General features: G+C 40.9%; 1 protein-coding gene and 1 pseudogene across 2 annotated transcripts; one reads left to right on the top strand and one right to left on the bottom strand.

Moving 5' to 3' along the window:
* Positions 1-28,744: 28,744 nt before the first annotated feature.
* LOC148843816 (anthocyanidin 3-O-glucosyltransferase 7-like) lies at positions 28,745-30,830 on the bottom strand. Its single transcript, XM_088957064.1, has 2 exons — positions 30,160-30,830; positions 28,745-30,071 (listed from the first exon to the last, which is right to left on the bottom strand). Exons 1-2 carry the CDS (start codon positions 30,665-30,667, stop codon positions 29,206-29,208), a joined length of 1,374 nt encoding a protein of 457 aa, XP_088813190.1. The 5' UTR covers positions 30,668-30,830; the 3' UTR covers positions 28,745-29,205.
* Positions 30,831-50,138: 19,308 nt separating this feature from the next.
* Positions 50,139-61,433, top strand: LOC148843817 (prohibitin-3, mitochondrial pseudogene; annotated as a pseudogene). The gene is made up of 2 exons (XR_016103211.1): positions 50,139-51,300; positions 61,206-61,433. The product of XR_016103211.1 is annotated as a prohibitin-3, mitochondrial pseudogene (transcript).
* The last annotated feature ends 10,656 nt before the right edge of the window (positions 61,434-72,089 follow it).

Genomic DNA, 72,089 nt, shown 5'->3' on the forward strand with positions numbered 1-72,089 from the left:
GGTTGAAACTGAAGCAATCCGCCTGCTCTATTTATAAGCCTTAAGGATTTTCTTCTCCTAATCTAATTAGGAGTTTCCTAATCCAAATCTTTATTCGGATCTGGACTCCTTAAGTGATAAGGCTTATCCTCTTATCTTATCTACTGATCCAAACCCAGATCCATACCCATATTCTCCCCATGTCATATGACACCCTGATTAATCATATTAATATTGGGCCCTAGGCCCATTAAGTAAGTGGGCTCACCTCCCCTTTTAATTGTTGGCTAACTTGGCTCTCTTTTATGGCGTGGGACCATAACATTGATCTTCACAAAATCCATATGGGTTCAGCCTATCCTTTGTTACAAGGCCTGGCCGAATTCACTATTGAACATAGTGAACCCCTGAGTCCATCAGTATGGGCTCTTAATGGGTCCAACATTTACACTAAATGGTCCTTGAGTCCAACCACCTTATGAAGGCCCAAGGACTATGGTTCTTAAGTGAGATTAGCCCATCAGGTATAAAAACCCTAAATGGTCTTACACTTAACATCTCAACCCATAATGATCAAACATTGCCCGACAAGAGATATTTTGAAAAACAAATTTCAAACAAATTTGAAATCCGTTGTCGACAGTTTAGGTTTCCATCAGAGAGAGTGCATTCCCTGATCATTCACTTTGTCTGACAAAGGGGCTGATCCCGTCACTATGATCACCCACTCAGGTGAATTCTCAGACTGCCCCAACATACCTAGGTTTCAACCCCCTCTAAGGATCTCACTGATTGACATATCAAAGACAGCCCAATCCGACACCGAGTGTAGTACCATAATTGAGTCTAAGGGTTAGGTGTAACATTCAAATTTTGCCCGTCTATCTCCAAGGTCCAGGGCAATACTAGAATTTGGTGCGGTTTAGGGTTTCAAGAAAACCCATACTGCATGTACCTCAGGTCTCACCCTGGCAACTGAGACAGGCCACCCCAACACTTGGCGGCACATCAGTGTTAGCCTTAGCAAGATAAATCTCCCCAAACTTATCCAATGGCTATGAACATTCTAAACTAACACGAGTCTCATAAGTGTCTAGTTTAAGGGTATTACACAAAAACACACCACTATAACATGAATCAAATATGTACTTTATTCATTTACAAAAAATGTCATATTGTACATCAATCTGATTGGAGCTAAGGGCATACACTGTCTAACAACTCCCACTTGCACTTAGGTCCAATTTGGTATAAGCCGGAGTCCCATTCTTTCCACGTGTTTCTGAAACACTTTCTATGTCAGTGGCTTAGTCAATGGGTCTACTACATTTTTCGCTGATGCTACCTTCTGAATGAGGACATCCCTTCTTCCAACTATCTCCCGTAGTACATGATACTTCCTCTTGATGTGCTTTGACTTCAAATGGGCTCGTGGCTCCTTAGCCTCAGCAATGGCTCTAGTGTTGTCATACAACAGTGGAATGGGTGATGTGCTGGATGGAACTATTCCTAATTCCTGAATGAACTTTTTCATCCAAACAGCTTCCTTGGTAGCTTCACTTGCGGCAATGTACTCGGCCTCAGTTGTGGAATCTGTCATGGACCCCTATTTGCTACTTCTTAAGCTAACTGCATACGATCCCATCATGAAGATATAACCAGATGTAGACTTTCTATCATTTGGGTCTGACTGGAAATCAACATCAGTATACTCTTGGATTTGTAGTGAACTACCATCGAATACCAGACAGAAATCTTTTGTCCTTCAAAGGTATTTTAGTATGTTTTTCACAATGGTCCAATGATCCTACCATGGGTTAGATTGGTATCTTCTTACCACACTTACTGCTTGATCAATGTTAGGATGAGTGCATAGCATGGCATACATGACTCCGTGCTTGAAAGGAACATTTCCTTTCTTAGAGTTTTCCAAACTGTATCTTTTGACAATCTTGTCAATGTAAGTAGACTGGGATAATCCTATTATCTTCTTTGATCTATCTCTATAGAGTCAAAGACCCAAGATGTGTGAGGCTTCTCCAATATCTTTTATGGAGAATTGCTACAAAAGCCACACTTTCATGGTAGTTAACATTCCTACATCATTCCCAATGAATAGAATATCATTTACAAACATAACCAAGAACGTAACCTTATCTCCCACTGTCTTATTGTAACCTTATCTGCAAAAGTGACACTTTTTGAAACGGTTCACACAGACGGCACCAATTGATGATGCGCAATCAGGCCACTCCTAGCTGGAAGTGATAGAGCTCCTAGCTGGTGATGGGCAAGAGATACCTACGTGAAGAGAAATGAAGGAACCCGGGGTTGCTCACCCGACGGAAACACTTCAATGCTTAAGTTAGTACTCAATTGCGAGCAGGAAGAGAATGAGTTTGCAAGAAGATGAGAAAGCTAGAGAGTGATGAATATGCGATACCTTGGCCCCTGGGGGTTTGAAGTCTTTATACACTAACACTCTAGCATGTTTGAGGGGACTGATTCCAAATCTCTGCCATGGCGATCTGTTGTCGGGCAACAACTCAGAGTGATTGGCTATCATCGTCAAGACTGGGGAGTAGGTGGGCTAATGCGACCGTTGTAGGGTACGGTCCCGCCAGGTAGGAGACAACCTTCGGGGTTGGCAGGTGTGACGCCGCCGGGTGAGAGACAATGAGTGTAGTCCTCAGAGTTGGTAGATACTGTGCCGCTAGACAAGGGACGTGGGTGCAGATTTCAGGGTTGACAGGTACGGTTGTCAGATAGGAAGCTTCTCGCAGGACTCAAGGCTACTTGATAACGAACCCTGTAGCGAGCTACCTTGTGGGGAGCTACTTGTGTCAAGTTGCTAGTGGCATGCCCAAGGAGAGTCATTTCTGAGGTGGCTCACTTGCTTGTGTCTAGACTGCCGTGAACTTGGTCATTTTAGTTCGTGAACCGGGATGGACTCAACCCGAAGTACCTTCAGCTTGGGAAATTATCATACCCAAGCTCATTTTGAGGCAAGCTGATACTTGTTGAGTTGTCATCTACATTGAGTCATGTCCACGTGCCGATATGCTCATATCAAGTTGTCATTCATGTCGAGTCACATACACGTGTCACCCTTTTATGAGGTCGGGCCAAATCACCCTTCATCAATTGCCCCCCACTCCCCAAGCTAGGGGTCCTAACCTGATGCGGGAGTTCATGATGCAACAAGTGGATTTAGCTCGGAGTTCAGGCTGCCCCGTCAGATCGCATGTGGCTTATGCGCGGACGTCACACAAACTATAAGTTCTGCAAACGCCAAAAAATGCGCTAAACTATCTTTGATCTCGAGGGTCGTGCAGTCAGTTTTCTCGTGAGCCGTCAGATTGCTTTGATCTGGACCATTGCTGCTTTGATACAGTGGCTATAAGTAGGAGGTTTTGAGAATCATTTCTCACACCAGATTGACTTGCCGTCGATTTTGAGGTCGCGCTCTCGCTCTGTTAGCTCGGGTCATCCCTGTTCGGTCGTTTCTTCAGTCTGGTCATCCTTTTTGGTGAGTCTTCCTTTGCTTTCTATTTTAGTTCAGTTATAGTTATGTCTAGCTTTGATAGCCTTTGGAATGAGGCCGAGGTGGCTGCCTTGGCTCGGGTCGGTAGCCGAGACGGAGCTACCTTGGGCTCAGGGGTAGCCTGTGGTCTTCCTGAGAGTCAGTCTCCCCTAGAGGCTCGGGAGGCCTCCGGTAACCGAGCATCTATTTCTCATCGAGGTCGGGAGCCAGATAACCTCGGTCTCTCCTCCATGACCCTGGACAGGCTCCGGGCTCTGGTACTTCGGTACAACCTCCCGAGGGGGCTTTCCTACAGTCTCCCTTTGGGTAACTTCTCTTGGGAGCACAACCATAATGAGATCGTGATCTTTGAAAACAGCTCACGGCTGGTCTTCGTCTTCCTTTGCACCCGTTAATCATAGAGGTCCTTAAGCCTTTTGATGTTACCGTAGATCAATTGTATCCGAACTCTATTCGAAACGTGGTAGGGACTATCTCCCTTTTTCCACGAGTACTGTCTTCCTCTCACCCATGAAATCTTTTCTTCAATCTTGTCCATAAAAAATGCTTCCCACGGCGCCCCCACGCACAGGTGATCTTACTATCTATCCCCCTGCCCGGGCTACAAGCTTCTTCACAGGCTACCCAAAAAGATCCCGGCCTATAAACGAGACTACTTCATGGTCCACAACCCTGAGGGGTGGCCCTTTCCAACCCACTAGAGGGCTGCCATTCAGGATTTTGGCGTTAGGCTAGACCTGAAGACCAGGGAGGCGCTTCAGTCTTAGGTAGAGCTTGGCCTTATCTGTGCAGACTACCTTGCTGAAGGTAAGCTCGTGCAGGCTAGCTTAAGTCCTAGTAGGATGCTTTGGGTTCTTCCTTTTTTAAGGTTTTACTAGCTCACACTAACCTTACTTGTCTTTTGTAGCTACAATGCCAGAGGTCGATGCATGAAGTCTCTTGATGAGTTCTCGAAAGGGGAAGAAGATAGCGGCGAAAAGGCCGCGTCTGGACGAAGCTTCAACATCCAAGGCATCCAAGGCATCCAAGGCCTAGGTCGCGGAGCCAATTCCTACCGAGCTCCCCACCGAGGAGGCCCAACCCGTGGTCCCCGAGGTGGAAATTATAGAAAACAGTGATGAGGAGGTTCGTCCTCAGGGATCGGAGGACGTACATGAGTCATCTTCAAGGGAGCCTGCAGCTGAGTCAGAATTCACTCCACTTGCGGGAGAGGAGAGCATTACGAACCACGTGCTCACAGTGCAAAAGAGCTGGGATGCGGTCTTCTAGAATGAGGTCGCGCGATGGGCTGATATAGTCCCGAAGCGGCTTCTGGGGCTAGCCACCACTCACTGCATGATCGTAAGTACTTCGTTCCTTTTCTTCCTTCCCCCTCCTTTCTTCTCTCTCTCTCTCTCTCTCTTTTTGCCTCAATTTTCCTTTGACAGGTGAACTCTGCTCTTCACACGCTGGCATGTCAGTCCGCGATCCAGCCCAGTCGGGTTCAGGACGCTAAGGTGGAGGCGCAAAAGCTCCATCGCGAGCTAGGCTTAAGACAGGGTGAAGTACTTTGGGCGAAGAAGGGGAATGAAGCCCAGAAGGTGCTGATCTAGGAGCAAGAGGGGTGAATCTCTTTACTGACTGAGGAGAACGCTAGGCTCAGGGAGCAGGTCTCCGCTATGGCCGCGAAGGAGGAAGAGTAGTCTGCGAAGATAGCTGAGGAGAGAGCACAACTCCATCAGAAGATTCAAAGCCTCGAAGCCATGATCCAGGAGCGAGCTCGGGTCTTTGATGTCACCGTTGAAGAGTCTCGGTCAGAGGAGAGGGCCAAGGTTGTAGATTGCTTCAAGGAGTCCTCGGAGTTCCACGATCTCCAAGTCGAGTACGGTGCGAGCTCTTTCCGTTCTGGGTTCAAGCTCTGCAAACACTTGGTTCGACAGGAGTTTCCTGATCTTGACCTTGGGGCTATCACGATGAAGGGCCTGGCTTCAGAGACAGCAGATGCAGCGAACGAGGAGCTTGACTCATCAAAAGAGGAGGGTGACGACAAGGTGGAAGTGGTGGAACCCCCCATATGATGTCTTTCTATTTTCTTCTTTTTGGATCGTGAATGTACTCTCCCGGGTTGTTGAGCTCGGTTTTTGTAAAAGAGCTTGAAAACTTTGTTAATGAAATGTTTTTTGCTTAAAATGATTCTTTTCCAATCTAAGTGATAGATGCATAGGTTACCCGAGCTGTTGAGCTATCGAGCTAGCAACAAGCGAGGGCAACCGAAGTAGGGATCGTTGTCCCGAATTGCGTGAGTTACCCTGAATTATCAGGCTACCGAGCTTGGTAACGAGTAAGGGTAACCTTAGCGAATTTTTCTAAGCTATTTACCTCGAGCTATCTGTATTTGAGCCATTTGTTTGGACGTTGGTCCCCTGGCGGACCTGGACTATGATTGTTGCCGAGGTGGTATAGACATCATAGGGTTCATGCCCGAGCTGTCTACACTTGATTCTAGTAGTGAAGCAACGAGGTCTTACGCGTCGTTGGAGTTTCCGTTAGTTCGGTGTTTGTAGCCCTTAGGCTCGGGGAGCGACTTGGAGTCCACTCCTAGGCTTTGCCCATGTCGTAAAGGCGACTGGAACTTAGGTGCCCATGCCAAGTAGGCAGTTGGGACTTAGGTGCCCATGCCAAGTAGGCGGCTGGGACTTAGGTTCCCATGCCGAGGAAGCGATTGGGACTTAGGTGCCCATGCCGAAGAGGAGATTGAGACTTGTATAGTGACGAGTTCGTCAATCCTTGGACTGGGAGTGACTCATCCACTCCTAGGCTTTTTGGGAGCGACTCTCAGTCCGCCCCTTTGGTTCATCAGTCACAGGTAGTATTGCCTTAGATTGCTAATGTTCCAAGCCCGAGGTATTTGGTTCCCTTCCAACATTTTGAGCTCGTATGTACCTTCCTTGAGCACTCATTTTACTCGGTAGGGACTTCCCAGTTCAGTCCGAGCTTACCTACACCGGGCTCAGGCACTATTATTTTCCAAAGGACTAGGTTGCCGACACAAAAGTGCTGCTTCTTGACCCGGTTGTTATAGTACCAAGCTACTTTTTGCTGGTAAGCCATGGTCCGGATGTACGCGAGGTCCAGTACCTCTTCTATCAGGTCGAGGTTGGTGTAGAGCTTGTCGTCATTCGCTTCTCTATCGTATGCTTCCAAGCGTAATGTAGGTACCTCGATTTTGGCTGGAATTACTGCCTCCGTGTCGTAGGTAAGGTTAAAGGGGGTTTCACCTTTGGCGGTCTTGATGGTAGTTCGGTAGGCCCATAGTACGCTGGGTAGCTCATCTACCCATAGTCCTTTAGCTCGGACTAAGCGGACTTTTAGTCCGCAGAGTATGGCTCTATTCGTGACTTCCGCTTGCCCATTTGCTTAGGGGTGTGCCACCGAAATAAAGTTCTGTTGTATCCTCATCTCGGTGCACTAGTCTTGAAACTTGATATCTTCAAACTGCTTGCCATTGTAGGAAATGAGTACTCAGGATAGTCCGAAGTGGCATACTACATTTTTCAAGAAGAAGTTTTGCACCGTTCGAGCTATGATTATTGCTAGGGGTTCCGTCTCCACCCATTTTGTAAAGTAATCCACTGCTACCACTAGGAATTTCATCTGTCTTGTCGCTGGTGGGAATGGTCCAAGAATGTCAGTTCCCCACTGTGTGAAGGGCCAGGGGCTGGTGAGGTACTTTAGGTCGGCCATGGGTTGATGATGGATGTTAGCGTGCCTCTGTCATTTATCACATTTCTTGATGAGCTCAAGTGTGTCTGCTTTCATTGTGGGCCAGTAATATCCTTGCTGTAACGCTTTCGGGGCAAGGGCCCTGCCCCCCAAGTGTCCGCTACACAACCCTTCATGAGTGTCGCAGAGAACGAGCTCGGCTTCTGAGGGTCGTAAGCAGCGCAAGTAGGGGAGCGTGTAGGATCTTCGGTATAGCCGTCCGTCTATCATGACGTACTTGGCTGCCTGTTGCTCCACCCTTCTAGCTACATTGCAATCTGCAAGGAGGGTCCCATGCAGAAGGTAGCTCGCGAGTGGGTCAATCCAGCTTGGCTCTGCTTGTGCAACAGGAGCTACCTCCTCTACCCCCCCCCCCCCGAGAATGCTAGGCTGAGGCAAGTTCTCTATAAACACGGTCCTCATGGAGTTGCTACTTGTGCTGGCTAACCAGGATAATGCATCGGCCTCAGCGTTCTCAGATCTTGGAATTTGTTTGATGAAGTACGATTAGAAGCTGTGTAGAACTTCCCTAGCCTTGGCCAGATAGGCGGCCATGGTGGGGTCACGGAGTCACTCGAAGTCGAAGCACATCGAGTGGAAGTACCATGCATTGCGGGAGATTGATGGTAGAGGGGACGTCCTGAAGCCCATTTCGAACTGGTCTAGTTGGACTAATTAAAAGAGGGGCGGATCTGGGATTGGATCAATAGATAGGATAGGATCTTACCTTATCCACTCAGAGAGTCCAAATCTGAATTTGGATCTGGAAACCTCCTAATGAGATTAGGAGAGAGCTGATCTAATATGCAGATAAGATAAGGACTTATCCTTATCTCTTAAAGAGGAATCCTTATCAAAATACAAATTTGGATTAGGAAACTCATAATGAGATTAGGAGCTCTTTGTATGCCTATAAAAGGAGGAGGGGGCGAACCATTCACCCCATCCCAAAAATCTCAAAGGGTTTGCATTCTACCCGATTTGCGTAAATTAGGGTTTTTCTGGGAAATCGGTTCCTAGTTAAAGGGCAAATGACCTGAAATTAATTATTATAAATCTGGAATTTATTTAGATTTGTTCTTTATTATTTTCTTGATTTATGGGATGTTCGTACAAATGGAGATCAAAATCTTGATTGGCGTAGTAAACCTACAATTTGCAGTTTTTTACATTATGGTCTGTAATTAATTTTTTTTTATTTTTACATTGGATGTATAGGTATTTGATCTGATGTAATATTAATAGATAATTAGAGCTTTTTCTATTTTATTTTATTCAAGATCAAAGTTGCATGCGCTGGAGAAGGAGATTTCGTAGATAGGAAAATCACTATCTGCGATTTACAGTTTATGAAACTGCAAACTGTGATTTGACATTTGTTTTGTAGGTTGGAGGTGTGCAAACAACCCTTTGACAGATTCTTGTTTGTTCTTTAATCAGTAAATTTAATTTCAGATCGTTTCTTGAATTGAATCTTTAATTAAAAATCAAACCCTAGACCCATTCGGACCAGACTGGTCCAAACTGGTTGGACCGAATCTGTGGTTCGACGAAGGCTGATGTCAGCCCTAATTTCCCACTTTTGGGTCAGCGAATTGATGGTTAATTATGAGATTTAATTCGACCCACACTTGTAAGGTCCAGTTTTAAAAGAGTTAAAACTGCTAAAGCCCACTAACTATAGGAAAGCTATATGGGCCAAACTGCTAACTGCTATTCAGCCCATATACCTAGATAATATTAATCAATAATATTATGGATTAAATTTGGGCTTCAATAATGGGCTTTATAGATATTAATTGATTGGATCAATTTTATCCTTGTATGTTATATATGGATGTGTGATGTGCAACGTACATGGGCCATAAGTACTTGGCCCATGCTGATACGATAGTGGCTCTTGCGCACACCATGGTTGAATGCACATTATTGCCATGGTGTCCCTATGGGTCATTGGATAACCTCCCTCAGTGGTGGGCCCCACACCCCTGAAAAGATACGTGTGGAACCCTAGCCGTTTAGGGCCCACTAGAAATCTAGCTCTATGAAAGTCAGTGGGAGACACTTTGGTTTGAACTAAATTAAATTAGGGCATAACTTTTCTTCCCTCCTAAAATATGAGTGCATGTGATAGGGAGATTCATATGATGAACTGTCTAAAGGCCTTCCATCATTAGCATGAAGATGGATCCTTCAGTAATGAGGAAACGTACCATAAAATTGGGCTATCCATTTGCTGTGGGATCTGTCGGAGTGTTTCATAAGATGATAGGGGCGTCATAGACCGATGTGGGAGGACCTTACCAGTAAATGGGAGACTCTCACGGTACCTTGGTGTTCACGAATATGATGGGTGAGCACTCACTGCACAGAAAGGCTTAACCTAAAATGGAAATGAACATTGTCTAACAAAGGCCAAAGGGAAAGTTCATATGGTGAGTGGATATGATCCTTCACAGAAAGGTGGTGGGGTTATGTAGCTGAAACAGTTGGCTCCATGCACCCTATGTGATTTCTCACATTTCCAGAGATGGGAGAGAAATGTCAGAGATGAATAAATGGGAATGGAACATTAGATTAAAAGTCATATCTATGTAGATAACGTGAATCAAATTAGGTTGTGGATTGATGTTTGCTCTTTTATTAGAAAATGGCAAACGGACAATTTGCGATGCTTTTGGATGACAATAAGCCTAAGGGCCCAAACTATGCCGACTGGTACCGTAACCTAATGCTAGTCTTGACCTCTAAAAAACTGGATAAGGTAGCTAAGAATCCTGCCCCGGAACGTCCAGGAGATAGGGCTTCTGAGGCACGGAGAAGGGACTATTAGGAATGGGAGGAGAAAACTCCCTCGCCCGGTGCTATATCATTGCCTCCCTGGACATTCTGATATAGAGGCAGTTTGATTAGATCGAACTTGCCAATGACATATTGGATAGTTTAAAGACAATGTACGAAGAGCAGAATCGTTCTACTCGGCAAATGGTCTTGAAACAGTTCATAATCGTGCAGATGTCCAAGGGGCAACAAGTTCATGACCATTGTCTCCGGATGATGGGCTACATCAATTAGCTTGAGGCTCTTGGATCCGGGCTAGATCATACGACCCAGATAGACGCCATTCTCAGCTCTTTGCCTCCATCCTTCAATCCATTCATCATGAACTATAATATGAATAAGTTGAATGTCGGCATTCAGGAACTCAGCAATATGTTGCAGAGGGTCAAAGAACTGATCAAGAAGGATGAGCCCTTAGCCATGCTTGTTGAATCTGGCAAGAAGAGCAAGAAGAGGAGGGTAGAAGATGGCCACCAAACCCAAGAAGCAGAGGAAAGACAAGGTATCAGATGTCTGTCATTTTTGTAAGCAGACCAGCCACTGGAAGAGGAACTGTCCTCAATACCTGGAATCCAAGAAAGGTAATTTCGAATCCTGTGTCATAAAAACCAATTTGTTGGTAACTTTTGCATCCTGGTGTATTGACTCTAAGGCTTCAACTCATGCGTATAACTCACTGTAGGGGTTCAAGTTAAGCAAAAGGCTGAGTGAAGGAGAGGTGGCACTTTACTTGGGGACTTCTGCAAGTGTTGAAGTTGCGACCATAGGAACCGTAGAATTAATTTTTAGAGAATGATCAATTGTATTGAAAGATTATCTTTATGTTCAAAATTTGAGAAAAAATCTAATTTATGTTTCAAAACTGTGTGCGGATGGATATTCCGTCTTCTTTAGTAATGCGATTACTAATAAGAGAAACAACAGATTCATCGCGTACGGAGAACTTGAGAATGGTTTCTATGTTCTCCATCCTTCTCTAGAAACTAACATAGCTGAAACTATGTCGGTTGATATCCCCAAGAAAATAATCCATGATGCAGTTAATCCCACGTGCCTGTGGCATTATCGACTTGGCCATATCAGTATTGATCGTATGACAAGGTTGGTAAAGGATGGTCTTTTGGATTTTCTAACTGTAGAAGATCTTTCCACTTGTGAGCCTTGCCTTCAGGGTAAGATGACGAAATGGCCATTTAATGGTAAGCATGAAAGATGTACAGGCATGCTTGACCTTACACATAGTGATGTATGTGGTCCCCTGAGTGTTAGGACTCGTAACTAGCACGTGTATTTCATTATATTCACCGATGATTATTCTCAGTATGTTTACGTGTACCTAATGAGACACAAGTCCAAATCCTTTGAAAAGTTCAAGGAGTTCAGACAAGAGGTCGAGAAACAGTTAGGGAGAGAAATTAAGACCCTTTGATCGGATCGAGGTGGCAAGTATCTCTCTGATGAATTCAGAGACTACTTGAAGGTCAATGGAATAGTATCACAGTTAGCTCCTCCTGCTACGCCACAGCTTAACGATGTTTCAGAGAGGAGGAACAGGACCTTATTGGATATGGTCCGGTCACTTATCATACACTCAGAATTACCCACATCCTTTTGACGATATGCATTAGAGACTGCGATATACGTGCTGAATCGGGTTCCAATCAAATCGGTTCCGAATACTCCATATGAACTTTGGACCGGAAAGAAACCAAGTGTCAGACACTTGAAGATTTAGGATTGTCCAGCACATGTTAAAAGAATGAGTGCAGACAAATTGGAATCCAAGACTAGTCGTTGCCTATTCGTAGGCTACCCCAAAGGGTCTGTGGGTTACCTATTCTATGACCCAGGAGAACAGAAGGTGTTCTGTAGTCGGAATGCCCATTTCTTGGAGGATGACTATATCCAGAACAATCATCGTCAGGAAGTTGTTCATGATGAGGAGAGCTCAGGAGCAGTGGGAGGTGTCCCACATGTTCCAGGTATTGACCAACCTAGAAGATCTACCCGGGTATCAAGGCCACTAGTCCATTTTTGCTATGACCAAGATAGTTACCTGGTGGAAGCTATGACTAATGAGGAGGGTCCCGTGACTTATGCGGAAGCTATATTGGACATAGATTCCTTGAAATGGGTAGATGCCATGAGAGCTGAGATGGACTCAATGGAGACCAATGGAGTCTGAACTCTAGTAGATCTGCTCCCCGGGGTAAAAGCAATTGGTTGCAAATGGATCTATACGAGGAAGAAGGGCCCCGATGGTAAGGTTGAGACCTACAAAGCTTGTATGGTGGCGAAAGGGTATACTCAGAAAGAGGGCATCGATTATGAGGAAACATTTTCACCCATGGCCATGATTAAATCCATTAGGAAACTCATAATGAGATTAGGAGCTCTCTTTAAGCCTATAAAAGGAGGAGGGGGCGAACCATTCACCCCATCCCAAAAATCTCAGAGATTAGATCTCAGAGCACCTAGAGAGAAGACAGCAACAGTGTGACTGCGCCATCTTCTCCCTGTGTTTTCCTCCAATTGCCACCACAGCCAGTTCAATCTCCATTGTTGTCGAAGCGATCAAGAAGTGTTCTTGATATCAGTTTGGGTGAAAAACTGATTGGGAGTCGTGCTCACCTACCCTCCAGTGAATTCTTGGTGAAGGATTTGGTTATTTGGAAGAACACTACTAAATCTGCTTCATCCTGCACTATGTCATCTTCAGTGGGAGCAGTCTATGGATCCTTCCTTGGGCGTGAACACCTCCATTGGAAGATATTATTTCTTCGTATCAGGTATATCCCTCTCCCGATGTCCATGGGGAACTTCATTGTCAGGTAGTAGGTTGATATCACAATGTGAATTGCGTGGGTGATGGGTCATCCTATGATGGCATTGTATGGGGAAGGCGTCACAACCACTAGGAAGGCGTGCTCAAACATCGCAATGATGGGCCATGTTCTGATCTCCACAAGCAATGAGATCCAATCGAGGGGCCTTACTTCTTCTCCACTGAAGTCTACTAGGGGGTACTTGCGGGCTGGTGGTCGCTCTCCCTGAGCTGCAGCTTGTCGAAGGTTCTCCTAAATAGGATGTCGGCCGAGCTTCCTAAATCCACCAAGACGCGTCTGACTTCAAAGTAGTTGATTTTCGTCCTTATGACCAGCGTGTCATCGTGGGGATACTAGACTCCTCGCGCATCATCCTCGGATAAGGATATAGGGTCCGTGGGCCGTGGGCGCTTCGGCGGGTTCTGCCCTTCACGTTTCGGTTCATGGACCGAGTTCCTTCCTGCCGCCAAGGTGCAGCCCATGATGATGGACCCGCCAGTAATCGTATTGATCACTCCGCAGACTGGTCTTTCCTCGGGTGGTCGTCCCTGCTCAGTCTGTCTGTTACTGGACTCGGGAGCATCTCTCCTCTGCTCCCCCTGTCGATCTGCCTAGTTTTTATTACTCTTTTGTACAAAATTTTTCAAGTATCCATGACGGATGGTTTCCTCAATCTTGTCGCGGAGGCTTTTACATTTCTTAGTACTATGACCATGATCCTTATGGAAATGACAATACATATTCTTATTCCTAGTGGCGAGGTCCCCCTTCATCTGAGGTGGCCACCTTACAAACAGAGTGTCTTTAATCATCATTAAAATTTCCCCTCACCTCGCGTTGAGGGGGGTGTAGCTCGTCCTTTCCACTAGAGGAGCTTGGGGGTGCCATCCCGGCCTGCTGTCTCCCTTGGTCGAGGACTTGCTCTTCTTCCGCTTGTCGCTTTTGTGGTGCATCTTGTCAGCATCCCTCCTCCTTGTTAGACAGTTTTGTGTGCCCTTAGCTCCAATCAGTTTGATGTACTTATGACATTTATTGTAAATGAATAAAGTGCATATTTGATTCATGTTATGTGGTGCATTTTTGTGTAATACCCTTAAAACTGGACACTTATGAGACTTGTGTTGGTTTGAACGTTTACAGCCAATGGGTCGGTCTGGGGAGACCTATCCTGATAAGGATCACACTGATGTACCGCCAAGTCGGTTGGGGTGGCCTGTCTCTGCCACTAGGGTGAGACCCGAGGTACATGCAGTGTGAGATCAGCTTGAGACTTTGAATCAGACCAGAATTCCAGTATTGCCCTGGACCTCTAGACTCAATTATGGTACCGCACTAGGTGGCGGATTGGGCCATCTTTGATATGCCAATCAGAGAGACCCTTAGAGGGGATCAAAACCTGGGTATGTTGTGATGGTTCATGAACCCATCTGAGTAGGTGATCATAGTGACAAGATCAGCCCCTTTGTCAGACAAAGGTAATGATCTGGGAAATGCACTCTCTCTGATGGAAACCAAAACTGCCGGCAGTTGATTTCAATCGTTGAAATTTTGTTTTGCAAAATATATTTATGCAATATAATATATTATAGGTTTCCAAAATTGTTTGCAAAAGGTTTTAATCCCCGGGGTCCATGTAAGAGGAGAGTGCAGCACTGTCCCTTGCAGTCGGGGGAGAGGTCCTCCCTTGTCGGGCAGTGTTTGATCGTTATGGGCTAAGAGGTTAAGTGTAAGGCCATTGAGGGTTAAACCTAATGGGCTAATCTTACACCTGCCCACAGTCCTTGGGTGTTACAAGGTGGCTTGGCCCAAGGACCACTTAGTGTAATTGTTGGGCTCATAGAGTCCATGGCTTAAGGGGTTCACTGGGCTTTCTAGTGAATTCGGCTAGACCTTGTGATAGAGGCTGGGCCAAACCCTTGTGACTGATGTGTAGATCAACGTTTGGGTCCCATGCCATATAGAGAAAGCCCAACTAGGCAGCAATTTGGAAGGCTTAAGTGAGCACATACACTTAATGGGCCAAAAGCCCAATACGAAATGGGCCAATTAGATTGGCTATAATGGGGCGAATCTGAGATATGGATCAGCCTTAAAGGATAAGGGAAAGTTCCTATCCACTCAGTAAGAGTCCAGATTTGAATATGATTCAAAATTGGAAACTCCTAATCAAATTAAGAGGGCTGATCATGATCTGCAGATTAGATAAGGACTCTACCTTATCACTTAAAGGGATCAACATCCCCTACTGGGATTAGGAGCTGATCCCTTTAGGATTATAAAAGGAGGAAGGGGGCGGCAGCCTCAAAAACACCCATCTCAGATACAGATACAACATAGAAGAGAGAAATTAGCATACAGTGAGACTGTGTCAATTTCTCCCTGCCACCGCCGCCATTAGCAGTTCATCTCCACTAACGTGGGAGTCATCAAGAAGCATTCTTGACTTCAATTCTTTGTGAAAGAATTGAAAAGAAGTTGTGCTCACCTGTTGTCCAGTGGGTTCTTACGAAGGATATAGTTCTTGTGAAGAACGTTGTTGATTCTGCTCTGTCCTACACTGCGTCATCTTCCGTGGGAGCAGTCTTTGGTGACTTTTCTGGGCGTGAACACCTTCGTTGGGGGATACTAATTCTCCGTATCAGGTATTTCCCTCTCCTACTATTTTGTTCAGATCTGGTTTGGTTCTTGATTCAAGATTGATCCTTGAAAAATAGATTTCTAAAATAGGGAATGCGATTCCCGGTTGTAGGAAGGAAAGAAATTTTTGAAATTCGCCCATTCTATCCCGCTTTATCTGGGCGTCCATACAATGGATCTTTCCATTCCTCCACTCTTCTTCTCTGTTGGAGCTCCAGCCTTTTGGTTCATTTCCTCTTCAGTCTCGATGAATTGGTCAGTGAGCTTGAGGAAAGCGGTGATGTCCTTGGGCTTGTTCATCGCAACGTGCCACTTGAACTCCTGGTGAGTGACTCCTCTCTTTGCTGTAGCGAGTCTCACTGCAGGGTACAAGTTCGGGATCAAGAGGCAGGTGTCATTGAAGCACTTGATGTAGCTTCAGATGGACTCTCCCTCTTTCTGGACTATGCCAAGAAGGCTTTCCTGCAACCTCGAACATTTCTTGCTGGTAACAAAGTGCGAGATGAATGCTCGTATGAACTGCGCCCAGCTCTGGATTGCCCTGGATGGGAAGTTTCTGTACCACGTGCGCTCTACTCCTCTAAGGGTCGTGGAGAAGGCAATGCAGATGCAGGCTTCGTTGGGCCTGGTGAGGTGCATCTGGGACTGGAAGGAGTCTACATGGTCACTCGGGTCAAATGACCCGTCGTACTTGTCTAGAGGAGGTACCTTAAAGTCTTTTGGCATATGGGAGCTACCAGGAGATCAGGAGAGAGGGGAGATGGCACCAAGAGAAGAGGGGTGGTCTTCGCGACTCCTGGGCTCGCTCTCGTCTTACCTTTGGGTTGCTCAGGTTGACTAGGCTCTGCGAGCTATTCAGGAATCCGTGTTGGTGCTGCTTGCTTCAGTGCTATCAGGCTGGGTCTTGGCCTAGTGAGAATCAGGCTGGTACTGGTTTCCGTGAACCGAAGGGTCTTGTTCAGAGCTCGCGGTCAAGACTTCGAATCGGTTGCTCGTCAGTGAGGCTTCCGATTGCACGCACTAGGACGAACTGGTCTTGGTGGGATGAGTGCTTTCTGATCCACCTTGTAGCCATGAGGCGGTGGGAGCTACTGGCTCTCTCCTACTACGGGATGAGGCTTTGGAGGTTTCTCCTCGGCGAGGACAGCTACTTCGGTGGTAGTTGAGCAGTTGCTGGTTCTGCGGCATTATTGGGCACCGCGACTGGGCTGGTTGTCGGCTTTGATGCAGCGTTGGGAACTGTTGCTGATAGAAACAACACAAGATTTGTTGTTGGTAGTGTTGAAGCAGCTGGACTTGCTGCATCTGGGATTGAATGGCCCGCATGCACTACACTAGGTCACCCAGCTGGTTTTGCCCCACGGCGGGAGGAACCATGGAGGGTTCAGTGAAGGTAGCATTCACCGCCTTAGCGACCTGGGGTAGGTCCAGCGTGGGGACCCCGAAGGTGCTGAGAGGTACAGTAAACTGGTTGATATGCACGGCAGGAGCCTGAAGGTGCCCCCCATAAGTGTTCGTTCCGTTGTTCTGCCCGGCATTGCTAGAAAATGCCATTAATGCTGGTGAAAGTTTGGTAGAGAAAGCTTTTTGAAACGGTTCCCACAGATGGCGCCAATTGATGGTGTGCAATCCAGCCACTCTTAGTTGGAAGTGACAGAGCTCCTAGCTGACGATGGGCAAGAGATACCTGCATGAAGAGAGATGAGGAACTCGGGGTTGCTCACCCAGTGGTAACACTCCGATGCTTAAGTTAGTACTTAGTTGTGAGCGGTAAGAGAATGAGTTTGCAAGAAGATGAGAAAGCTGGAGAGTGGTGAATATGCGATACCTTTGGCCCTTGGGGGTTGAAGTATTAATACACTAACACTCTGGCAGGTTTGAGGGGACTGATTCCAAATCTCTGTTGCGGCAATCTGTTGTCAGGCAACGACTCGAAGTGATTGGCTATCGTCGTCAAGATTGGGGAGTAGGTGGACTAATGTGATCGTTGTAGGGTACGGTCCTGCCAGGCAAGAGACAATCTCCGGGGTTGGCAGGCACGATGCCACTGGGTGAGAGACAATGAGTGCAGTCCTCAAAGTTGGTAGATACTGTGCTGCCAAACAAGGGACGTGGGTGCATCTTTCAGGGTTGACAGGTACGGTTGTCACTTGTCAGATAGGAAGCTTCTCGCGGGACTCAAGGCTACTTGATAACGAACCTTGTAGTGAGCTACCTTGTGGCAAGCTACTTGTGTCGAGTTGCTGGTGGCATGCCGAGGTGATTATGCTCGAGGAGAGTCATCTCTGAGGTGGCTCACTTGCTTGGGTCTACACTGTCATGAACTTGGTCGTTTTAGTTCGCGAACTGGGATGGAGTCAACCCGAAGTACCTTCAGCTCGGGACATTATTGTACCCGAGCTCATTCTAAGGCGAGTTGATACTTGTTGAGCTATCATCTACGTCGAGTCATGTCCACGTGTTGATTTGCTCATGTTGAGTTGTCATTCATGTCAAGTCACGTACACGTGTCACCCATTTATGAGGCCGGGCCAAATCACCCTTCATCAATAGGGCTCATTCAAATTCTGCTCAAAGTCAAACTATTTGATGGTAGAGTCAAACCGGATGTTTCAGCTACTAGAAGCTTGCTTAATTCCATATATGGATCGATTAAGTTTACATACCATGTGTTCCTGACCTGCAGCTATAAAACCTTAAGGTTGCTGCATATAGATATCTTCAGTAAGATCTCTGTTTAGGAATGCGGTTTTGACATCCATTTGCCAAATCTCGTAGTCATTGTATACTATTATAGTTAGCAGGATCCTAATGGATTTAAGCATGGCCACAAGCGAAAAGGTTTCCTCATAGTCGATTCCCTCTTTTTGAGTGTACCATTTTGTCACAAGACGAGCATTGTAGTTCTCAACCTTACCATCGGGGCCTTTCTTCCTCTTATAGATCCATTTGCAAACAATTGCTTTTACCCCAAGAGGTGGATCTACCAGAGTCCAAACTCCATTGGTCTCCATTGAGTCCATCTCAGCTCTAATGGCATCTACCCACTTCAAATAATCTATGTCCAATATAACTTCTGTATAAGTCACAGGATCCTCCTCACTATTCATGGCTTCCATAAAGTAACTTTCCTTATCATAGTTATAACAAATTGGAGGCCTGGAAACCCAGGTAGATCTTCTAGGTTGATTAATTTCTAGAGCTTGTAGGATATTTTCCACTACTCCTGGGCTCTCCTCATCGAGAACAAATTCCTGATGATGATCATCCAGGATGTAATCTTCCTCCAAGAAATGGGTATTTTGACTGCAAAACACCTTGTGCTCCTTAGGTTCATAGAATAAATAGCCTACAAAGCCTTTGGGGTAACATACAAATAGGCAACGATTGGTCTTGGATAACAATTTTCTAGCACTTGTTCTTTTAACATGTGCTGGACAACCCCAAACCTTCAATTGTCTTACACTTGGCTTCTTTTTGGTCCATAGCTCATAGGAAGTTTTAGGAATGAATTTGGTTGGAACCCGGTTCAACATATATATCGCAGTCTCCAATGCGTACCCCCAAAAGGATGTAGACAATTCTGAGTGAACGAGAAGTGATCGAACCATATCTAATAGGGTCTAGTTTTTCCTCTCTGATACACCGTTTAATTGTGTAGCAAGAGGAGCCAATCGTGAAACAATCCCATTGTCCTTTAAGTAGTCCCTGAATTCGTCGGAAAGATATTCGCCTCCTCGATCTGATTGAAGGGCTTTAATATTTCTCCCCAACTGTTTCTCGACCTCTTGTCTGAATTCTTTGAAATTTTTAAATGATTCAAACTTGTGTCTCATTAGGTACACGCAACCATACCATGAATAATCATCGGTAAGAGTTATAAAATAAACATGTTGGTTACGTGTACAAACATTTAGGGGACCACATACATCAGTATGTATAAGGTCAAGTGTGCTTGTAGATCTTTCAGGCTTTCCGGTAAATGGCCATTTAGTCATCTTACCATGAAGGCAAGGTTCACAAGTTGGAAGATCTTCTACAGTTAGAAAATCCAAAATATCATCATTTACCAATCTTGTGATACGTTCTAAATTAATATGGCCAAGTCGGTAATGCCACAAGCACGTGGGATTAACCGTTTCACATGTTCTTTTCTTAGGGATATTATCCGATGTAGTTTCGGTTAAATTTGTTTCCAGAGAAGGATGGAGTACATAGAGACCATTCTCAAGTTCTCCATATGCGAGAAATTTGTTATTCCTTTTGATAGTAATCACATTACTGAAAAGAACAAAATAACCATGTACACATAGTTTTGAAACAGAAATCAAATTTATTTTCAAATTGGGTACATAAAATCAATCTTTTAATATAATAATTCCTTCTTTGAAATACAATTCTACAGTTCCTATAACTATCGCTGCAACAATTGCAGAAGCCCCCAAGTAAAGTATCACTTCCCCGTCACTCAGGCTTCTACTTGTCTTGAAACCCTATAGTGTATTACATTCATGAGTTGAAGCCCCGGAGTCAATACACTAGGATGCAGAAGTAACCAACATATTGGTTTCTATGACAAAGGATTCGAAGTTACCTAGTTTCTTGGTCTACAAATATTGAGGACAATTTTTCTTTCTGTGGTCGGCTTGTTTGCAAAAATGACTTGCATCTGATGCCTTGTCCTTCTGCTTTTTCGACTTGCTAGTATTTTTGTAAGGATTTTTCTTTGCCCTCTTCTTCTTCTTACCAAAATTACCACCTTCAACAAACATGGCTATTGGTTTGTCCTTCTTAATCAGTTCTTCAGCCCTCTACAACATATTGTTGAGTTCTTGAAAGCTAACATTTAGCTTATTCATGTTGTAATTCAGGATAAATTGATTGAATGAGGGAGGCAAAGAGTTTAGGATGGCATCGACTTTGATGACATGATCTACCCCTGACCCGAGTGCCTCTAGTTCATTAATGTAACCCATCATCTTAAGACAATGGTCATGAACCATCTGGCTCTCGGTCATTTTAGCAGCCATAAACAGCTTTAAGACTTTTTGCCGAGTAGAATGATTTTGCTCTTTGTACATGGTCCTCAGACTATCTAGGATACCTTGGACACTTCGATCCGATCGAATTGTCGAGGGAGGATATGATGTAGCACTGAGCAAGAGAGTTATTCTCTTCCCATTCTTGATACTCTCTCCTTCATGCCTCAGAAGCCCAATTACCTAGACGATCCAAAGCAGGGTTCTTAATAACATTGTCCAATTTCTCGGACCTTAACATTAGCATAAGGTTACGAAACCAATCAGCATAGTCTGTGCCCTTAAGCTTATTATCGTCCAACAACTTGGCGAATTTTCCATTTGCCATTTCTAATAAAAGGCAAGGCAAATTATTAGTCCACAACCAAAATTGATTTATGTTTATTATATAGATATGACTTTTAATCCATGTTCTATTTCCATTTGTTCATCTCTGAGATTTTCCTCCTTTCTCAATGATGGAGACTACGAAGTATGTCTCTGGAAATGTGGAAACTCACATATAGTGCATGGAGCTAACTGTTTCAACTGCATAACCCCACTACCTTCTGTGAAGGATCATATCCACTCATCTTATGATCTTTCCTTTTGGCTTCTGTCAGATAAGGTTCATTGCCATTTTAGGTCAAACTTTCTGTCTAGTAAGTGCTTACCCATCATATTCGTGAACGACAAGGTACTGTGAGAGAGTCTTCCATTTTAGGATAGGCCCCTCCCACATCGGTCTATGATGCCCCTATCATCTTATGAAACAATTGAACAGACCCAATAGCAAATGGATAGCCCATTTTTAAAGTGCATCTCCTCATTACTGAAGGACCCATCTTCATGCTAATGATGGAAGGCCTTTAGAGAGTTCATCATATGAATCTCCCTATCACATGCACTTATATTTTACTAGAGGGAACAAATAATTACGCCCTAGTTCTTATTTAGGTCAAACCAAAGTGATTCCCACTGGCTTTCTTAAAGTAAGATTTAGATGGGCCCTAAATGGCTAAGGTTCCGCACGGTTCCTCTTGGGGAGGAAGCTAATGTGGGGCCCATCAAGAAGGGAGATCATCCAATGATCTTAAGGACACCATGGCAATGATGTGCATTCAGCCATGGTGTGCGAAAGAGCTACTATCAAATTGACATGGGCCAAGTGCTTATGGCCCATGTACGTAGCACATCACACATCATACATCATATGCATGAAATAAAACCACAATTGATCCAATCAATTTAATCATCTGTAAAACCCTAAAATGGTTAGGTTAAATTAGTATCAGCCCATTAGAGCCCATAACTTTATCATATAACATTATCTAGGTACATGGTTGAACTACAAAAAGCAATTCGACCCATATAGCTGAATTAGGGATGATGTAGTTTTAACTTAACAATACTAGGTTTTACAAGTTGGGTCGAATTGCATCTTACAATCAGCCATCAAACCCTTCGCCTATTATAAAATTTTAGGGCTGTGAGCAGTCCCTATTGAGCCACAGATTTGGTCCAACCAGTTTGGTTCAATCTGGGTCGAATGTGTCTAGGGTTTGGTGTCTAATTCAAGATCCAAATCAAGATCCAAATCAAGAAGATGATCTAAAATTAATCATGGCTAATAAAAGACAATCAACAATCAGCAATCAAACATAATAGTGGGTTGTTCATGTGTCTACAAACCTACAAGAAAGAGGTTAGTTACAAATTGCAGATTTATTTTCTGCAAATCACAGATTGCAGCTCTTCTATCTGCGCAAATATCTTCTTTTCTTCCACGTGAACCAGCACATCTTCCAATGAAAAAAATAGAAAAAACCTAACTTCTCTATTAATTTACATCAGAATAAATCCTATATATTTCATCTAAAATTCAAGAAATAAATATAGAACATTTCTATAATTATTGCAAATAAATAAAAAATTAATTTTAGATCATTCGCCCACAGCTAAGAACTGAATTCTCAGAGAAAACCCTAATCTGTGCAAGTCGGGTATAACCCACTCTGCCTATTAGCGTAGGTTAAAATCAAGTCTGATTTTGGTTCAAGAATGTGAACCTGGCTTTGATACCACTGAACGGAAGGGAGATCCATCATATGGATGGCCAAACCCTACAGGAAGGTTGAGCGAAATTTCAAAAAATTTCTTTCTCTTCCATCCGGGAATCATATTCCCTAATTTAGAAAATTGCATTTTCAATGCTCATTCTTGAAACAAAACTAGACCAGATCTGAAACCAAAAGGGAAGAGAGGGACATACCTGATATGAAGTAACAGTAACTCCCAACATAGGTATTCACGCCCAAAGAGAAGACCAAAACCCGCCTCCACTAAAGATGACACAGTGTATGGTGAGGTAGGATTAGTAGGATGGCTCTTCAACAATAAACTTAATTCTTCAACAAGAATCGAACAAGGGCTGGTGAGCACGACTTTGAATTATTTCTTCCAGCAAGAAACAATATCAAGAACCTATCTTGATCAGCTCCAAGGTGGAAATCGAACTGGGTAAGGGCGGCCAGAAGTGGGGAAGAATTCGGTAGGTTACTTAGTGTGTATAAATTGAGGAATTCACCCCCTATTTATAGTCTACATTGGATCAGCCTCCTAATCCAATTAAGAGAGAATTTCTTAATCCAAATCTGGTATTTGGATCTAGATCCTTAATTATATAAGACTTATCTTATCATTTAGCTACTCCTGATTAGGTTATAAATCAGATTTTGCCCCCTTTTAATTAACTGACTTAAGCCCAGTTCGAAATGGGCTTTAGGTCCATTAAGTCACATAGTTCACTTACCCTAGCATTGATCTACACATCAACCACATGGGTTTAACACTACCTCTGTTACAAGGCCTGGCCGAATTCACTACAGAACACAATGAACCCCCGAGTCCATCAATATGGGCTCTTAATGGGCCCAACATTTACACTAAATGGTCCTTGGGTCCAGCCACCTTATGAAGGCCCAAGTACTGTAGGCAAATGCAAGATTAGCCCATCAGGTATTACCCTCAATGGTCTTACACTTAACCTCTCAGCCCGTAAAGATCAAACACTGTCCGACAAGAGAGGACCTCTCTCTCAACTGAAAGGTACAGTGTTGCACTCTCTACTCACATGGATCCTAGGAATTAAAACCTTTTTGCAAACAATTTAAAACCATAATATATAGTATATCTCTACATAAATATATTTTTCAAAACAAATTTCAACAAGTTTGAAGTCAGCTATTGACAGTTTAGGTTTCCATCAAGGAAAGTGCATTCCCCAATCATTCACTTTATCCGACAAAGGGGCTGATCCTGTCACTATGATTACCCACTCAGGTGATTTCTCGGTTTGTCCCAACATATACAAGTTTTGACCCCCTCTAAGGATCTCACTGATTGGCATATCAGAGACGGCCCAATCTGACACTTAGTGTAGTAACATAATCGAGTCTAAGGGTCAGGTGTAACATTCTAGTTTTGTCCATCTATCTCCATGGTCCAAGGCAATATTGGAATTTGGTCCGGTTTAGGGCTTCAAGAAAACCCACATTGCATGTACCTCAGGTTTTACCCTAGTAGCTGAGACAAACCACCCCAACCAACTTAGCGGCACATCAATGTTAGCCTTGGCAGGATAAATCTCCATAGATCTATCCAACGGCTGTGAAGATTCTAAACTAACACGAGTCTAATTAGTGTCCAGTTTAAGGGTATTACACAGAAATAAACCATAATAACATGAATCAATTATGCACTTTGTTCATTTACAATAAATGACAATATATACATCAATTTGATTGGAGCTAAGGGCATACGCTGTCTAACAATTGGGTCTACCACAGTCTCCATTGATGCTACCTTTTAACATTAATCTCCCATAGATTCAGTGTTTTCACACAACAGTGGAATGGGTGATGTACCGAATTCCAAATTCTTGAATGAACACCTTCATCCATTAGGCAAGCCTCACTTATGGCAATGTGCTCGGCTTGGGTTATGGACTGTTATTCTTACTACACAGGACCCCATCGTGAAGATGTAACCAGATGTAGACTTTCTATCATCTAGGTCTGACTAGAAACTAGCATTAGTATACCACTGGAACTATAGTGAAATACCATCGAATACTAGACAGAACTCTTTTGTCCTTCGAATGTACTTGATTATGTTTTCCATAGCTTTCTAGTGCTCCTGACCTGGGTTAGATTAAAACCTACTTACCACACTCATTGCCTGAGCAATGTCAGCCGAGTGCATAGCATGGCATACATGATGCTTCCTATGGCCGAGGCATAGAGAACCTCTCTCATGCCCTCAATCTCCTCGAGAGCCTTGGGAAACATACCTTTGAAGAGAGTGACTCCATGTCTGAAAGAACATTTCCTTTCTTGGTGTTCTCCATACTGTATATTTTGACAATTTTGTCAATGTAAGTAGACTGGGATAATCCTATTATCCTTTTCGATCTATCTCTATAGAGTCGAAGACCCAATGAATAGGATGTCATCTACATATAGAACCAAGAACGTAACATTATCTCCCATTGTCTTCCTATAAACATAGGGCTCATTTGGATTCTGCTCAAAGTCAAACTGTTTGATGATAGAGTCAAATCGGATGTTCTAGCTCCTAGAAGCTTGCTTAATTCCATATATGGATCGATTAAGTTTACATACCATGTGTTCCTGACCTACAGCTATAAAACCTTGTGATTGCTGCATATAGATATCTTCAGTAAGATCTCCATTCAGGAACACAGTTTTGACATCCATTTGTCAAATCTCGTAGTCATGGTATGCTGCTACAGCTAGTAGGATCCTAATAGGCTTAAGAATGGCCACTGGCAAAAAGGTTTCCTCATAGTTGATTCCCTCTTTCTGAGTGTACCCTTTTGCTATAAGACGAGCCTTGTAGGTCTCAACTTTACCATCGGGTCCCTTCTTCCTCTTATAGATCCATTTGCAACCAATTGCTTTTACCCTAGGGAACGAATCTACTAGAGTCCAGACTCCATTGATCTCCATTCAGTCCATCTTAGCTCTCATGACATCTACCAACTTCAAGGAATCTATTTTCAACATAGCTTCAATATAAGTCACAAGATCCTCATCACTGGTCGTGGCTTCCACCAAGTAACTTTCAATGTTATAGTCGTAACAAACTGTAGGCCTGGATACCCGGGTAGACCTTCTATGTTGGATATTATCTGGAGCTTGTGGGACATCTCCCACTACCCCTGAGCTCTCCTCATCAAGAACAACTTTCTGATCATAATTGTTCAAGATGTAATCTTCCTCCAAGAAATGTGCATTTCGACTACAAAACACATTTTGCTCTTTTGGGTCATAGAATAAATATCCTATAGAGCCTTTGGGATACCCTACAAATAGGCAACGACTGGTTTTGTGTTCCAATTTGTTAGCACATGTTCTTTTAACATGTGTTGAACAACCCCAAATCTTGAAGTGTCTTACAGTTGGTTTCTTACCAGTCCATAGCTCATACAGAGTCTTAGGAATGGATTTGGTTGGAACCCGGTTCAACACATATATCGCAGTCTCTAATGCGTTCCCCCAAAAGGATGTAGACAGTTCCGAGTATACGAGAAGTGATCGGACAATATCCAATAAAGTCTGATTCCTCCTCTCTGACACACCATATCCAATTGTGTCTAGGGGTCAGGTGTAACATTCCAATTTTGCCTATTTATCTCCAAAGTATAGGGCAATACTGGAATTTGGTCTAGTTCAGGGTTTCAAAATTATCAACCTCACAGAAGCTTGGGCAGCTTGGGAGGCCATTAATATTGCTATAAACTATAGGGATTAGAAATCTTTCTCTCTCTCTCTCTCTCTTCCTCTCTATCCCTCTATCTTTATTTTTCTTCCTTTTATTCTTCTCTTCTGCTTCCTCCTATCCTTCCTCTCCATTCACACCATTCATAGATCATCATCTTTCTTGGCTCTCTGGTTATAGAGGAGATTTCAAAGTAGCAAATGAACGATCATGGCAATGGCACAATGATTTGACTACCCACTATTCGTTTTCAAGCTTGATTGTTATTTGAACCATCATCTCCTCCCCCATTAAGCTTTGGAGTCATTCTTGAGCATTGTGATTGTTCTAGTTTGTTGCAAAGCTAAAGGGAATCTCACAATGGCGTAGATTGAATCAGATAGAAGGTTCGATCAAAGTCGACCATAGTTGTCATCGTTTGAATTATTGTAATTCTTGGTATAAGTTGAACTTCACTATGGGAAGGTTCCCAATCTTACCAATGGATTAGGATTTAATCTCGATTCCCTTGTTACATTGACCGACGTCAAGACAAAATCTTGAATCTAATAGGTTCCAATCGATCTTATAATTCTTTTTTGGGGTTTTCACCATTCAGTCCACCCCTAGGTGGAGCTACTAGTAGACTAGGGGTGGACTGAATCCTGTTCATGGATTGATGCCAAATTCACGGGTAGGATGTGGTTTATAGGGGGGGCTACAAGTAGACTAGGAGCGGGCTGCAAATTAGATTTTTGAGGGGCACTGCAGTCCAAAAATCCCTTCTTCTTTTTTCTCATTTTGACTTGGTCATTGTTTTCTTCATCTTAAACATAGTATTCAATCATCAATCATTAGAGGTCATTGTGAAGTGATACTAAGCCTCCCTCTATGAAATTGACGATGAATGCAAATGCGATGATGAGAGTTGCCTGTTTTGTTGTTTTGCATATTACCATTGGTTTCCATTTGGCATGGCTACTAGGTCTATTGTGCTTAGGATTATTTTGAGTTTGTAGTTTAATGTTTTTCTATGTTAGCTATTGGTTTGTAGTGTTTTTCTATTATTTTAAATTAATGGAATGAGTTGATTTGAAATGAACTATTCTTTTGGTTCAATCTCATGGGACGTTAAGGGATGGATCCAAATTTGTTGAACCGGGGTCGAAGAAAACTATTGTTGTGAGATTCCTTGGTTGGTCATTGAGAACTCAGCTATTTTCGGTAAGAATAAAAAATAATATATAATAGCATCAAGGCAAAGTCCTGGAATCTAAAGCTTTAGGAATTGGAATATCAACGATCAACCTCGCAGAAGCTTGGGCAGTTTGGGAGGCCATTAATATTGCTATTAACTATAGGGATTAGAAAATCATCATCGAAGGTGATTCTAAGTTAGTAATCGACTGCCTCAATGGAAAACTATCGCCTCACCAAAGAACGCCAGAACCTAGTTGACTTCTTCAACTTAAATATCAAATTCAAGCATGCGTATCGGGAAGCAAATCAAGTGGCAGATGGGTTAGCTCGCAAAGCTCTTAATAGCCAGGAGTATAGTAGAGATGTTAGGTATTGTGATTTTCTTTTTATTTGTGATGCGGTTGTAAGGGGAAGAGCTACCCCCAGATTTGTGTATTTGTGTAGCTTATCTCTTGCCATAAAAAAAAATAACAATAATAATAAAAGGTATAGAACAAACGGGATGAGATAGAGGAGCTAGTATGATCTCTCTATTTCTAGATGAAGAATAGGAAGAATGCTTTGCCAGGAGGTCAAATTTAAAAGGTCGGTGTTGGCTTGGATATCTCCACATCAAAAGAAATCTTCCTCTTCTCAAGTGAACAATGAATAAAGGTAAATGCTGGTTTAGAGTCGCATGATACTTATAACCTAGATTTCCTTTTCATTCTCCATTCGAACAATGTTTCTCCCTCTATAAGATTCTTTGTTAAAAACCTAGGAAGAAGCAGATTGCCTTCATGTAGGAAAAAAATTTTGGACTCCCTGCATCAGCGTGATTGTATTAAACCGGTTTAATTTAAAACCGTCGCGTCTATTATTTTAAACCATCGTGTCTATTGCCGAACCCAATATAGGCGGCGGTCTATTGAAGACCGTCTCTTCAGGTATCACAATAGTGGCGGTCATTAAGACTGCCGGGTCTAAACCACCGGCTTAGACCGTTCTTATAAGATTCTTTAGACAAATAATGAAGAGCTTCGAGTCCCCTTCAATGATGATAAAATGGCATTTAAATTTGAGAGCAAGGTTGTGGGCTTTTCCGTCAAACGTGGGTTGTTGATTTTTATTGATTTTTGCCGACTATTGTTTGCAAAATTACTAATTGATTTTTCTATTTCCTTAAACAAATGGAGAGCTTTATCCAATAGCAAAGGGGAGTAATTTTATCATTAAAAACTTTAACATTTCTATTTTTTCAAATGAACCATATTCCCATTCACCTCCATTCTAGCTTTATAGTTTCCAAACCCACACCACAAATCCCAAATTGAATTGTCCTTTAATAAGGCTAACCAAGCTGCTGATATTTTAACATATATATATTCCTTACAAGAGTAGTGGCTTTTCTTCTTAGTTTTGCTAGGGGTTGTTATAAGTTTTTTTTAGCAGTCTTTGGATTTATCAAAAAATATATATAAGAATAAGTTTATACCCTTTTGGAAAACCAAGGGAAGGTCAGCGATTTATCCATTAGACTATGTCTGGTTTGAAGGGAAAGGTAGGGAAGGGAAGGAAAAGTCAGAGAAACCTATTTCTTACCTTTTCTTTCCTTTCGCTGCATTTTCCTTCAAACCAAACAAACCTAAATGTAAAAATTCTAAACCACACTCTGCAAAACAGCTTTGAAGTTCTCCGTGCTTCTTCCTTCGTCTCCCACAGCCTTTTCTGCCATCTCTTTAAGCCTCCTACCATTGTCCCTTATTTCCGACCCTTCATTCATCGACAAAATCAAGTCCAGAGACTCCACCAATCCATCTTTCGTGAACATGTCACCCTCAACTCTGATCCCAATTCGCCACACATCCGTCACCAAGCGCCCGTTCAGCCTTTGATCTCCGAAAAATGGACGGCAGATCATCGGTGTCCCGCTGATAATACTCTCCGACACCGAGTTCCACCCGCAGTGTGTCACGAACACGGCAACCGCCGGATGCCGCAGGATCCGTGTCTGTGGGGCCCACTGCACAGTTACTCCCCTCTCTTTTGTCCTCTCTACAAATCCACGTGGCAATTGTTTATGCAGCTGTTCCCTAAGAGACCACAGATACGGTGCATTACTCGCTTCCAACCCTTCCGCGACAGCTGCAAGCTCACTAGCCTGTGGTGTTGTCACCGTGCCGAAGCTGATATATACCACCGAGCAGTGCTTCTGGCCGTCCAGCCACGAGAGGCAGCCGGTCTCGTCCGGAACGGACGGTGGAGGGGTCACGAGGGCAAAGGGTCCCACTAAGAGTAACTTCTTTAACTTTGATTTCAGGTCCTTCACAATGGTGGGATCCAACTCTTCGAAGGAATTGATTATAAGGGCAGCGGCACGTGGCAACATCTTACCCATCTGATGCAACACTCGAGAAAAGGTTGACTCAAGGGGACCAAAGATGACTCCTTCCGGCAAATCCTGGAGCCTTACAGATTCCATGCCGGGAATGAATCCGAGTTGCTCGTCCTCACGCCCAGCGAAGCCTATGCCCAGATGGGAATACAATCAGACAATCAGGACCGTTGATGTCTCAGCCGAAGAGAAAATGGAGCTAGATATCGAGAAAGTTACCATTTGGTAGGACGCCGATGGTATCGCGTATAAGATCGGTGTGGAAATGAATGGAGATGGAAGCGGTTCCAGCCGTCCAAAATGGGACCCATGGGATGCCCAGTTCCTCCGTCATCTCTGCCGCGAAGTATAGGAAAGCGTCGCTCAACACGCAAGTGATATTCCCGGTGTTGGCGACTGCAACCTCAAAGCTGTCCTTGAAATTACCTGGGGTTGCATGGAGAAAGAGCTCGATTTCCTCCATTGGGTTCCCTGAAGGCTGGTAGCCGACGGGAAGTCCGTCGCCGACGTCGTAAGCTTTGAAGTTATTGGGAGTGTCGGCGGTGGATGTGAAGAGGGAGGCGTTCGATTTCGCCGTGGTGAAGAACGAGAAGGATGCATGTGGAGTGGCGGTTGCTAGTCTACGTGTGAGGTTGAGGAGAGGAGGCGCGTGGGTGCCGAACGGGAACGCACATACGGCGATGTGGAGCTTGCTAGTGCTGCTTCTCTGGTGAACGATTTCTGCCATTGTTGAAGAGGGAGAGAAGAGAGAAAGAGAAGAAGAGAATGGAGGGAAGGAATTGAAAAGGTACAAACTGGATCGTTACTAAGGTCTTGTAGCGGAGACCGAGGAGAGAGGGCAGGTTTAGGATCGGTCAACGTTAGGACTTTACAAGAAGAAAAATGTGGCCTTGGACTTTGTGGTCAGAGATAGATTTAGAGAGAGAGAGAGAGAGTCAACATTTGATAACGCGTAGAGCTCGCACAAGTTAGTTGCATAAAATTCCCAAAAATATTTTTACTGCATGAATATCGGGTAAAAAGCGTTCTTCAAAGTCGAAAACATGATAGTTGATGAACAAGAAATCAAGGGTTTACTGGTTTAGGCTTTTTATGATAGATAGATATCTTTGCTGTTTAGTTATTGTGTTGCGGTATCCTCTAAGTTTTCTAACAATTGTAATTCTTGTTAAATAGGGATAAAAAAGTTGATTTTATAACCCATTTTGTAAATTACTTTTTTACCCTTCCTTAACGAGGGATTAGTTGAAGGATTATTCTTGTCCAAAAGCTGTTTATCATCGTTCCAGTGGAGAAGGATATCATCGTTCTAGTGGAGAAAATCCAGTCATCTTCCACGACTTTCGCTGCAAACTCCGGCAGGTGGTATGACAGTGCATAGCATCTTTGTATGGAAAACCATGTGTTTCCGTCATGCTTTTTCGGTGGAAGGACGACATTTGTCATCTCTCTGAGCTAGTTTTTAGAGTTTTTTCTTACAACTTTTCACTGTTTTGTAGTGGGATTCGAAAAGGAGATATTTAAAAGCCTGCATTTTCTGTCATCACAAAGGTATGGTCCAACTTTTTATGTGTTTTTTAGCTAGGTTTTTGGAGACCACTCATAGGGATTTGTTGACAACCCCCCCCCCATTCAGTCCGCGTAAAACGACACTTTGAATTAAGGTAAATAGCTGGATTTTTGGGGACCACTCACAGATCTAGATATATGTGGTGTGTTGGGACCCATGTGTCTACTTTAATTCATACACATGGGATCCACACATGGGTCCAGGTGCTCGACAAAATGTCTGAAACACCGTTTCCACATGAAATTGCCAATACCAGTAAATAAATGTAGGGCCCATGATTGGAATGTTATAGATAGGGAATTAGCTTATGTTATAGCTTGTGTATGCTTATATGTTCTAGCTCATAGTGTAGCTTATGGTGTAGGTTACAGTGTAGCTTATGGTGTAGGTTACAGTGTAGCTTATTTTGTAGATTATGGTGTAGGTTATATTGTAGCTTATTGTGTAACTTATGGTGTAGCTTATGCTGTATGCAAACTAAGAATGTATGTAATCATGTAGAATTAGTAGCTTATAATCAACATGTTGTAACTATATTTGTCCCTATCTATGATGTAAGTGATGAATGTGAGTAAATACATGTTCATCATCAATTATGGTGGTCATTGGAAGATCACAGATGGTAAGTTATCATAAGTAAATGGTTATTTTGGACATGTGGATAATGTGGACAGTGACCAAATATGCTATGTAGACAACTTGAATGACTTCTGTTCATTGGCTGCTATAGCTCCTAGAAGCATGGTGACTATCAACTATAAGATACCCGGATGAGAGTTAGATGAGCATTTAGGTGTTCTTGGTTGTGAAAATGATGTGATGGTAATGTTTGCCACCCACGGTGACCTCCGTGAGATAATGTTCTATGTTACTTATACCAAAGCCAAATGTGTTAGTATGGATGATGGGTGCAGTGGCAAGGGAAAGGAACAATTGCAAGATGAGGATGATATTGATTGTTATGTAGTTGATGATGGAGGGGTAGCTGATGATAGCCATGGTAATGATAAGGGGTTGGATGATGATGGGGAATTTGAGGGTTTGTATGATGATGGTGATGATTATGAAGATGATGATGGTGGGGATCAAGAGGGTTCATATGATGATGTTGGGGATCATAAGGGTTCAGATGATGATGGTGGGGATGGTGGTAATGAGGGTGTACATGATGGTGGTAGTGCTGATTTGTCTGACTATGAGCCTATCAGTGAGTATGACAGTCCAAGGGAAAGGGGCAATACAAGGGATTTTGACTTTTCCAAACCAAGATTTCGGGTTGGTATGGAGTTTACCACCTTGAAAGAGTTTAGGCAAGCATTGAGGCAGTATTGTGTGGTGGAGGATATAGAGATCAAAAGGAAAAAAATGAAAAGAGTAGGTTTACTGGGGTTTGTGTTGCAATTAACTGTGGCTAGAGGATTCATGCATCCCTTAGCCATGATAGAGGCAGCTTCATAGTGAAGACCCTCAATGATACAAATAGTTATATCAAGGTGACTATAAATAGGGAGGTAACAAATACATGGCTGTCAACAAAGATTGAAGGGTTGTTAAGTGCTGATCCTAACATGTCAAGCAATGTGCTTAGGTCTAAAATCAGGAGAATGTATGGGATAGATGTCACCTCGAGGAAAATACATAGGGTTGAGCTTAAGGCTATTGATAGAATCAGGGGATCATTGGCAGAATCATATGCACTATTCCCTTAGTACTGTACAACCTTACTTGCAAGCAACCCTGGGTCTATTATGAAACTACATGCCCCACTTGTCACAAAAAAATACACATTTGAGGTTTTCAAGAGAGTCTTCATATGCCTTGCAGGTCCAGTGGGTGGGTTCTTGGATGGCTGCAAAAAGATTATTGGACGGGATGGTTGCCACACCAAGACTAGTGCAATAGTATAATGCTCACTACTGTAGGGATTGATGGCAATAATGGCATCTTTCCTATTGCATATTCTATGGTGGAAGCTAATAGCAAGGACAGTTGGACATGGTTTTTTGTTAAGTTAGAGATGCTCTGGTATTGATGACTCGTACAGGTGGACATTTATGTCGAATACGCAGAAAGTATGTATATATTTGTTTGTAGTTATTGCCTAATTTCATTTGTTTTGATTACAACTAGCACTAATAAATGTGATGCTTGTTTGCAGGGGCATTGTTGAAGCAAGTATCATGTTGCATGCCTGGTGTAAATCAAAAGTTTTGTCTACGGCATCTATGTTGCAACTTCAAAACTCTTCAAGGGGAAGACATTGAAGGGTGTCGTATGGGTTGCTGGGAAATCATATACCCATTTTGACTTTGCTCATTACATGGAAGTAATCAAAAGCATATCTAGAGATGCATATGAATGGCTTAGCAGAACCCCCCTGACACATGGTCCAAGCATGGGTTTGACCTAGAAGTTAAGTCTAATGACATAACAAACAACTGAACAAAGTAATTTAATGTGTGGATTGGGTAGGTCAGAGCAATGCTTACTATCGAGATGTTGGACATAAGAAAAAGATGGATGCAGAAGATTTATTATAGACACAAGGCATCCATTGCACCTAAGCCTGATCTGTTGCCGAAAGTGCAAGCAATCATTGACAAGAGAAGAAAGGAAGCTAGGTGATGTTTATTGCCCATATACTTATTGTGTTGTTGGTTTGAATAGTTCATTGTACATGTACTTATTGTCTAATGCATTAACATATCTATTAGGGTTTTCCAAACAGGACAATATGAGTATCAAACACTAGGAGTTAACTTGGTTGAAAATGTCACCAATATGGATGTAATGTCATGCACATGTAAAGTTTGGGATATAAGTGGCCTACCTTGTTCTCATGCACTTGCAGTGCTTACTTTTACAAAATGTAGGGTGGAGGACCTATGTGACAAGGCAACATATGAAAAGGTGTACAATCATTTTATTCATGCTCTCCCAGGGCAGAAATACTGGCAACAAGTGCAACACCACCCAGTTAGACCTCCTATAGTGAGGAGGATGCCAGATCAACCCCAATCTAGAAGAAGAAGAGAAGAGGATGAAGCAGCCCCATTATACCGTGCCCCACTAAAAGCTAAGATAGTAAGTTGTTCAATTTGTGGCATAATAGGGAACAACATACGGAATTGTAGAGCCCCTCCTCCGAATATGAACAGAGAGCCTCCAGTGGTAAAATTACACAAGCCTCAACAAAAATGAACTTATGAAGGGTATTTTATTTTTGTACTATGTACTAAGTAGGGTATTTGAGTTGTAGGTACAGAGGCCTGTTACAAATCATGATCCTACTAATGAGAGTAGAATTTATCATATTTTTAACCCCAATTATTCTGTCTTTTATACTGAATTAGCACCTAATTGGACTCATATTTCTGTTCAGGGCATGAAAGAAAGCATCTGGAGCAAAGAAAGACAAATCGGATGATTTTTCATAGTTTCTGCACCATTCAGTAATCTGGGCCTAACTCGCGTATCCAAACTCTGATTGGGTTGATTCAAGATTCAGTAGAAAGATAAGAGAAAAAGCCACAACTTTTATGTTTTTGGCTTTCGCAGATTCGTCATGCATTGAAGTCAAATCCGGGCCCGAAGTCACAGTAAATTTGCAAGGAGGCCCAATCCGTAGCTGAATCCCAATTTGTAGAAAAGCCTAGCAGCAGCCCAATTCGCAGAGGAGGTCTAATACAAATTCAAGAACAAGAAACTGAGAAGAGTCCTTCCGGATCTAAATTATTGATGTAATCTTAGAAAGATAAAAGGATTGAGTTCACTAGATAAAGAGATAAAAGTAGGATTAGAATAGGACTTTCTATTCTTGTAAGATAAACTTCAAGAGGAAGTAGGAGACCACCTCCTCCCCTTAAGCTACATAAAGGAGGGGAAGGACCATCTTTAAGCATCACTGAATCACTCAATTTCTGATTTGGATCAAGAAGCAAGGATCAATCAGTCAAGAAGGGTTCAAGAAAGGTTCAAGAATTCAAGAAACTTCAAGAAGAAAGTGGTAGCAAGAAGAGGAGATCTCAGCACCATGGGCGAATTCAAGAGCTCTTTCTTCCCCTTTGTTTGCTTTAATTCTTCCATCATGAACTGATTTGTTTCTTGCTAGGGCTGAGGAAAGCCTAATCATGTTAATGAATATATTTTTATCTTTATGATTTATTCAAGATTGTGATTTTCATATAGTCTGTGAATTATTGTGCTTAATGCAATTAAGAGCTTGGCCACCACTTAATTTATTTGAATTATGTGAATGAATCGAGAGAGAAATTCACATAATCGACTAAATAATTCATAGTGTGAATTAAATGGTATATAGAGATATATATATACATGATTGATCTGAATTTAATGGTTTTCTTGGACTTAATGCACTCCCATCTTGAGAGCTCTACTCGAGAGATTGAAGGGCTACCTGATGGGTGTAGGTTTAGTATATCTCGAGAGAGAATATTAAATAAATTTGGGAAAATCTCAATTTATGGGAATGACAATTAGTCTTGGATAATTGGACCCATCAATATTCATTACATTGGTTAGGTGGACCAAAAGTCCTAGCGATTTCATCATTTGCATATTCGATTAGTGATCACCCTTATTTTTATTTTCTTTTTATAGTTTTTATTTTCAATAGTTCAAGCTCAATTCTGAAATTTGGTTGTCCAGATAATTAGGGAAGATTGTGGTTCTAATACTTATTTTGTTAAATTCCCGTGGGAACGATATTTTATACTACTTGATAACTAGTGCACTTGCTAGGGTTATATATTTATAGCTATCACCTACCCAGACTGCAATGAGGAAAGTCTTGCCACCCAAGAGAGGGGCTATATGTACACAAGTTGTTGCTGACTCATACATGCCCCATCAAACTCCAACAACTTATCAAGTTGGGTCATCATTAGGAGCAACAATTGGTTGTACAAGTGGAATATCTTATAGGGGTGGTAGAACAAGGGGAAGGGGGAGGTTTGTTAGGGGAGGTAGGGGTGGTAGAGTTGACATGGGAAACTTTCAACATCTGGTCATTGCTTCAATAGGAAGACAAGTGAGGACATTTTAGTTATCATAACAATTTATGAATTCAACTGAAGTTTGTACTGACATTCATTCCAATTGTATGTGTAGGTAGAGGAACAAAGTAGTCAGGATTTAAAATACTCCCAACCGTGAGAGTATCCATATGATGACTTAGGTTATTTCAGACATTTAACTTTCAGTTGTGTTATTTTATGAATATATTTTGAGATACCCATTTTATTTTTTGAACTTTGATGTATTTTGAACTTTGATATATTTTGACACACCCATGTTGTTTCTTGAACTTTGATATATTTTAACACACCCAGTGGAAGTGGAAGACACATTGAGTTATGGTTGTGTTATTTATGATGATGTATATTTAAACTTATGCTTAGTTGTGATAGTTGTGTTATTATTCTATTCAATTTTAATTGTCTTCCTTCTAGTATTAATCCTTAAAAGCAAGAGAAGGAAGGATTGGTCTTTGGTCAAATATGTCTTCACAAGGCATCCAACATATCAGAATTTATAGGTACATAGTGGAGATAAAAACAGTTTACATCACTATTCACGAGATGGCCTTTGATCCATTATGTCTCCACAAGGCGTCCAAATAGATCAGAAATTGTAGGTGCATAGTAGAGAAGAGACAGCTTGGTTAGATGAAGGGGCTTTGCAAATTAGCTCCATTCCATCCCATGAATATGGATTCAAGAGACTGGTTGTTTTCTTAGAGGTCCACATCATGCTACCTATTGTATAGAAAAGCATTATTAGGTTCAACCACATTTTTCTTCTTGTTATGGGTGTCAGTCAAATATATTACAAGTTTTTAGATAAACAACATTAAGAATATATTACAGGTTATGGGTTGTAAGTCAAATATATTACAGCTTGTTATTCATGCCATAGAAGCATGATGGCTTAGCTTATTTAATGGCCAAGATTGCAATGACATTTGTTTTAGAATGATAATTGGACAATAAACATACTGTAGTATTAGACTTAACAATGTGAAAAATGGTTCACAACTGTTCAATAAAACATATGAGTGAGAGAGAGAGAGAGAGAGAAGTATGAGAGTCATCCCTACATATTAAACAAACACCTTCAAAACTAATGCAAAATTAGAAAGCCACATCGTGCATCTTTTATGCATAAATCCTTGATACGCTTCAATAATTTATCACAAAATCTGGACATCCCTATCCAAACTATGCTTCTCAGGTTATACAACTGCTACAACTTCATCTAATGTGTCCCTAGATTACCTTTCATTTATTCTAGAAGGTCCTAAACCCATCATCTGCTTTCATGGTTACACTATAGACTGGTGCTACCCGTGAAAAGAATTTATACCACTTGCATCCTACAAAAATAATTGAATTTTCATAAGTCATTAAACAAAAAAAAATGATGGATTAACAATTTTTATTTCTTACCTAAGGCTTTGCGCACACCCAGAACCTTTTCCCTTGGGTTCTAGGATTTTTCGATGTGAACACTCGGCATAGCCCAATGCTACAGGGACACATCATTGCTTCATCTTTCCATAAGAAAAAGTTGCATCATTTATTGGGGGTAAACTACAAAAAATACATGTCATTATTTAACACAAAACATGTATATAAAAAATTAAAAATTACCTAACTAATAACCTACATAGCAGTGGCACCCATAGAACTGCCAACCAATGTTCTAGACTTTCCATGCCTAGCCACGACAATGACGCACTCTCCATCGAATGGGCACACCACATTCATGGTGATGGATCACAATTGGTGTACCTGCAACAATTAGAAGACCAAATTAAACGTCACATACAGGTGACTGGGCATATGGGGTGGAAGGGGTGGGGGTAGGGGGGCTGGGCTTGCAGGGTGGGGGAGTTGGGCATGTGGCATGGGGGAGGGGAGGGTTGGGTGTGCGTAGAGGTGTAAAGTGGGCCATGCCGGGTCGGGCGTGTGGGGTGGCGATGAGAGCCTTTTCAACCTTTAAGTTATCCTCCAGCATTTGTCAGAGCAGCTTCTCCTCCTTCAGCAGTGCGAGGGTCTCATCTTGGCTACTCTCCACCGAAGCCACCCGCACTTGAAGTTGTTTATTCTTCTTCTCGAGCACACCGAGGCCGACATAGTGACGGTAGACCTACACCAAGCACACCATCAGTAAAGCTAGTAAAAGCTAGCAAGCAACAAGTCAAAAATAGAAGGAAACTCACCACAACCAAAAAGTCCATCCCCTCGTCGACGAAGGCAAGGGGGTCCGTCTGGATCATGTCGAAGCGGTCCCCCGAAGGGACCATCCCCTTGACAAGGGCCCTGCTGACACCCTCGGTATCAATGGAGTCCCCCTCGTGGACACTCCACTTCAGGTGGAAGAGAGAGTTCAGGCGCTTACCCTCCTCGGCAGGCTAAAAAGTGGAGGGAAGAGCAGATGAGGGCCCGGTGGTGAGCTCCTTCCTTGGCACACTACCCTTGGATGGGTGGTCCTTGTGCATAGGCCTCTTTGAGGGAGGTGCTAGTGGCACCCCGACTGGCCTTTTTTGGCCACTCTCCCTTAGCCAATCCTCCTCGGCCTTCTTCTTTCCTCTATCGCCCCCACCAGTAAGGGCCTGTGGAAATGGAGTCTCCCTGGCGGGTGCGAACCCCCTCTCCACCCTTGTAGATGGCACCTCGACCACTGGATCTGCTCTTGCTAAAGATGACACAGCTATGGATGGAACGGAACCAGCAGGGTGCATCCTACACACTGGATCCTTCGCAAAAACCCATTGGAAACTCTGAACACCGAATCCTTTTCAGTCTTTTCTGCAAGACTGATGTCAAGAACTGATTTCTTGACTTCTTTCTTCTGCAAAGATCGAATCTTGCAAGAGGGGATGGCGGCAGCTGGAGGAGAACTCCTAGGACGAAGAGAGGACCTCTCCCTCGGCTACAAGGAACAGTGATGCACTCTCTACTCACATGGATCTAGGGACTTAAAACCATTTGCAAACCTTTTGAAATCGTACATATACATTTATATATATTAATTTTGTAAAACAAAATTCCAATGATTGAAATCAACTGCCGGCAGTTTGGTTTCCATCAGAGAGAGTGCATTCCCGATCATTACAATTCCTTGACAAAGGGGCTGATCCTGTCACTATGATCACTTACTCAGATGAACTCTCAGACTGCCGCAACATGCCCAGGTTTTGACCCCCGCTAAGGATCTCACTGGTTGATATATCAAAGATAGCCCGATCCAACACCTAGTAAAGTTTCATAATCGAGTCTAGGGGTCAGGTGTAACTTTCTAGTTTTGCCCATCTGTCTCCAAGGTCTAGGGCAATACTGGAAATCTGGTCCGGTTCAAGGATTCAAGTAATCCCATACTGCATGTGCCTTGGGTCTTACCCTGGTGGCCGAGACAAGCCATCCCAACACTTAGTGGCACACCAGTATCAGCCTTGGTAGGATAAATCTCCCCAGACTTATTCAATGGCTATGAACATTTAAAACCAACATGAGTCTCTATAAGTGTCCAGTTTTAGGGTCTTACACAAAAATATACCAAACAACATGAATCAAACATGCACTTTATTTATTTACACTAAATGTCAAAAGTACATCAAATTGGATTGAAGCTAAGGGCATACAAAACTGTCTAACAGAGCATTCGATTTATTCGGTTAAAAACTGAACCAAATAAACCAAAACTTTAGAAACCAAACTAAAAAAATAAAAACCGAAACTAAAACCAAAATTTTTAGTTCGATTTTTGGTTATTTTGGTTAAAACCAAATTTTAATAATATATATACTTTATTATATTATAATATATTATGTATTGATATATAAATATATAATATATTATCTATTGTATATTACATATTACTTATTATATATTACATATTATATATTATATATTATATATATTAATAAAAAGTTTGGTAAATTCGGTTAACCAAAATTTTAATTCCAAAAACCGAAATAACCAAAACTGAAATAACCGAACTGAAAAACCAAAACTAAAATTTTTGGTTCAATTATTCGGTTTTAAACAAATAACACTCACCCCTAACCTCGACCACTCTCCTCGGAGTCTCCTTGGCCTTCTTCTTCCCTCTGTCGCCCCAACCAGTGGGGACCTGTGGACATGGGGTCCCCTTGGCAGGCACGGACCCCCTCTCCTCCCTTGTGAGTGGCACCACAAAAACTCTCCTCAGAGTCTAGCCCTCCGAGGTGCCCTTTGCCTGGCCCTTCTTCCTACACAAGGTGCTCTCTAGTAGCAGTCTCTTGGCGTCCATGAGCATCTCTACAATAAAAAAGAATCAGTACCAAACAACACGAAGAAAATGAGGATGATGGAGATGAAGGCGAGCAACTGAAACCAAGGGCTCTGGGGAAAGCAGTAAACTCTTGGAAGCAAAGGCACAAGTAAACAAGTGATGGCCGAAGCCAAGGCCCCTATTTAAAGAAAAATGGACAGCCTAGATCATGCGGCATTAAACAACTCACGAATGACCTCCTTTGCTACCCCGTCCGATGACCGACACGAGTCACCTACCTTAAGAAGACACAACGATGTCGAGGGAACCAAAGCACCTCCTCACCATTGTAGACACCCCATTTTTACACCCTTTAGTCTTTTTACAACATTTTGAGCTTCAAGCATGCTTCAACTAACCTCGCGGTCAACCTAGGGTATTTTTGGAATTTAAAAAAAGTTGAGGCCTCAAGGATCCAAGACCATAGGTACGTAGAGCCTAGAAACCTGAACCCAATTACACCAAGATCACCCAAATCTGATACCGTTTACCCCTTCATCCGAAGACCCAAAGCCGAAACCGATTCTGATCGTCCAATCAGTCATTTTGATCCTAGACTCATTTCACATCAAGTCTAAAATCCGAGACCATAGGTACATAGAGCCCAAAAACCCAAATCCAGCAACATCAAGATCACCCAAGTCCGACACAGTTTACCCCATCATCCTAAGACCCAAAAATAGAACTGATTCCAATCGTTCAATTGGAGTCATTTTGATCATAAACCTCATTTCACATCAAATCAGAAATCCAATACCATAGGTACGTAGAGCCCAAAAATCAAAGTCTGACAATACTAAGATCACCCAAATCCGACACTGCTTACCCCTTCATCTCAAGACATAAAGCCGGAATCGATTCTGATCGTCCAATCAGGATAATCTCTGATCCTAAATACTATCCCTAGAAAATTAGAAAATCCAACACCATAGATACTTAGATCCCAAAAATCCAAGTCTGACAACACCAAGATCACACAAATCCGGCACTGCTTACCCTTTATCTCAAGACCCGAAGCCAGAACTAGTTCTGATAGTTTGATCGGTATCATCTCAGATCCTAAATCCTATTCCCCAAAAAATATGAAATCCAACCTGGTAGATGGATGAAGCTCAAAATTCTGAGTCCAACGGTACCAAGATCATCCAATTCTGACACCATTAGCCCCTCTATCTTGAGACCCAAAGCTAGATTTTATCTGGGCCCTCCATTTGGAATCACAACAACTTCGAACCTAGGCATCCCACGACTAAAACTTCCTCTCAACCTCTAGAAATATCTTAAAAAATATAAAATTTGACCAGCTAGAGCCTCCAATCAATCAAGCCAATTAGTTAAACTTGGAATGTCCAATTTAGGTAAATTTGTGAAATATTTCACTCTTTGTCTTGATTGATTGAGAGGATCTCTCTAAGAGTTGTCTTGACAGCCCATTATCTCAATCAATCTCCCTCCACAAACCCTATAAACCTCAGCCATTGATCTTCCTAGTCTCCCAACCTCAACCCTTCATTCTCTTCTAAAATCCTCCCAAAAAATCTATAAATACCACCCCTTTCTTACATCTTAGACACACAATCTAACCTACAAACAAGCTAGCTTAGGGAGAGAGCTCAACTCCCACAGCCATTACCCATGTCCCAAAGCTTCCCCACTCACTCTCCAGCATTCCTATAGTCCCTCCGTATCAGTTTGAAGCCAAAGAACACCCTTGGGTCATCCCTCAATTCAAGAGAAGAAGTATGAAGCCTTCTTGAAGCAAAGATCATGTTGTAAAAAATTACAGTCATCCGACATGTTTCTATACATCTTGGGCTACATATCCAACGTATTTGACCTCCCAAATGACAAAGAATTCATCTTCAATTCAAGGAATTTCACAAAGTTTTCAAAGGCATCATGAAGAAGCTTAGCAAGGACAACTATGAAGGCCATGTTACTGATAGAAAAATTGGCGAGAGGTGATTCCCACCTTATGATCCGTAAGGTTTGACGTTCCTTTATTTTTTTTCTTCTTCTATTGTAGGCTTGCAATTTCTCTGTGTCTTAGTTTTTTTTTTTTTTTTTTTTTTCCTCTCTAAGTAGTTTAAGTAGGATTGACTTTTGGTCATCTAAAGATGAAACTTTGTTAGCATCTCTTCATAGTTTTAAATTTTGTTAATTATTAAATGCTTTCATGAAATCTCAACTAATAGTTTGTTTGATGCTGAATTAATCATCATTCTATTAGTTCTCTATTGGATGCTAATCATCTAATATCGTTTATTATCCCATTTAATTAAAATAGTTCTACATCATAAGCATTTGAACTTGAGTCTTATAGCTTCCATAGGGTAATAAATCTCATTCCAAATCATCCCTAGGTAGATGTTTGCATCATAACATTGTCTTCCCCACGTTAAAACTTAAGTCATTTAGTTTTCAAGCATCCATTATAGTTTTGTTACAGTTTGATAGGTCAGTAGTTTATAAACCCTTTTTGTTTTTTCTTTTATACATGTTTCATTGTGAAAAAAAAAAAAGAAAAAAAAAAAACCATCTTTCTACATTGATATAATAGGCATTCAGTCTCTCCAGTCGACCATAACCCACACTTCTTTTTTCTTTCTTTTCTTCTAAATTTCAATGCAGTTTCTGTTTCTTTTCTTGTTTAACATGCCATTTTCAAAATAGTATCATGCATTTGTACTTTGACACTTCATTGTTTTCACATCTGATCATGTCTCCTTGAAAACTCCACCATTTTTTTTTTGTTTTCTATTTACAACCCATTTCATTTTCACACTCTTTATTGTCTTAGGTGGCACTAATTTGTAGCCAAAGAAAAGAAAAAAAAAAAGTTCACATTCCTCATATTAGCATCAGATTAAGTTAGGAATCCCATTTCCGTTCACAATAATCATCTTTTTACCTTATCGTCTTTAGGTCAACGTCTATGACATTGCATGTTAGGTTGCACGCATGTAATTGGGAAGCTCCTTTAATTCTTGTTTATTTCTTTAAGCTATGTCTTACCCTTTTTTTTTAATCATTTACTCATAATTTTGGTAGCCATATTTTACATTTTCTAGTTAATTGATCAATTTTTATCCATTTGTGTAGTGTTCTATTCTTTTATTAATTGATAGTTAGACTTTTTTTGTTGATCTATTAGTGTGATATTTATCACTTTTACAAGCCCAAAAGTATTAAAATCTTCCTTGGGAATTAGTGAAGTGGAGGTTGGTTCAATTGGGCGCATGTGGGGTGCCTAACACCCACACCGTACCATGGTCCTCAGACCCTAAGAATCTCATTCTCATTGGGCAACAAGTCACTAAGAAAACAAAATGTTTTTCTTGAAAAATCCCGGGTTTTCCTAAATTCCCAATTCCAAAACTTTAGGTGGCGACTCCAAACTCCATACCCATATCCTTTTCCGTTCCACCCTCTGGGTCGGGTAGCCACTAATGGCGACTCCACTAGGGAGCTTCTAGGAGGAACTAACTCAAAAAGCCAATTTCTAAGGATTATTTAATTAGTTTTAGGCTTTCACACATGTTGCACACACATCACTCATGTTGCATTGCATTTTGTCCTTCCAACTTGACTATAGCAGTCCCTAGTATGATTGCTTAGGGATTACTATCCTAGAAAGAGGAGGGCCCTTCTCTCTTACCTCTGGCATATCCATCCACCGCTTGAATAAGGTTGGTGGCTCTTGATAAACAAGGTGAGGCCTCAAAAACGTACCCAAGACTTGTCTTGAAGTATATAGGTATCCCAACCCGATTGAGGTTCCCCTACACCCCTTAGGAGCCTATAGAAACAAACCCAAGTCCTTGCATGTAAAGCCCTAGCAATTACCCTTAGGAGTCCCAACTAGGCATTTTAGTGCATTGGTACATATTTGCATTTGCCTTTTTACTTGCACTTAGTTCTTGTTGTTTGGCATCTTTCTTTTTGTTGCATTTGTATTCTTATTTTGTCATTGCTTAAGAAAGTAGGTAGGAGTAGTTGCAGGTCCACTCAGGTACAATTCTTTCTTTTCGTTCAAATAAAAGCCTGCACAATCCAAAACCATGGTTACAATCCAATGCCAACTTAACCCAACTATGGACTTCTCACAATACCTAAGGGTTGTTGAACAGATGCGTCGGAACCATAAAGAAAAATTCTGAACTCAAATAGATTTGTTCAAGAGTGAAGTCAAAAAGCTCCGATCCAATGATCAAGCCCAACCTAACTAGGGGCAAAGCATTCAGGCCCAACCATCATGGACCACATCTATGCCAATTCAACCCAACCAAGGGCTATACAACCAAGCCCAAACTTCATGGTCCCTATGCTCTCCAATTCAGTCCAACCAAGGCAAATCACTCAATCCCAACCATCATGGACCTCATCTATGTCAATTTAGTCAATCCAAGGTCAAATCACCCAAGCACAATCATCATGGGCCGCGTTTATGCCAATCTAGTTCAACCAAGGGCAATGCAATCAGACCCAACCATTACAGGCCACATCTATGCCAATTTAGCCCAACCAAGGGCAAAATACACAGGCTCAACCATCATGGACCCCAGCTCAACCCAACCAAGGGCAATACACTCAAGCTCAACTTTCACAAGCCCCACCAATGCCAATTCAGCTCATTCAAGGCCATCCAAGGCCATCCAAGGCAAGCCTAGCCATCATGGGCCACAGTTCCAATGCAAACCATCCAAGGGTATTCTTGTCCAACCAATCTCTCACCCATGCCAGTCCAGTCAAGCCAAGCCCAAATCCCAATACAAGGGGCAACAATTGCCCAACAAATCTGGACCCAAACACTCTGGTCCTTTGCTCTAAGACATTCACCAACCCAAAATTCCACACAAGGGGCAACAGTCTTGCTTGTGACCACAATTAACCCAGGGTTGGACCAATGGTTAGACCACATAAAGTAAAGTATAAGCAAGTTGCAAGGCAACAACTTGGACTTAATAGACCTTGACTTGACTACCAAACATAGGCTACCTCTGGGATTTAAGTTGCCTGACATGGACAAATATGATGGGACAGGATGCCTAAGGGCCCACATCAGAATATATCAACAAATATTGAGGCCCATGGGCTTAACTGATGAACTTCTAGCCCAACCATTCTTAAGGAGCCTAATTGGACCTATTGCAACATGGTTAATGAACACTGGCCCTAGCCTAGTGAATAGCTCCGTTGGTGACTTTTTCTTGCCCGTTTGCCTGGGGGTGTGCCACCGAGGTGAAGTTCTGTTGTATTCCCATCTTGGCACACCAATTCTGAAACTTGATATTTTCGAACTGCTTTCCGTTGTCGGAGATAAGCACCCGAGGTAGCCTGAAGCGGCATAATATATTCCTCCAAAAGAAATTTTGTATATTTTGGGCTATGATTGTTGCTAGAGGTTCCGCCTCTGCCCACTTCGTGAAGTAATCCACCGTACCACTAGGAATCTCCTCTGTCCTGTCCCTGGCGGGAATGAGCCAAGAATGTCGATTCCCCATTGTGCAAAGGGCCACGGATTGGTGAGATATTTGAGATCAGCAGCAAGTCGATGGTGGATGTTGGCATGCCTTTGACTATTATCGCACTTCTTGACAAGCTCGAGTGCGTCTTCCATCATTGTGGGCCAATAGTACCCTATTGCAGCGCTTTCTAGGCGAGAGCTCTGCCCCCCAAGTGTCTGCCACATAAGCCTTCATGAGTGTCGCAAAGAACGAGCTCAGCCTTTGAGGGTTGCAAGCAATGCAAGTAGGGGAGCGTGAAAAATTTTCGGTGTAGCTGTCCGTCTATCATGACGTACTTGGCTGCTTGGCGCTCCACCCTTCTGGCCGCATTGCGATCTGCAAGAAGGGTCCTATGAAGCAGATAGTTCGTGAGTGGGTCAATCCAGCTCAACTCTTCTTGTACAATAGGAGCGACCTCTTCTACCCCCCCCCCCACCCCCCCCCAAGAATGCTAGGCCGAGGTAAGTTCTCTATATACACGGTCCTCATGGTGTTGCTGCTTGTGCTAGCTAATTGGGACAAGGCATTGGCCTCAACGTTCTCCAAACATTGGAATCTGCCTGATGAAATAGGACTGGAAGTTGTGTAGAACTTCTCTGACCTTGGCTAGATAAGCAGCCATGGTGTGGTTGCGGGCTTCATAATTGCCGGTGACCTGGTTGACTACAACCTGGGAATCACTGCAGATGATGAGGTGTTTAGCTTTTACTTCATTTGCTAGAGTGAGCCTGGCTATTAGTGCTTCGTACTCTGCTTCATTATTAGATGCTACGAATTCAAACCGAAGTGCATACTTCAGCTTCACCCCGCTTGGACCGTATAGAATAATGTCTACTCCGCTTCCTTGTTGATTGGATGAACCATCTACGTGGAGGATCCAGGGCTCCTCGTCCCAGGTCAGCCTTGTTCTAACCGGGATTGGTGTCACACTGGTTGAAGCTTCCTCTCTGTGCTCAAGCTTGATCAATTCAAGGATTGTAGTGCTTAAGGTACATTTAGCAACGAAATCGGCCAAGGCTTGGGGCTTAATTGTCATCCGAGGTTCGTATAGGATGTCGTACAGAGTTCGATGGCCCATTTTGTTAGTCTGCTAGACACCTCGGGCTTGAGTAGGATTTGCCTCAGAGGTTTGTTGGTGAGGATGACGACGATGTGGGTTTAGAAGTATGGACGAAGCTTCCAAGCTGCTATAACCAACGTGTATGCTAGTTTCTCAATCTCCAAGCACCTTGTTTCGGCATCCTGCAAAACCTTGCTGACATAGTAGATATGTCGTTTTACCCAATCTACTTCCTTTATCAATACCGAGCTTAATACCTCATCACTCGCGGAGAGGTACAACTTTAAAATATCCCCTTCCTCGGGTCGGGTCAAAACCGGGATACTAACTAGGTATTTTTTCAGTTCATCAAAAGTGAGTTGGAACTCTGTGGTCCACTCAAAGTTTTTACTTTTTCTTAATAGCCTTGTAGAAAGGGAGGCAATGATCTGCCAACTTAGACATGAAGCGGCTCAAAGCGACTATACGATCGTTCAACCTCTAAACCTCCTCCTATTTGTGAGGTGGCCTCATATCTAGGATGGCCTTTATTTTCTCGAGGTTAGCTTCGATGCCACGTCGGTTCACTATGTAGCCCAGTAATTTATCCGAGGTGACACCGAAGACACACTTGTTAGGATATAGTTTCATGTTATACTTGCGCAAAATTTCAAAAACACATCGTAAATCATTCATTAAAAATTTTGAAAACTGGGTCATAACGACCATATCATCTACATAGCATTCAACCTTATTGCCGATCAACAACTCAAAGATCCTGTTTACAAGTCTTTAGAAGGTTGCCCTGGCATTCTTTTGCCCAAAGGGCATCACCTTATAGCAATACAGTCCAAGCTCGGTTATGAATGCGGTTTTTTCTTCATCGGTAGGGTCCATCTTTATTTGGTTGTATCCTGAGTATGCGTCCAGGAAGCTTAGCAACTCGTGCCCTGAGGTCGCATCCACTAGACAGTCAATCTTATGCAGGGAAAACAATCCACTGGGCAAACTTGATTTAGTTTGGTATAATCAACACACATGCACCATTTACCGTTCACCTTTTTTACTAGAACTGGGTTGGCTACCTAGCTCGGGTAATGGACCTCCCTTATGAAACCGACTACAAGGATTTTTCCGACCTCCTCATCGACTATCCTCCAATGCTCCAGGGCGATGTTGCATTTCTTCTGTCTAACTAGCCTGACTAAGGGATCAGTGTTTAGCTTATGGGTTAGGATTCTAGAATCTATGCTGGGCATTTCTGCCGTAGACCATGCAAATACATCTAAACTATTAATTAAAAAGCTTACCAGTTGAGAACGAAGTGGTTCCTCGGTCGAAGCACCGATCTGGAGAGTCTTAGCTGAATCCTCTACAGAGACCGGGATAGGGATCATCTCCTTCGTTGGTGTAGCTCGCTCCTCTGATGTCGTATTAGCCGATACGTATCATGTTGATGGCTTCCCGATACACCTCTACAAGGGTTGTATCAGGTCAGCCACTGGTTCAGAGGGCAGCCGGACCTTAGACCATCCCCTTTGGACCAAATTTGAAAAAAATAAGTGAAACATAAAAAAAAGCACCGACATAGGCGTATCAACCCGTGTCGATATTTAGTTTTTTTGGTCAGCAAATTGTTGAACCGACCGGTTAACCATTCGAACTGTTCGAACGGTTTTGACTATTTTTCAATTTTTAAAAAATTTTAATTTTTTTGTCAAAATGGGCCGGTCATTCGGGTCGAATAGTCAGACCGTTCGAACTGATAACCGAACCCCTGGCCGGTTTGTTTTTAAAAACCATGATGCAATGTCCCACAATAGGGAAGCGGGAATGAACATTGTGGGTGGATGTTCTTTGGATGAACGTTGTGGGTGGATGTTCACCACAACAGGGAAGAAGTGCGATGGGGATGAAGTAGCTAGTTCAACCCAGAAGCAGAAGCAAGAATGGCAATAGCTATTGCAACTATTGAACTGTAATTTTGGGTAGTTAGTATAGGATTGGCATCGGACCCAACTCAAGCTACCTCCGGTGTCAATGTTCACCCATAAATCTTGTTTTGGTGTGGCCAGCCTGATTTCTCTCCATCTGCAAAGAACGGATAACAGAGGAAATTGCAAAGAAGAAAAGGGAGGAGAGAAAGGGGAAGAGGAAGAAGAGAGATCTGAGGAAAGAAAGAGGGAGGATTTCAACTAAAGTCCGTTGCCGCTGCAACAGCTACAACTACTGTTATTCAGGGAAGATGAATAGTGTTCTTTCAATTGTTCAAATAGTTATTACGAGGGTAGTATGGGGATTAAAAAATATTGCAACGGTGAACTTCAACGAAAGGCTAATGGAAGGGGGTCTTTGTCTTACAGACATAGTACATGGGGGTCTTTGTTGCAAATCAAAGTATAGTGGGGTCTTTGTCACTGACCTCATAGTATAGGGGGTCTTTGTAATTTACCCTAAAAAATTATATTTAAAATATAAAAATATTAAGTGTGTGTGGGTGGATGGATCATTTGATTTTGGTCAATTTACAAATGGCCACAACCAAATTGATCCAATTTCAACTGAAAATATTATAAATTGAGTAATTTGGGTCAAATTGATTGGGTTGGATGGTAATAAATTATTATTATTTTTGTATAATAAAAAAATTATTAAATATATTATAAAATATAAATAATTAATAATTATTTAAAAATTAAAAATATAAAACAATTATATTTAACAGATAACTTACCCATTCGAACTCGCCCAGCCCAAAATTACCACATACATCCATCTACTCACGAAGCCGATTACTGAAAATAAATAGTTCCAATCTAAATAAACAATATGTTTTCATGTGCACATGATAAATCCGTTGCAATATTTCAGTCGATCACCGTAAGGTCCAATCAAACAGCTTTACACTTCCCTCCTACCACATCCTTTTATGAATCAAACCAAACGGAGCCTAGACGGTTTAGCCGTTTAGGGAACTAGGGTTTTGTTTGCCACCATCCTCTCTCTCTCTCTCTCTCTCTCTCCCTGAAACTCGCTCTGTGATTTCTGAAGATGGGAAGCAGCCAAGCAGCCTTGTCCTTCCTCACAAACCTCGCTCGAGCAGCCTTAGGCTTCGGTGTGGGTGCAACCATCCTCAGTTCTTCCCTCTACAATGTCGACGGTGGCCAACGAGCCGTACTCTTCGATCGTTTCCGGGGAGTTCTCGACGAGACCATTGGAGAAGGTACCCACTTCTTAATCCCCTGGCTCCAGACTCCCTACATCTTTGACATCCGAACTCGCCCCCACACCTTTTCCTCCGTCTCCGGCACAAAGGACCTTCAAATGGTCAACCTCACACTCCGAGTCCTCTCCCGTCCTGAAGTCCCTCGCCTCCCCACTATCTTCAAAACCCTCGGTCTCGAGTACGACGAAAAGGTCCTTCCCTCCATCGGCAACGAAGTCCTCAAAGCGGTCGTCGCCCAGTTTAACGCCGATCAGCTCCTCACTGAACGTCCCCACGTCTCTGCCCTCGTCCGCGAGAGCTTGATTCGTCGCGCCAGGGACTTCAACCTTGTTCTTGATGATGTTGCTATTACTCACTTGTCCTATGGTCATGAGTTCTCTAAGGCTGTTGAGCAGAAGCAGGTGGCACAACAGGAAGCGGAGAGGTCCAAGTTTGTTGTGATGAAGGCGGAGCAGGAGAGGAGAGCAGCCATTATTAGGGCTGAAGGAGAAAGTGAGTCGGCTAAGCTGATTTCAGATGCGACTGCAGCTGCTGGGATGGGCTTGATCGAGTTGAGAAGGATTGAGGCGTCAAGGGAAATTGCTTCTACTTTGGCGAAGTCACCCAATGTGGCGTATCTTCCTGGTGGAAACAACATGTTACTTGGGCTCAATCCTTCTTTGACGCCTGGGCGTTGATCATGGTAATTTTCTCTTTCTGTATATCTTTCTAGAAGTTAATTATTTAGTTTAGAATTGAGAATAGCAATGCTTCTGAGTTTTCACTGTTTCTCTAATCCGTTATGGTTCTTTGCTTCTGTTTTTAATTGTGATGAACTCCAAAGTTTCAAATGTTTTTCGTGTGTGTGTGTGTGTTTCCTGAATTGGAGGCTTGTTAGCGAAAGGGGCTTAAGGCTGCATTTGGCATTCCTTATTTTAAGGACTTATCTCATTTTTTCAATTAAAAATTCAGTGTTCATAGGGGCATTTTGACAGCAAAAAAGGAGACAAATCCTTAAAATAATGAATGCCAAATGCAGCCTTATAGAATATATTTTTAGCTTGAATTGGTGTTGTTTGCTTGTCTTTCTGTTTGTTACCATGACTCCTTATATAGTAGATATTTACTTTTTTGATGGAGATATTTGATTTTTATTGATTTTCAATACATATAGTTTTAGATAATATTTAAATTTGCATTAAATATCAAAATACCAATGTAAGAGAGTGCAAACCGATTCACAAGCGTGGTTGCCAAGTCTCTAAGTTGAGGCTGGGGGACAACTTAGCACCTTGTAGCCTAGGGAATTTATTTATATATAACTTCTAGATGATTGTCACTTGTTCCCCTTTTCTTTTGTGAATTAACTAGTTTCTCTAGTTGGTGATGCAAATAGAAAGCATTAAAAGTGACCTAACATGATCAAAATCAAACATTAAGGCTATGTTTGGTTTGAAGGAAAAGGTAGGGAAAGGTATGAAAACCTATACAAAGTTTGTAAAGGTTTCCCTGCCTTTCCCTTCCCTTCCCTACTTTTTCCTTCAAACTAAACATAGCTTAATAGGAAGAATTAAAATAACATTAAGAAGCCTATTAAAACCCAAGGGATGGATCTCTATTCTTTTAACGAGAGAGGGAGATAAAGAGAGAATTTGTATAATGTGTTAAGTCAAAGAATAGGTGAAAGGAAACATATTAGGGGATGGGGCTATTGTTATTTTGAATGTGTTGTGATAGATTACAGAAGAGTAGAGGTTGTGCATGTGTGGCTAATTGCAGAGAAAAGGCAAAAAGGCTTGGACTGCTGTGGTAAAGTTATTCAACTCTAGTTCCTTGAGGCAACAGAAGAAGAGAGGAAGGATTATGTGGAGGACCATTTGGGAAGAAGGAAATCAAATAGTCTTCAGTGAGAAGAGTAAATCTGAGGAGGAACCGATTGAAGTCATAACAGTTAGGACAGCACACTGGGTAAAGACCATGGACCTTTTCAATGAGTTCTCAACCAATGACACTTTAAGGGATTGGACTGCTGTAGTGCAATCACATAGATTTGTAGAAAAAGTGCAGATGGATAGGAGACCTCCAGCTGGGAATAGTATGTAATTGAACTTTGATGGCAGCTCGATGGGCAACCCAGGAAGAGCAGGCATATGGGGTGTATTCAGAAATAACCAAGGAGAGGTAGTGGCCTTGTATTCGAGTCCAATTGACTTTGGAAATTCAATTCAAACTGAAATAAGGGATATGCTACAAGGAATGAGGCTTGCTGCACAACTTGAAATCAGGGAACTGGAAATTGAAGGAGACTCACAATTAGTCATTTCTTGGACAAAGAAAATCAATTCAGCCCCTTGGAAATACAGACAATCTTTTAGGGAAATTGATGTTCTAGCAAAACGATTCAACACGGCTTTCAGATGGGTAAGGAGGACTGCTAGTGGGATGGCAGATGTGCTTGCAAAACAAAGAGTTGACAAACCTCTTCTATTTTGGGAAAAATTATGATATGATGTAATCTGAGAAGGGGGAGTGGTTTAATGAATGTTCCAATCTGTACTAAATTTTATAAATTATTAATGAAATATTTTTATTGATAAAAAAAGGCAAAAGGGCTGAGCCTTTGTTCTGGTTACGGTTAGAAAGACAGATGGGAGTAATTATACAGTATTTAAAAAAAACAAAAGAAGGTAGAAAACCCCTTTTTTTGAGGGAAGGTAAAGTATATTGTATCAGATTTGTAAATGGATGGCTGTACATTGGGTGAGACTTCCCCAAGAGTACTTTAAGGAAGATAATTACAAAAAGAAGGCATCTGTAGTAATATTGCGGCTTTTCCTAGGAGAAAATTTTTGCTAACATGTTGTGTATAATTTTGTCAGTATCAGAAGATTTGCCTTAAAAAAATTCTGCTGTTCCTCTCCATCCAAATTGTCCAAAACGCAGCTGCAGGAATCATATTCCAAATAATTCTGCCGTTAACAAAGAGGTCTTCAACTCTCCAACCATCTAGGAAGTTCAAAACTGTGTTGGGAAAGATCCAGCATAAATGCAGATTAGCCAACAAATGGTTCCAAATGATTCTACTGAGAGGGCAATGCAGAAAAGGGTGGTCTGGAGTCTCTTGAGAAGCATTGCAAAGAGGACAGTTGGGGGAGTTTATGGGAATACCTCCCTTAGCTTATCTTTTGTGAGGCATTTGCCACGGGCTGCATTCCAGACTAGGAAAGCAACTTCTGATGGCACTTTCCGTGCCCAAGCAACTTTGTGTGGGAAAGTTGGCCCATTCAAACTGAGGTGCTGCATCATGGTTTTGACTGAGATAATTCTCTTCTTGTCCCATTTCTAAATTCTATTTCCCTCTTCTGTGTTGATAGGCTGAAGTTGCTGAAGATGGTGGAGCATATTTTCTAAATTTTCAATCTCCCATTCAAACAAGTTTCTTCTGAAGACAGGGGACTAATGACCAATAGCTCCTTCATTAGGGAATGTCTCAGCAATTGTTGCCTCTTTGTTTGTGGCTGCATTAAAGAGGCTAGGGTAGATTTCAGCCAAGGACCTATCTCCACACCACAAGTCAACTAGAATCTTTTTTTTTTTTTGATCAGCAAAGAATTTATTTGTTTATGAAAATGAATAACAGGTTACAGATTCTTTAGCTGCTCTACACTCCAGAGTATAACAATATACAAAATGTCCCAGATTACATGGATCAATATCCCTCTGTTGAAAATTTAAATGGCTCTCAAAGGATATGTCAGTCCGAGTGAGATGGGTGAAGAGAACTGCCAATAGTTTGGCGGATAGTTTAGCTAAGCAAGGGGTTCAAAGAACACAGCTGTTTTGGGCACAATTGTAATTTGGGTTGGGTCAGCTTTTTAAATCTGGATTTCACAACTTTTTGTTGTATCTATCTTTCTTCTAATTAATGAAATCTTTTATCTGTTTCTGATAAAAAAAATCCCTCTGTTGTAATCAAGGTTCAAAGTATTGATACAGGCCGATACACCGGTAAGGCCTATCGGCCTGTACCGGTGCCTTTATTTGTGTGTTTTTTTTTTTTTTCGAAACTGGTTCAGAGGGGTCGGTTTAAGGCCCGGCTACCCTCTGAACCATGGTCTGACCTGAAACACCCCCTATAGGGGTGTATCGGGAAGGTCACGATATGATACGTATCAGCCAATACAGGCTGATATGTGATGATATTTTGAACCTTGGTTGTAATGCAGCTGGCTACAGTTTTGCCCAAAAAAGAGTAGGTCTATTGACTCCCTGTTTTGCCAGGGTATTTGTCAATCCATTTGCTGTTCTTGTAGCCCACCCAAATGTAGAGTTAAAACTCTTAGCAAGAATGTCAATCTCCTTGAAAGCAAATCTGTATTTCCATGGTGCTGAATTTACTTGCTTAGCCCAAGAAATAATGACCAAGAGTGAGTCTCCTTCCACTTCCAATTCTCTAGCTTCTAATTGTTCTGCTAATTTCAAGCCTGGTAAGAGTGCCATTTTCTTAGCCTGAATCAAGTCTCCATACCCAATTGGTCTTGAGAACAAAGCCACAACTTCTCCATGATTTCAAAATACTCCCCCTATTCCTTCTCTCTCAGGGTTTCCAAGGGAGCTACCATCAAAATTCAGCTTCAATTTATTGGGCTCTGGTGGTTTCTAATCCATCTTAGTAATTTCTTTGTGTTCCCATCTGTACCACTTCCTCTTATTTTTATCATCTGTTGAGATATCTTTGAATGTATGAACAGTTTCTACCCAATGTGTAGATCTGATTTTAATTGTTTCAATTACTTCCTCCTTAGGTCTTCTCTTCTCATTGAAAATTCCTTGATTTCTTTCTTCCCAGATGGTCCAAACTACAGCTGCTCTTGTGACCATAAGCATTTTGCCCGTTTTTCTATAGCCTCATACAATTAGAACTGAATAAGCTAACCACATTTTGTGGGGGGTCCCATTTACAGACAAAGAGTGAAGAAAAGGTAATCCCAAATGTAGGACACAAAAGACCATGAGATTGGTAAATGAGGTATGGTCTCACAACTAGCTAAACAGAGTACAAAAACATGAGTTGAGAGGCACTTAATTGGCCTTCTTATCTGTAGCAAGTCACAGGTATCAACCTTTTCAAGGAACACTTCCCAACAAAGAGTTTGCACTTTGGGAGGGATTGACTTGCACCAAATTTCTTTCGCTGGGAAATTCTCCCCGAGTGGTTCTGAATGGAGTTTGAGTTTGAGAGCAACAACTTTGTGCAAAACCAAAAAAGGGTTAAAAGTTAGGCCCATATCCAGTCCACCCTTCCAGCCTTTATTGTTATGATTGGGAGCAATGTATTGGAATCACCAAGAAGGAAACTATAGGCCTTTATGGAGTCATAAGGGTATTTTTCTGGTTCATTTCCACGGTTCACCTGCTATAGATGGGAGGTTTGCTACAAGTTAAGGACAAGTTGGGCTTATCAGGATTATGCCAGTAAGGCTTTTTTCGTTTGACAGAAACTGAAAGTTGAGAAAAAGTTACTATTTGTTGGGTTATACTCTCCCAAGAGTAGATGGATGTTCTTTCTTAGATTATTGTTTTCATATTTATGAGTTGCATATCCTTGATTATTGCCTTGCCATTAAAACATATGAACTTGATATGGTTTGTTTGGTTATTATTTTTTCACCTGAGGTGGTAGTAACAGCTGATTCTTCTTATCTTCTCTTAGAGTCTAAACAAATTCCCGCTCATTTGGAAAGTAGATAAAAATGGAGCATCGACCATTTTCACCATCATAAGTATCATTTGACCCTTTCTTTAGTGAGCACTTTAAGTATCATTTGTATTAGGGGCCCAACTTGGATGGTTTGAGCATTTGTTAAAATGTTTTAGGGGATGGCCTGGTCTTGATGCACTGTAAATTCTTAAAATTGGTCACATGCACCCCTAATTTGTATTCTCCAACAGACAGGTTTTGATTTTTCTCAATTAAACTTTGAAATATTTAAAGAGTTCCATAGGGAAAAAGTTTCAGAGAGGACAGCTAATGCTACATTTATTTCCTTGATTCCAAAGAAGAATGGTGCTGTAGAGTTGAAGAACTTCAGGCTGATTATCTTAATCAGTAGCCCATATAAGTTGTTGGCCAAGGTGTTGTGAAAGAGACTTAAAAAGTGATGCACTAGGTGGTGGGTGAACCCCAAATGACCTTTGTGGAAGGGAGATGGATTCTGGATGGAGTTTTAGTGGCAAGTGAATGCATAGTTTCTAGATTAAGGAGTGGGAGGGGCGAGGTTGGTTTGTAAGATTGATATTGAGAAATCTTATGACCATGTGGAATGAAGTTTTACAAGAGATTTGTTGATTAATGGGGTTTGGAAAGAAGTGGAGAACCTAGATGTTTCCATGCATAGTTTCTTTTTCAATTCTTATAAATGGTGTACTTGGAGTTCTTTTTCTGGATTCATAAGTTTGAGAGCAATTCCAGCAAAAATTGAGTTGTTAACAGGTTTGAAGGTGAATCTGTTCAAGAGCGTGTTGATCGGAATTGGGGATATGGAAAGGTAAGTTATGTCAAAGTGCATAGAGGCTTTCGAATGCAAAATTGGGGAGCTTCCTTTCGCTTATTTGGGGATGCCGATTGGGCGAACTTCCAATTCAGATGCATTATGAAGACTAATTCTAGAAAAGATTGAGAAGAGATTGGATGGGTGGAAAGCAAAATACCTTTGCTTAGAAGGGGGGGATAACATTAATTAAGACTACTCTCAAGCTTACCAACTTATTATTTGTTTTTATTAAAGATATCACTAAAAGTAGCTGAAAGAGTGGAAAACTTTCAATGGGATTTCTTATGGGAAGGGGTGGGAGGGGGAGGAGGGGATAAGAATCTTCACTTGGTAAAATGGGAAAAGTATGTAGACCAGAGGAGATGGTGGGCTATACGGATGGCAATGGGGCGGGTTTGGGGAGGATTTTGTAAATTCTAGGCCCTACCCTTCTCCCTATGCTTCCCAATCCATACCTGCCCCAAAACCTGTAGTGGGTTGGATATTGAGAATCCAAACTCTCCCTGCACATGAAAATGCAAAAGCCTTCCTAACCCTACCCTCCTCACATTCAAGGGTAGGGTGGGTTGGGTTTAAAACCTCATCTAATTTGCTATTATCTCTTGTTATATATAAACAATAAGTAAAATAACATGAGCAAACAACAAAATTTCCAATTATTTGATTACTGTTAGACAGTGTATGCCCTTAGCTCCAATCAGATTGATGTACATTATGACATTTATTGTAAATGAATAAAGTACATATTTGATTCATGTTATTGTGGTGTGTTTCTGTGTAATACCCTTAAACTGGACACTTATGAGACTCGTGTTAGTTTAGAATGTTCATGGCCGTTGGATAAGTCTGGGGAGATTTATCTTGCCAAGGCTGACATTGATGTGTCGCCAAGTGTTTGGGTAGCCTGTCTCAGCTGCCAGGGTGAGACCCGAGGTATATGCAGTGTCGGCTTTCTTGAAACCCTGAATCGGACCAGAATTCCAGTATTGCCCTGGAACTTGGTGATTAGTGGGCAAAAATGGAATGTTACACCTGACCCCTAGACTCGATTATGATACTGCACTAGGTATCGGATTGGGCTGTCTTTGATGTGCCAATCAGTGAGATCCTTAGAGGGGGTCAAAAACTGGGTATGTTGGGACAGTCCGAGAATTCATTCGAGTGGGTGATCATAGTGACAGGATCAACCCCTTTGTCGGACAAAGGTAATGATCGGGGATGCACTCTCTCTGATGGAAATCAAAACTGCCGGTAGTTGATTTCAATTATTGAAATTTGTTTTGCAATATATATATATATATATATATATATATATATTTATGGTTTCAAAATGTTTGCAAAAGGTTTTAATTCCCGGGATCCATGTGAGTAGAGAGTGCAACACTGTTCCTTGCAGCCGAGGGAGAGGTCCTCTCTTATCGGGCAGTGCTTGATCATTATGGGCTGAGAGGTTAAGTTTAAGACCATTGAGGGTTATACCTGATGGGCTAATCTTGCATCTGCCCACAACCCCTGGGTTTTTATAAGGTGGCTTGGCCCAAGGACCACTTAGTGTAAGTGTTGGGCCCATTAGGAGCCCATGTGGTGGGCTTCAGGGGGTTCACTGCCTTTTCAGTGAATTCGGCCAGGACTTGTAACAGAGGTTGGGCTGAACCCATGTGGCTGATGTGTAGATCAATGTTTGGGTCGCACGCCATACAAGGAAGCCAACTGGGTAGTAGTTTGGAAGGTTAGTGAGCACATAGACTTAATGGGCCTAAAGCCCAATTCGAACTAGTATAATTAGATTATTTAAAGAGGGGCAGATCTGGGATTTGGATTAGCAGATAGGATAGGGTCTTATCTCTTAAAGAGAGTCCAAATTCAAATAAGGATTTGAATCAGGAAACTCCTAATGGGATTATGAGCTAATCTCTTTAAGGCTATAAAAGGAGGAGGGGGGCGGACCATTCTACATCTCAACTCTGCTAGAGATATCAGATCCCAGATCACGCAGAGAGAAGACAACAGTGTGACTGTGCCATCTCCTCTCTGTGTTCTCCTCCAGTTGCTGCCATAGCTAGTTCGATCTCCAGTTTTGTAGGAGTGATCAAGAATATTTCTTGATATTAGTCTTTGGAGAAAGGCTGATCTGAAGTCGTGCTCACAACCTCCATCGAGTTCTTGTTGAAGGATTCGGTTCTTGGGAAGAACCCTGTTGATTCTGCTCTGCCCTACACTGTGTCATTTTCAGTGGGAGTAGTCTTTGGAGATTTCTTTGGGCATGAACACCTTCATTGGATGATACTGTTTCTTTGTATCAGGTATCTCCCTCTCCTACTGTTTTGGTTCAGATCTGGTTCGGTTCTTGGTTCAAGATTGATCATTGAAAATTGCAGTTTTTTTAAAACAGGGAATGTGATTCCCAGATGGGAGAGAAATTTTTGAAATTTCGCCCAACCTACCTACAAGGTTCGACCATCCATATGATGGATTTCTCATCCTTTCAATTACATGTAAAAAACACATAAACTATCAATTATCCTTCACATAAAATTCAAAATGTTATTAAAGTCAACACCTAATAAATAGAGTTCATATGCTTTCCTATAATATCTGTCCTTCAAGCAAAACAACTGCCCTGTTGGTGCAGGTGCCTGTCGGGTAGGGTTGAAATTTCCGTCCATAGTGGGCTTGTTATTAGAAGGGTGAGGGTATTTAATAGGGCCTTGACTGGAAAGTGGCTATTGGATATTTTGGTTTAGGGAGGAAGAAAATTCATTGAGAGTGGTGGCTGGAAAATATGGGGTGGTTAGATTTTAGGAGTCAGGGGAGGTGAGATCATCTTATGGGGTGAGGGAGCAAGAATTGGAATTTAGGAGGATGATTGGTATGGTGTGGGCAAGCTTAGTGACCTCTGTCCAAGGCTAAACAGGTTGGCTGAGTGTGAAGTTACTATTAATCACTGTCATGAAAGAAGGGGGGGAGCAGTTGGTTTGATGTCTGAAGTTCATAAGACCTTTGTTGGATAAATGGATAGAGAGGTTGACGGATGCATTGCTTTGCTGGAGAAATTAGAGAAGGTGGAAAGAATGCTCAAATGGGAAATTCTCTGGGAAATCATACTACCTTGCTCTCTTTGTAGGGACAATACAAGTTCAAATCAAGTTGGAGGTGTTTGGGGAAACCTGGTTCCCCCTAGGGTTGAAGCCTTTGTATGGCTTGTGGCAATGGATAGTATTTTGACAGTGGACCACCTGAAATAGAGGATTTGACATAGTTAACATGTGCCATCTTGGAAAGAGCAGGAGGAAAACATTTGCCATTTGTTTTTTCATCCAAGAACACCTGGAAAAGTTTTCTCCTCATGGCTGAAGATAAGAGGATGCAGAAAAGCAAAAATAATCTGGGATTGCATCATTTTTGCAATTTGTTACATCTCGAAGAAAAGAAATAAAAGAATTTTTGAAGACAAATCTTGGCCAATGGACAGGATAGTGGGGGCAATTAGCAAATCTATTCCAGAGTGGGTACTGATACTACCAGAATTTAGACAAGTCACAAAGGAGGATCTTGGTGATATACTTGGGGAAGTGTTGGGGGTTTCAATTGTGTAATTTGGAAAATCTTGTGTGATTACTTTGGCAATTTTTGTTTGTTTTCTTGTATGTGGTGATTCCTTATCACATATCAGGATGTATCTCTTTTATTATTCTTTTAATGAAATTTTATTTTTACCATAAAAATTTAACTGTTGCCTCTTGCGCCCCACTAATGTATATCTCTACTCTAACAGACAACTCTGGATTTTTCTTGATCATTTATTCGTTTGTGGATTAAGGGTTGGAAGTATGTGACCTTTTTCCGGGAGTGGGGGTGCCTTTACAACTGCAGTTTTTCGCCTTGCGTTTTTCATTTACAACATAACTTTTGGCTAGTCTTCTAGCGATTTTTTTTTCCTTTCTATAATGTGTTAATTAGCGCTGATTAAAGTAATAGTCCTTGTGCAAATTTTCCTGTTCTTATTTATATTTTTAATCGTAGTCTCTAATATGTAATCTTATTTTTGTCACAGGTTTATTTCGGAATATGATTTAATGTAGGGCTGCAATGTGATTTTGAGGTTTGGTTTATATTATGCACATTCAATGGAAGTTTCTTACAAACATTTGATGCTTTTTTCTCTGAAACTATATTTATCATCCGAAACTTTTACGTAGGTGGAAATTATAGATTCAAAATTTATCAGTGTTTACAAGTTACGAATCTAATAACAGCATTATTTCCATTTTGAAATCTCAAATTTTCTACTCTTTCAATTTTCGTCTCTGTTGCCGGATACATGCACTGCCATTCCTTTTAAAAACAGTAATCCAGTGGTCCCTCTCCCTACCGGTGAAATTGACTCTGCTACAATACACCCATTGCCCCACGTCTAGTCATGGAAAACAAGTAACCGAAGTTATTTTTTTTTTCGGCTAAAATGACTGATACGAAGGAAGCCTTAGGCAGAGCATGTGCGGCCACTAGAACTTCTCACCTTACAGTGGTGATATAGGAGAGAACAGAGAAAACACTGGCATTCTCATCCTATCTTTGGTGCCAATTCGAGAGTAAGCACGACAATCGCTATGGGTGACTGTTGTTTCTGCCATTAGCGCCGGTAGGCCTGGGACAGGGTGGCGTGATTGATGCTGTGGCTGATAATACTGATCGGCCGGCTATTATGCCTGATGAGAACATTTGCTGATTCTGTCTTGGAAAGCTAGAAATGAATCGGAAGCCTATCTGATTGTCAATCCGCTTCTAAGGCTGCATGATTTACAGAGTGAGACAAGGTGATTTCAGCGCTGCAATGGGCTAGGGTGATTTCAGCGTAGTGAGACAAGCGGCGCCAAAGGGGAGAGAGAATGAAGGGGCCAGAGGTGGAGGGGGCAATCACCGCTTCTGGCTAAGGACTGACCAGCTCGGTTTTGCCGCTTTTAAAAGAAAGAAGATGATAAGGGTAAAATTGGGTTTAAAAGGTTATACATCGAGTTTTGATGGAATATTAATAGATGTTAACGATAAGGATAGAATTAGTTAATTGTCAAAAATAATAGAGATAGCATCAATCAATTTTCAAACTGTAAAGATATACTTGATCAATCAACTAAATCTTATACCCCTATTAATGGTATAATGATACTTCTTTAATTAAGGTTCTTAAATCCCAACCCACACTTGAAAAGAAATGAGGCAACAGTACGTATCTATCTCGGTGATTCCATCTCCATTTATTTATTTTTTACCAATATATTTGTGATTCAGAGACCTGAAACCAAAAGAACTGTTGGATTTCTATGTACGTGCCTATAGACGTTTTATTAAATATTTTAAAATGATGTATCAAAATCAATCGATACAACAACTCGATGTACGAGCACGACAAAAAACGAGGAGGATCAGCTCTCAAAGAGACTAGATGGACGTTTATTGGTTTTCTATGAAATATGGATCGGGTGGTTGAACCGGTTGAACGACAACATGACTCCAGACTCCTCTAGGTGATTAGATCGATTTTTCTGGTGAGGATGGAATCCATAAATGCAGGTTGATCAAACCCATCCTCAAAACTGGTGACTTGACCACCTTGGATCTCTCTCTCTCTCTCTATATATATAACCCATCTATAGCTACGATATATATCCGTAGCTAAAGGAAGAACACAAACTATATGAACCTTTAGTTACGGGCTGAACCGTAGCTGAAAGATGCACATAGTTACAGTTTTTAAGTTGTCCTTAGTTATATATATCCAAATTTATAATCACTGATTTTTATAAAACCGTAACTGTAATTCTTCTATTTATAGCTACAGTTTGCTACAAAACCATAGCTAAATGTACTAACCTATAACCACATTCTTTTAGCTACGGTTTGCTACAACACAAGATATGAACCTCTAACTTATAGCTATGTTTTTTTTTTTTTGATGAACCGTTGCTAAAAGATGCAATATATGCCCACAATTTCTTGGAAAACCATAGCTAATTGTTTCAATCTATAGAAAAACTATGGCTATATTCCAAATAAAATAGTAAAATAATGACAATTAGGACTGCCACCTTAAAGCAACACCTATTTTATTCATACATCACATAAAAATTATATAATAACTTCTAGCAAACACTTATATTATTGTAATAATTCAATATATGCCACATATAATTTGAATACATCCATTGTTCTACCAAAAAAAAAAAAAATACATCCATTGTTTAAAATGCATTACAAATGTCAAATTTCCCTCAATACATATTAAAGTCTACATGACTTTCAAAAAAAAAATAGAGAAATTCTAAATATAAAAGAATTATCCATTATCTGCAACTATGCTTTAAAGTCATTCGCTGCATCTTTAATCTACAAAGAAAAAAAAAATAGAATAATGATTACTTTGATAATCTAATTAAATATGCAATATACAATGAAAAAATGTGAAGAAAGATAGGTAAAAAAATCCACTAGTATTTTGTTTAATGCAAGATAAAATTTGAAATTCTAATTAAATGGGCTTGGTGCATTTGTTTGACGATTTTCTTATGAGAAAGGAAAAAAAAGTAAGTTACATATAGGTTATGATATTGATTTCAAGTTTCTTATATTTCAGAGTTATGTTTTACTTAATATTTAGATATTTCTTTACATAGTAAGACATTTTAAGAATGATGACATACACAAGAAATGATTAAACTAATGACATTAATTTAAAATGTTTGATTAAATTAATGACAAGAAAGGATGTCGTAGTTTGGCTCATTTGATTGCATAAACGGTCCCTAATCTGTATCTCTGATCTGACATTGATATTCATTAAAAATATCATGTAATTGGTGTCTTTGAGAAATTTGGGTTGTGAGAAAGAGTAAAGAATGGTGGGAAGATGAAAAGGAAAAGTAAAAAAAGGAAATGTTCTCATGGGAGAATAAAGGGGTATAGACTTGAGATTGCCATGTGGCATGCCAAGTGAAGCAAGTTCAATTGGAGGATCGTTGGTCAACTCTCTCACCACACGACCCTCCACTTGAACGCCATGGTTGTTAGGCCAATGGTTGTTGAGGGACACGACAAAGGTCGTTTGCTGGTAAAGGCGTTGAAAAGGTTGTCGGTTCAGAATGGTTGCAGGTAAGGTTAAAGCGGTAATGGGATTGCAGAAATCCCCTGCAGTGCCAAAGCCAGAGACCCCTAATTATTCCCCCCAAATCCTTGCAACCCCTTTCTCTTCCGCTCAATCATACACAGAAGAATTTCTTAGAATACACTATTCATTGTCAAGATTTAAACGAGAGTTTTGCTTAAATTGATGGGCAATTTTCTTAAACTATCCCTATTGTTTACTTAATTGACTAACTCCACCCTTACTGTTTAGTTATTGTGTTAAAGTACTCTTTATGTTTTCTAACAATTGACTAAAACTTCCCTTGCCTTTAGTTTTCCGTCACATTTCGTTCACATGTGACATCACGTGAGTGCTAATTATTTTAAAATTCCTAAAACACCCTTATTGTTCATTGCCACTGTTGGAAATTGCAATGGTGGCGGTGATTTTGGTAGATCCAAAAACAGAGTTAAAGGAAGCGGAGGAAACCTTGATCCCTTTTCCCTTTGTATTTCATCGATAGAAACCTTGTTGTAGTGGCGGCGGTGATTTCGCCGTCAGAAACACTAAAGAAATCAGGGATGAAGCTATGAGTCTAAACTTCTCTGCAACTCTCTCTCTCTCCCCTATTTCATCGCCATCGTTGTTGTAGCAGCAGTGGACCTCTCTACATCCGACCTCTCTCCCTCCCTCTCTTTCTCTCTTCATCTCCTTCGTTCTCTCTCTCGCCTCTTATTCCCTTCATTCTTTCTCCCTCTCGCTCCTATTTCATCACCGCCACTGTTGCAAGTTGCAGTAGCGTCGGACCCCTCCACATCAGAACTCTCTCCCCCTTGAGAAAAATTGGATCTAGAGAAGTCACTGGATCTGTCGGCTGATCTCTTCTTCTACGTCTCTGTAGTAGCAGTAGGGGATTCTTTTTGATTTCTCATCAGATTTGAGGGAACCAACTCCTTCGACCTTCTTCACCTCCTTCTCACCAAACTTTTGTCGTTCAGAAGTTGTAGTGGTTGCCATCACCTACGACGACAATAGTGCTTAATCTCCGGGCATTCAGTTCAGATGAGTGAGCCCTTTGCCAGTGGTAGTTCTCTGTTCATCGTCAGATGATGAACAGAGATGAAGATGGAGGAATGAGAAGAAGAGGACCCTGTTTCATCACTGCCTTAAACTTGGCAGCACTTCTCCTTGTTTTTGTTTTTTTTTTTCTTCCTCTCCCTCTCTTTCCCTAGACCCAGTATATGGTTGACAAACTCTAATGTGAAACACACTCTAAGAAGTTCCGGCGGCATTCTAGTAGTACTGCACGACTGGGGGTAGGGGGATACCACTGCCTTCTGGTGGCAAAACATAGTTCATCAGAAAAAGGGATCAGGCATCATCATCGAAACTGCTCATCAGTTGGGTTTTATTTTGAAATTTGAGGAATAGTGGAGGGCAAATTCGACATTTAGTTTCTTTCCGTTAGCACTTAACGGCGATGTCAATTTTTAGAAACAGTAAGGGTACTTTAAGACAATATGTAAACAATAAGGGTATAGTTAGTCAATTTCATAAATAGTAGGGTTAGTTTAAGGAAACTGCCCTAAATTGATTGATGTGGAAGTGGCAGAAGAAAAAAGAAAATTAGATGACCCTGACGGGTATTTATGTTAGTTTACTTATTTGTTAACGTCTTAACGGATAGGGACCTATTGGACACATTGTTGAAGAGTTTGGATACTATAGAGACACGTTTTGAAGTTTGGGGACTGACTTGAGACAACCCCTAAAGTTTAGGGTATTGATAAAGTATTTTTCCCTTTTATTTTGTGAATGTAGAAACTTCCAAAAAAAATTACCGATGTCACATTCTTAATTCAAGCGGAAAAGTTAAATTTTAAAATTTCTTGGTGTATGAAGTGCGGGGGTAGTTTTTAAAATTTCCACACATATGAAGCATGGGGCTAGTTTTCAAAATTTTCCTCACATACGAAGTGTGGGGGCTAGATGACTAGTTTTCAAATTTTACTCACCCATGAAATATGGGCACTAGTTTCAAAACCTCCTCACCCACGAAGTTTGATATTTTTCAAATTAGGGGATAATATTACAAAAACTTTTCAAAATGAAACTACTTCAGAATTCTTCAACGTTAACAATATATTTTGGAAGCATTGCTTTATGATCTTGCTCTCAAAATGGATGATAATATCTGAGCACAACAACCAAAATACCTGTTTCATTTTCTTTACACTAAACAAGAACTTCAACACAAAGAAGCAAGTCATCACCAACATAAACAACAAGAGATACGAAAATAATGATACCTTGCATCATACAACAAGGATAAGAACCAAAAATCATCTTGCGAGGCAAGGAAACATTGGTAACCTACCTTGTTGTCAACACCCGACTTTTGCTCAGCCCCCTTTTTGTCTCACTTCTCACACTCCAAATGGCCAATTGAATCTTACCAACATCTTTAGAATATGTCAAAACCCTAGAAAACCAAATATCAACTCAAAGACCTTCAAATCTATCATTAAATATACAAAATTCACTTCTGATGGTTATGATTATGCCACATCGCCATGCCCATCACATGAAACAAAACCTTTGAGCAACCAATGACATCAATTTCAGCCCTAAATTCCTTGATTTTTCCATTCATCCATCCATCATATGTTCTATTTCAATGGATTTGATACTACAACACTTCTCGAGCCTAAAACCTATGATCCACATGTTCCTACCATGATTAAACCCTCCCAACATCCATGTAATTCAAATACATGCCATTCCACCAAAGTCCAACCTAAAATCCCCTCATTTACTCATCTATTAAGCCAATATTCCATTATGAGACCCCTTATTGACCGAGATACCCGCTACCTAAATTCCTGTGATTCCAACACCTCTAAAGAGATCAAACATACCCATTAGACTCCAAATATCTGAATCAACCACACATTGAATTTCAGACCCAAAAATACCTATCTTGTTCTTTATTGAAAAAGATAACAAAATCCTAGATCTTCATCATGAAACTTTTCTCGATACACCCAAACCTTAGCAAATCTTTCATCAACCCCCTAATCAATTATCCATTCAATTTTAAATCCAAAAGTACCCATCTTTTCCCTCATCTAAAAAGATTCTAAATCAACCACTTTTGTCACTCATACCATCTAGGACCTTTAAACCCTACCAAAACCATCACCACTCTCCCGATTGACCATCCATCAAAATTTTGACCTAAAATACCAAATTTGCCCCTCATATGAAAAATTTTCAAATCAACCATCCTTACTGGCCACTATTTTTCTATTTCAAGATCTACTATGTGGCACACCTTCCAAGACCTCCAAACCATATCTAAACCTTCATCAACCTCCTAATCGACCCCTATCGAATCTTAGACCTTAGAATGACCTCTTTTTTATGCTTCATTTAAAAAGATTCCAAATCAAGCCCTCTCATTAACCACAATTATCTAAGTCCAAGATTTCCATCACAGTACACTATCTGAGACCTCCAAATTATATCAAAACCCTCATCAACCTCCCAATTGACCATCCATCAAATTTTAGACTTCAAAATAACTGTTTTATCCTTCATTTAAAGGGATTTCAAATCGAGTAATTTCATTAAACGCAATTATCCAAATCCAAAATTTCCATCACGTCACACTATTTGAGACCTCCAAACCATATAAAAACCATCATCAACCTTCTAATAGACCATCATCTATCAAATTTTAGATCCCAAAAGAACAGTTTTACCCTCTCTTTAAAAGATTCTGAATATGCTATCCTTATCAGCTGAATTCAAGAACTACATCATAAACCACCATCCAAAGCCATCAATCCTAATCAAAACCCCAATCAACCTACTAATTAACAATATGACCATTTTACCCTTGGCTTAAAAAGGTTTTGAATAGATAACTCTCGTAGCCTAATACTTTTCAAATTCAAGATATCCATCATCGCTCATCATCTGATAGTTTTAGACTCCATAAAAACCTCCCAATCAATGATCCATTACATTTCAGACCTTAAAATGACCCTTTAATCCCTCGCTTAGAAAGATTCCAAATGGACCGCTTTCGTTGCCTAATACTTTCCAAATTAAAGATATTTGTCATTGCGCATCATCCAACACCTCCAAGCTCTATCAAAACCTCCTGATTGATAACCTAACAAAATTTGGACCCTAAAATGACAATTTAACCCCTCATCCAAAAAGATTCCAAACCAAGGGCTCTCACTAGCCATAATTATCCTATTTCAATATCTTCGTCGTTACACACTATCTGATGCTTCTAAACCCTATCAAAACCTTCTGATTAACAACCCAACAAATTTTAGACCCTAAAATGACCTTTTTACCTCTCATCTGAAAGGATTCCAAAATAAGGGCTCTCATTGGCCACAACTACCTAGGTTCAAAATCTGCATCGTGGTACACCTTTTAATAAACCTAGACCTACCCGTTGCCTTTCTAGATCCTGGATCAACCTCTGGTATTAATACTAGAGGAAAGAAAAAGAGGGCATCTTAGTTGAGTAGCCCAGTTTGGAAAATATTTAAAGTAGAGGATGTTGAGGGAAAGGGAAAAAGAGCAATTTGACAAAAATGTAGAAAAGACTTCAGCTATTGTAGCAAAGGTGGTACTGGCCATTTAATTAGACATTACTCACACATGAGAAGGAAGAAGAAGAAGAAGGAAGAGAAACAAAACAAACACAAATTGGGAGGGGGTTTTTGGTACATTTAAATATTCACAAGAAAGAGATGAGATAAGAATTACAAAAATACATTATACATGTAGAACAACCATTTTTGTTAGTTGAAGATACTAAACTTGAAAAATGGTTACGTAATTCTGTAAATCCACAATATAAAAAAGTTTCTAGGAATGACTATTAGATTAGATGCTTAAAAAGTTATTTTATTCATATAAATAAAATTTAATTTATTTGTTAAAGTTTCAATTACTTTTGATGTTTGGATTTCTAAATTTAACATAAGTTATATGTGTGTTACCGACCATTTTATTGATGAAAATTGGCTTTTAAATAAAAGAATTTTAAGTTTTACTAGGCTTGAATGGCCACATACTGGCCCAACTATTGTTGCAAGCATTTTAAATATTTTACATGTTTATGGGATTGAGAATAAATTATTTTCTATTAGTTTTGATAATGCCAGCAATAATGATTCTGCAATAAATATTTTAAAATCTCAATTAAAGCCATGTTTAAATGGTAAATTATTTCATATCAGATATGCATTTCACATGTTAAATTTATGTATTCAATATGCTTTAAATATTATTTCTACTCATATTTTTTAAATTAGAAATTGTATTATACATATTAAAAGTTTAGGGGGTAAGAAAACAAGAATTTAAATATTTATGTCAAAATTATGGTTTAAAATATAAACAATTTATATTAGATGTTAAGCATAGATGAAATTCTACCCATGCAATGTTAGAAAGTTTTATTTCTCATAAACAAATTCTTACTAGTTTTTATAATGCAAAAATGCCTAATGATATTATATTTGAGTAAGATTGGGAAATGACAGTTTGTATAAGAGACTTTTTAAAACATTTTTATGATGCAACTAATGAATTATCAGGTATTTATTATCCACCTAGTTGTAATTAATTTACCTAATCAATTAATGGTGATTAGTGATTGTTTTGCAAAATGAGGAATAATCCACAATTTAAATGTATTGTTGAAATAATGGAAAATAAATTTAAAAAATATTGGCAGAACATTTCTCCCCTTTATTGCTTAGCTACAATATTAAATCTTAGGATTAAGAAAGATGATTTAGATATTTTATTTGAAACATATTGTGAAAATATGAATATTGAAATTAGAAATAAAAAAGAAAAAATTAATAATTTATTATTTGAAATGTACAGTTTATATGAATCTGAAGTAGTAGGAAATAATCCTACAACTTGTACAACATCTTCTACTTCTGATCTTGAGCCTAATAGTAGAAGAGAAAAACTTTTTTATTTAATAAATAGAAGGCATAAATCTACTACTTATACAACAAGTTCATTTGCTGAACTTAATTTTTATTTATAAGCAAATTTTTCTAGTTTAGGTGAGGGAACAAATAATTTTGATATTTTAGCTTGGTGGAGTGAACATTCAAAAAATTATCCAATTCTCACCACCATGGCACATGATCTACTAACTCCTTCAGTGTCTTTAGTTCCATCGGAGTCTTGTTTTAGAGCAGGTACCAGGGTGTTGGATGACAAGAGAAGCTGCATTAATGATGAAAGTATAGAGATGTGCATCTTCTTTAAGGATTGGCTAGATAAAAAAGATAAATTACAAGACAAAGGAGGGCATGATACTACAGTACTGGATATTTCACCTGAAGCAGATGATGAAAGTCATGATTCGTGAACAATAGTTGACTAGTTGTATAGAATTTTTTATTTTTTTTCAAATTATTGTAAATTTTGTTTTAATTTTATTTAATTTATTTGCTATTTTCTTAACAATGTAATTTTGTATTTTCAATTTTTAACTATATTGTATTTTTTATATTTTATTAATTTATTCCATTTTCATATTTTATTCATCCAAGTATCCAACCATCGTATGCTTTGTAATTTGTATCATTCAAATTTAAATAAAAATAAAATCCCTATTTTTCTTTCAATTTGTTATTCCATCATTCTTATTTGGTTAAGTATTTTTTTTTCATTTATGTATAAGATTTCTCATTTCCCATTTCCTAATTTTTCGAATAGTTCCCACTTCCCAAATCTAAAAGGAAAGTTAAATATTTTAGTTTTACACTTTTACTTAGAAAAGAAATCAAAATTTTCACAAAAAAATAAGTCAAACAATCAGTCTAGCCTAGTTCGACCCAGGCCCAAGGTGGTGTGGCGCCAGCCCGGCACAGCCCAAGCCCATGGCCAGGCCTGGCTCAGGCCCGCGGCAACGGCACAGGGGTCGTGCTCGGCCGACCCCCAAATTTTTCACCAGAGAGGGCGGCACAACCCGTGACGGCCCGCAGGCCAGCATGGCACAACCCACTTTACACCTCTAGCGGCCCGACATTCCGCATTTGAGGGAATAGTCATTCCCTACCCCTCCCTTGGGAATGAAATCCCATCTCTACTGATTCCAATTTCCATTCTCATTCTTGTATGAACCAAACAGACTATAGGAATAGGCTATTTCAATTCCAATTCCAACTGCAAACAAATGGACCCTTAGTAATTGACAGTCCATCTTACCAATTGGATCAAGCTAATGTGATAAATCATTATATAATAATTTGATATAATGATTATATAATAATTCAAAAAATAGACTACGACCACTCTTTTCTTTACTTTAAAAAGGAAAAAATGAACGAAGATCTCTAGATGCAAACAGACTTCATATTGGATTTGAACTTTAGTTTTCAATAACCATATCTGAATCTGGCGGGATTATAGCCCTATCTACAACCTTATTAAGAACAAAAACGATTATTTTGGGCTAAGAGATGGCTTTATAAGAAATGAGCATGATAAGATGCCAAACCCTATCTTCTGCACTTAAGGAAAGAGGTCAAGCTAGAACGTCTTAGTAGAGTACACACGTCTCAAGCTTTTCATTAATGGCCTATTTACTAAACAGTTGAACCCAGAAAAAAAAAAAAAAAAACATTCAACTCTTAGGTTTTAGTTTCTTCTTTTGTGATATATTGTGTAATAGATAGGGTTTTGCAAAATAAAATAAAATAAAAATTTGAGGTGAATAAACCATAATTTTCACTTTTTCCTTTTCCCTTTTCACTT

The sequence above is a fragment of the Nelumbo lutea genome, chromosome 8 (genome assembly GCF_056320005.1).
Source record: "Nelumbo lutea isolate HS-2025 chromosome 8, American lotus-T2T, whole genome shotgun sequence".
In the NCBI taxonomy this organism is placed as follows: domain Eukaryota; kingdom Viridiplantae; phylum Streptophyta; class Magnoliopsida; order Proteales; family Nelumbonaceae; genus Nelumbo; species Nelumbo lutea.

Excerpts from the sequence above, each read along its gene's own strand:
- LOC148843816 (XM_088957064.1), bottom strand. The coding sequence starts at position 30,667 with ATGGCAGAAATCGTTCACCAGAGAAGCAGCACTAGCAAGCTCCACATC. Across the intron at positions 30,072-30,159 it reads CATCGGCGTCCTACCAAATG|GCTTCGCTGGGCGTGAGGAC; the intron begins GTAACTTTCTCG and ends ATCTGGGCATAG.